At 54.1% G+C, this 67,859-nt stretch overlaps 5 protein-coding genes and 1 long non-coding RNA gene across 14 annotated transcripts in view; 3 read left to right on the top strand and 3 right to left on the bottom strand.

The window, feature by feature from the left end:
- Window positions 1–18,849: 18,849 nt before the first annotated feature.
- On the bottom strand, window positions 18,850–31,272 carry ZNF623 (zinc finger protein 623). Of its 4 annotated transcripts, XM_040625994.1 has the most exons (3): window positions 31,189–31,204; window positions 26,136–26,328; window positions 18,850–22,698 (listed from the first exon to the last, which is right to left on the bottom strand). In XM_040625994.1, the coding sequence occupies exon 3, from the start codon at window positions 22,620–22,622 to the stop codon at window positions 21,111–21,113; it is 1,512 nt and encodes a 503-aa protein (XP_040481928.1). In that variant the 5' UTR covers window positions 22,623–22,698; window positions 26,136–26,328; window positions 31,189–31,204; the 3' UTR covers window positions 18,850–21,110. The 4 variants fall into 4 exon arrangements, with proteins under 4 accessions (XP_040481928.1, XP_040481929.1, XP_008682305.2 ...); XM_040625995.1 differs by lacking the exon at window positions 26,136–26,328 and having other exon boundaries at window positions 31,189–31,272; XM_008684083.2 differs by lacking the exon at window positions 31,189–31,204 and having other exon boundaries at window positions 25,934–27,100.
- Window positions 31,273–35,565: 4,293 nt separating this feature from the next.
- Window positions 35,566–43,231, bottom strand: LOC121101746. The gene is made up of 2 exons (XR_005833780.1): window positions 43,093–43,231; window positions 35,566–37,372 (listed from the first exon to the last, which is right to left on the bottom strand). It is a non-coding gene; the product is annotated as an uncharacterized LOC121101746 (long non-coding RNA).
- A 431-nt stretch (window positions 43,232–43,662) lies between these two features.
- Window positions 43,663–48,901, top strand: GFUS (GDP-L-fucose synthase). 4 transcript variants are annotated; one of them, XM_040626100.1, is made up of 11 exons: window positions 43,663–43,815; window positions 44,752–44,917; window positions 45,249–45,363; window positions 46,540–46,668; window positions 46,753–46,826; window positions 47,020–47,153; window positions 47,252–47,316; window positions 47,724–47,790; window positions 47,949–48,028; window positions 48,193–48,292; window positions 48,552–48,901. In XM_040626100.1, exons 2-11 carry the CDS (start codon window positions 44,772–44,774, stop codon window positions 48,605–48,607), a joined length of 966 nt encoding a protein of 321 aa, XP_040482034.1. In that variant the 5' UTR covers window positions 43,663–43,815; window positions 44,752–44,771; the 3' UTR covers window positions 48,608–48,901. The 4 variants fall into 4 exon arrangements, with proteins under 4 accessions (XP_040482034.1, XP_040482036.1, XP_040482037.1 ...); XM_040626101.1 differs by having other exon boundaries at window positions 43,681–43,815; window positions 44,761–44,917; XM_040626102.1 differs by lacking the exon at window positions 46,540–46,668.
- Window positions 48,902–51,685: 2,784 nt separating this feature from the next.
- Window positions 51,686–57,021, top strand: PYCR3 (pyrroline-5-carboxylate reductase 3). 3 transcript variants are annotated; one of them, XM_040625945.1, is made up of 6 exons: window positions 51,686–51,841; window positions 53,556–53,620; window positions 54,151–54,330; window positions 54,663–54,875; window positions 55,192–55,284; window positions 55,890–57,021. In XM_040625945.1, exons 1-6 carry the CDS (start codon window positions 51,745–51,747, stop codon window positions 56,223–56,225), a joined length of 984 nt encoding a protein of 327 aa, XP_040481879.1. In that variant the 5' UTR covers window positions 51,686–51,744; the 3' UTR covers window positions 56,226–57,021. The 3 variants fall into 3 exon arrangements, with proteins under 3 accessions (XP_040481879.1, XP_040481881.1, XP_040481880.1); XM_040625947.1 differs by having other exon boundaries at window positions 55,744–56,034; XM_040625946.1 differs by having other exon boundaries at window positions 55,504–56,034.
- Window positions 57,022–57,768: 747 nt separating this feature from the next.
- TIGD5 (tigger transposable element derived 5) lies at window positions 57,769–61,931 on the bottom strand. The gene has a single exon (XM_040625944.1). It carries the CDS (start codon window positions 61,895–61,897, stop codon window positions 60,110–60,112), a length of 1,788 nt encoding a protein of 595 aa, XP_040481878.1. The 5' UTR covers window positions 61,898–61,931; the 3' UTR covers window positions 57,769–60,109.
- A 4,064-nt stretch (window positions 61,932–65,995) lies between these two features.
- The window catches only part of LOC121101663, a 3,847-nt gene continuing 1,983 nt past the window's right edge, over window positions 65,996–67,859 (top strand). Inside the window, exon 1 of the mRNA XM_040625607.1 lies at window positions 65,996–66,647. The gene's annotated coding sequence lies outside the window, so the exon portion shown is untranslated. The remainder of the gene's footprint in view (window positions 66,648–67,859) is intronic.

The following is a 67,859-nucleotide window of genomic DNA, read 5'->3' as shown; positions in this document are numbered from 1 at the left end:
CGGTGCTCAGGTATTTGGTGAATGCGGTGTTAATAAAGGTGTGACTGGCCCACCTGGCTCTGGCATGGCCCGCTTTCCCGCTCCAGGATTCCTGGAGGTACAGGGACCACTCATTCTGGCTTCCGGTTTCCAAACTGCAAAGTAGCCTGATGCGCCCCTCGCCCCGTGTGTCCCTCTAATCCACGGCTGCTCCCAGTTGCTCCCCAAGGGCAGAGCAAGTGGGCCACAGCAGTATCCTCCCGCCAGGGCTGACAGAGAAGGACATCGCCCGCATGGACAGATGGTGCCAGAGCAGGAAAGGAGTCCAGCTGGCCAGGAGGAGCTGGGCAACCACGTGTTGTAGCCGGGAGGGCCAGCGTGGGGGGGGGGGGCTTCGCTCCCTGTGCCCCCACCACCGAGGGCCATGGGAGGTTTTGTGTTTACCTATTGGGGATTTGGGAGTAATTTTTAATTTAATATAATTTCCAACTTAGAGAAAAGTTGCTGAGTACAAAGAACTCCGTTCAAGATTCGCCAGCAGTTTGCATTCTGTCCCCATGTCTGTATCTGAATTTTTTCCTGAACCACTTGAAATTAGGTTCAAGACACCACGGCTCTTCACTTAAAGAATTTAAAAATCCTTTAGTGTTCCTGAGCACAAGGGTGTTCTCCTACCTTACCCGCGTACGATGATCCCAACCCGGAAATTTAGTACAGAGAAAACAGTATGACTAAGTCACAGCTCCCATGAAAATGTCGGTTGTCCCGGCTCTGCCAGAGCCAGACATCGCATTCAGCTCTCCGTCCCAGTGCGCAGAGGCTGGCCAGGAAGATGTCCCACGGTTGTGGTTGGGGAGGTCCAACAGCTTCTGGGGGAGGCCAGGCCCTGCATACCCTCAATACTGGCCCGAGGGCTAGGGACTTCATCCTGACCACAGAGGGAAGGTTCTTAAACATTCTGGGTCTTCAGTTGCACATTGGGGCCCGGCGTTGGAGAGGCCCAAACAGGAGGTGGTCAAGGCTAGAGTGGCTGGTGCGCTTCCAGCAGCAGGGTGCAGAGCTGGTGGAGCCTTGGGGACACGGCGGGGCAGCCCCCCACCGTGGCGCACGGACCAGGGGTCCAAGCAACAGATCCTGAAGGTCCTGTTAACCTTAAAATAAAACTGCCAATTATTTTACCAGCAGAAATAGGTTTGTTCAGGAATAGCAGAGAATTGCAATCCCAAGACGAGCGAGCCAGGGCAACACCACGGACGAGCCCTCGGAACAAAGCAGCGGAACACTCCTTTATAGAGGAAAGGGGGAGTTGGGAGGGGCAGCGGAACACTCCTTTATAGAGGAAAGGGGGGAGTTGGGAGGGGCTGTTGTAAATTAAAAGCCCATTGGCCAGAACAGAGCTGGGAGTGCAGTGGCTTCTCATTGGCTGAGCTGTTGGTGGGGCGGGGAGGAAACCTTTCTTCCTCTGGTGGGGCTCTAAGGCTGTAGTGACTGGCCAGGTCCGAGAGGGGTCCGCAAGTGAGATGTCGGGCAGTGAGAGCTCCCCCTGGTGGCCTCCCAGCTCCACTCGGCTCCATTCTAAACGAGGTCTCCTTTAATTAATTTTCGCAGCCCACATGGAAGGGCCCTTTGGATGGTCAGGACCGGTGGAACCAGAACTGGACCTGGGCCGGGTGGGGACAGTTCAGATCACAGGTTTAAGATGGAGCTTTTGGTTATCAAGGGCAGTGCACAGTGAGGGTGAACCACCCACCGGAAGTGGGCAGAAGTCCTGTCCTGCTTCGCCTACCTGTATTTGGGGTTCTGTATGCTTTGGCCACCCCCACCCCCCACGGTGAAACTTTAGTTGAAATGTTCAGTTCCTGGGTGGACGGTGCTCCTAGGCCCCTCCCAGCAGGAAACACAAACACTCTTGGGAGAGTTCACCATTTCTCTTTAAAAGGAACTAGGGTTCCTGTGAGATTTGGGGAAGGAAATAATACAAAATGAGTTTAGGATATCTTGTGCCAGAAAGCAAGGTTGCTCCCAGAAAGAGACCTACCAGAGGGGAAGACTGACAAAAGTGAAGGGCTCTGAATGGCCAAAAAGTCAACAATTTCAGCATCAAAAAGAATAATGGCTGTACTGAATACAAACATACCAAATACATAAAATGCACAAGTTTAAAATATTATAAAAACCCACTCCATTAGTCCTCTTGAAGGTTGCTACTGTAGTAATCCATCATTCTAAAAACTGATAAATGAAGAATCACATCCATTCTGACTTTCCCCTATGAACTGTATTTCAGGATAAACAAATTGGTGAAGGAAAGTTAGGTATGTCATAATGGTAGTGAAAGCCCATAGGTGGAAAATTGATCAACATAATGGAGGATTCAGCTGACCCTCTGAACCCACGAGTGACCCTAACTTCACCAAGAGGTATTAAATGCCTCCTGGTGTGAAGCAATACAATCTTGCACAGTGCAACCAACAGAGCATTCTTGATGAGAAACAAAACTGATCTAATCAAGTTTCTGAATGTGACTACCACTGTATACAAAACACTGGGGGAAGAGGAACATATTAAAAGATAGAGTAGGGATATAGTGATTCAAATCCTCTCTCGAGCAAATGACTGTTTTTACTCCCCCCCCCCAAAAATAAATGGGAAGGAATTTTTTAAAAAGAGGAAATCGTTATGGATGAACAAACTTAGGATACATTTCCACTAAATGCAACATTAGACCTTGTTCAAACCCCTATTCTAATTTGAAGCGTTAAATCAAGATAAAGTTTCTTGGGACTTATGAAGCTAATAAACGGTAGCATGCCCCACACTTCCTCTTCCCAGGTACTCCTTTTAGCAACTGATACTCCAATCTCTCTTCCGCCCAGAAACCCACTGTCCTCAAGATCCTCTAGCCCACTGATTCCCACAAAATAGCTCCCTGAGAGACATCACTCAGACTAGGCATTTGTCAATTTTCCCTTGTAGTTCTGTCATTTTTACTTTATGTATTTTGAAGCAATTATTAATTGCATACGGGTTTAGAACTCTTCCTATAGTTTCTTCCTATAGTACAGGGAAGCCTAACTCTTCCCTGTAAATTGAACCTTTTATCATCTGCAGTGTGGAGGCCCTGCTGTGCGGCTGCTTCTTTTCCATCTAAAGCAGGCATACTTCGACTCAGCCATCTTCTAGGACCCTGTTCTGCTATGTGTTGTGGGTTGAATTGTGTCCCCAAAAAGACATGCTCAAGTCCTAGCTTCAGAATGTGAGCTTATCTGGAAGCAGGGCTGCGGCAGTTAGCAAAGATGAAGTCAAAGATGAAGTCACACGGGTGTAAGGTGGGCCCTCATCCAATAGGATCGGTGTCCTTATAAGAAGATGGCCACGTGAAGACAGACGCACGGACACCCACAACGACGGAGGCAGAGACAGAGCTGCGTCTGTAAGCTGGGGCACATCAGGTTTCCCCCACACTGTCAGAAGCAGGGAGATCCAGGAAGGACCCTCCCCTACAGGCTTCAGGGGCAGCATGGCCCTGCCTCTGCCTGGACCTCAGGCTTCTGGCTGCAGAACCCAGACAACAAATTTCTGTTGTTTTCAGCCACCCAGTCTATGGTAGTTTGTCACAGCGCCCCAGGAACCTGACCCGACCCATGTGCACACACAGCCACAAAGCTGGCACGGAAGTGTCCCTCGGCACGTATTATAGAAGCCCGTGAAGGTGTGGAAAGGATGGGGACAAGGAGGGTCCGTGCCAGACAACCAAACACGTGTGGAAGGACCTGGGGGTTCCACTAGCGTGAGGCAAACAAACCAAAATCACGTGCTTATTTCCACGGCATGCGACAAGCGCTCGGGGACACCCTTCAGCATTAACAGAATGTCCCTCAGGATGGGGCCGGATGATGGGGTCTCCGACTTTCTGCTCCGTCTCCCACAGAGAGATACTGTGTCCAGTGAGGCTTATGTCGAACTGTAACGTGGAGTGAATTTCACTAAAACAACATGCACTTGACTCTCTTTTCTAGACAAAAGTTGCCTGATTGATTGGTCAAGGGACCAGAGCCTTAGCGCGCCCTCCCCTGGCGTGAATGTCCACAGCTTCTCACGGACAGTCTGACCACAGGGCCTCTGGGTGAGGGGTTTCAAAGGGTCACAAAGGACAGGGATGAAGTAGCAACAGCACACCCCCTGCGCTTTCTAGGACCCAAATGGGGGGTCTGGGCGCTAGGCCTTGCGCGGCTGCCGAGAAGGCCAAAGACAGGATCGCAGACAGCGGGGGTGTCGGGGAGAGAACGCGTGCAGAGGGAGGAGTGAGCTCCACGTGGCACCCGGGACCCAGGCCAGCCCACAGGGAGCTCTGAGTGTCCCCTGGGGAGGGGGAGGAAGGCCAGGTCACAGGCATGACTGGCCCGTCAGCCCCCAGTGGCACACGTATTCTGCCCCACATAAATGCAGAGCGCAGAGGCAGCAAGATGGGGAGAGCGCGCTGCCGGCCGGGCTCCGCTGCCCCGACAAGGCTGATACTTCCTCTCCCAGGTCACTCTGCCCCCAGGGATGTGTGGATATTGCCGAAAACGGACCTCCGCGCTCGGAGCTGAAATACAGGGCAGCCTAGAGTTTGCGGAACGGGGAAGGCGGCTGCTGCAGGCTGACGCCTCGGGGACACACGACGGAGGGCTCCTCCAGGCCGGCCCGCACAGGAACCTGGTAGGAGCTGCCCGCGCGAGTCCCGTCTGCACGGTGCTGTCGTGACTAGTGCTGGTGCCATCCGAGGCTCTAAGTGGCAATACCAAGGTCCTGGAACAAAGGGTTCTCTGGAGAAACGAGGGAAGGGCTGGAGGAGGCTTCCGGAAGGAGGAAGAGGAAAACGTGCTCAGTGTGAAGTCAAGCTTGCTGAAGCGCTACAGGGTCCATCTTAGAGTCCGTCCGGCTTGCGTGGCTGCACTGGCCTCGGGGACAGAGTCCGGAGATGCAGACTTGTGGTGCCCTCGCGTGGCTGCCCTGCACGATCCCCACCCCGGGGCCGCACGCGTACGCACAGGAGCGGCCGCCTCCTATCGCTCGGGTGTCCCTCCCCACCATCTGCCCCGAAGCTGAGCACGGACAACTTCAGACGGGACTGGGCCCACCACTGCGGCCTCGGTCGCCGGCGCAGGTGAGCAAGGGGCTGCGAGGAGCGGGCACTCCCCGTTCCACAGCACGGAGCGCGGCGCGGCGCCCTCGGATCCGTCAGTCAGGGCCGTCAGATGGGATGCAGATGATCGCACGATTCTGTTGTTCCTACTTAATTCCACGCCACTGCATCATGAAGTGACAGACGAAAACACCAGGAACAGGTGAGCCAGACACACGGCCGGCTGGTTTCTGGAGGACAAAGCTTGAGCATTACGAGTGTTGCCCTTGGCGCTCTCGCCCGCGGAACCTGCACCCACGCTCAGGGCCCTTCGAAGGCCTCACAGCTCGGCGCCTTGGGCGGGAACAACCCAGCCGCTTCCCGGCCCGACTGCTTTGAACTGGGAGAAAATACAAACACTGCTAGAAACGTCTGGATTCTATGGATAAAACACACTCAAATACTGCCTTGGGCAGCTTTCCATTTATTCTGGGGCCCTTGGGACCCATGCCGCTATGGCTCTGCAGCGACGCGGGCCGGCACTGCAGGAGCAATGCCCTCCTCCCGCTGGTCTGACCCAGACAAGCTCCTGCCAGGAACCACGATGTGTCCCTCCCCAAATTCCTGTGAAGCCCCAGCCCCAGTGTGATGTCTTTGGAGGTGGGGCCGTTGAGAGGTGATCAGGTTCAGATGAGGTCATGAGGGCGGGGCCCCCATGATGGGGTTTGTGGCCTGATAAGATCAGACACCAGAGTTCTCCCCACCAGGTAAGGACACGGCGAGGAGGGGCCGGCTGCAGGCCAGGAAGTGGGTCCTCACCAGAACCCGACCCTGCCGGCAGCGCGGCCTCGGACTTCCCTCCAGAGCTGTGAGAAACCAATGTGTTTCTTAGGCCGGGGGCCTGTGGTGCGCTCTTCCGCGGGCGAGCAGAATGACGGAGCTCTGCGACTTCATGACGTCACAGCTGCTCGCGACCGTCTTCAGGACATATCAATGAGCTTCGAACAGACATATCCAGCAACATGAGAAAAAAGAGAAGACATTTCAAACCCTGGCTTCAACAACTCATTCCGCCAACACCATTTTGTCTTTTTTTAAAGATTTTTAAAATTTATTTATTTGAGAAAGAGTGCACGCACAGTGGGGAGAGGAGAGGGACAGAGGGAGGGGGAGAAGCAGGCTCCCTGCCGAGCAGGGAGCCCGACACAGGACTAGATCCCAGGACCCTGAGATCATGACCTGAGCCGAAGGCAGACGCTTCACCAACCGAGACACCCAGGCGCCCCCATCTTTCTTCTTTTTAATAGAGTTTTTAAATTAATTAATTAATTAAAGATTTATTTATTTCAGAGAGCGAGCGAGCTTGTGAGCAGGGTGGGGGCAGCGGGAGAGGACCTCAAGCAGACTCTGTGCTGGGTGTGGGCTCAGCTGTGCTCCTGACAGCAAAGGGCAGGGGGGTGAAGCACAAGGATGGTGCAGCCCAATGCAGGCCTTGCTGACCATCTGCCGGTGTCCGGCCACATGACACTGGGAGAAACACGGTCCCCACTGCCTGTGTTCGTGACTGTAAACCAACAAGGGCAAGACGCACTATCGGCGGCTGGAGAGGTTGAGCGGGAACAGCAGGGCCATCAGAGCAGGGAGCGCACAGCCCTGTGGACACGCGGGCCCGCACCGCACGGGACGCTCTGTCCGCACTCGGAGGATTTGCGGAGCACAACTCGGGTGTGAGTTCCGGCCGCCAATGAAGACAACTCTCCCGATCCTCTGACGAGCCTGCAAATGACACAGGTGCCGGGAGGGCTGTGCTTCTGGGGGCCACGGGCTGGCCACGGGGTGCAGCTGGAAGACCCAGAAATGAGGAGGAGCGTGGTGGGGAGAGAGGGGCAGAAAGGTGTGGGGCAGGGGCGCTATGCCCGCAGCGGCCTCCTCCAGTGAGGCCACGGTCCTGTGGGGCCGCTCAGGGGCCCGGGGGGGCTGACAGGCTTTCCTGCAACTCCAGGACCAGGCAGGCTGCCTCCCCACAGGTTGTCAGGAGCGACCACAGCGCCCGGCCCTGGCCGAGGGTCGGGGTACATAGGGTGTTGGGAGTCCTCCCCTCTGCTGCCGTGTGAAGAAGCCCAGACGGCGGAAGCCTTTCCCGCAGCGGCCACACTCGTAGACCTCCCGGTCAGGTGCAGCGTCTGCTGGGTGCTGCTGCCGCTGAGCCACCAGAAGACCCTGCCACACTGGGTGCACATGCAGGGTCTCTCCCTGCTGCGCCCCAGCTGATGCCCAGGGAGGTTGCACTCCTGCCCCAAGGCTTTCCCACAGTCGCCGTGCAGGTATGGCCTGCGCTCACGGTGGACCGTGTGATGCTGGGCGAGGCCTGTCCACACACCTCACAGATCCTTTCTCAAGTGAGATGAAACGGACATGTGAGGCGAGCTGGGGAGGTACCGGACTGTATGGATCCCCAGGATGGGGAGGGTCTCAGGTACCTGGTCGGAAGGACGCTTATGGCCTGGAGGGTGAGTGACCTGGAACCACATGGGGCTGCATAGCTTCCGGTTGAGGGAGGGAGATGGGGCTGCCTGCAGGGGAGCATGGAGAAATGCCCTTGGCCAGAGTTGGCCCAGGATGGCCCCTTTATGGCACACAGGACAAGAACTTGTGGTCGCTGTCCTCTTAGCCTCTCCTCGAAGCCCCAGGGCCAGCCAGAGACCAGACAGGCTCTGGAGGCCAACGGCACAGCCCTTACCCAGAGAAGCTGAGCTCCCAAAATTGTCCAGCATCATGTCCCGGGAGAGGGCCTGCTGGTCAGGGTCCAGACACTGCCACTGTTCCCCTGAGAACTGTGTGGACACCTCCTCGAAGGTCACTGGCTCCTGCAACACAGGCAGCTCCCCACCAGGAGCAGGAAGTCAGATGTGGCCACTCCTGAGGCTGCAGGACAGCGGGAAATGAGGAGAAGCTAAAAGTCACAAGTTGGGGCTGGAAGAAAAGAAGGGGGATGGTCTCCAAGGAGGAAAAACCTCAAGAGGTCTGAAACTTAGGTACCAGGAAAGGCGCTTGTTATGGACTGTTTGTGCTCCCCCATTCGTATGTGCAATCCCTGACCCCCAGGATGGCTGTATTTGAAGATGGGGCCTCTGAGGAAGTAATTATGGTTAAAAGAGCCTAAGTGTGGGGCCCTGATCCTCTAGGATTAGTGTCCTTGTAAGAGGAGACACCCCAGAGCTCCCTCCCTCCCTCCCTCCCTCCCTCCCTCTCCCTCAGGCGGCCGCTGATGAGCCAGAAAGTGTGTTCTCACCAGAGCCCAACCAGGCAGGGACGTGACGTGGGGCTTGCACCCCCCAGAGTGGGAGAAAAACACATAAAACATGCCTGTGGGACCGAGTTATGGCCGTTCTTGCCAACTTAGTGCCTTGGAAGGCCATTCTCTAGGACACCTACTACGGGCTTTTTTCCCCCAAAGATTTACTTATTTATTTATTTTAGAGACAGAGAGAGAGAGCCCGACATGGGGCTCGATCCCAGGGCCCTGAGATCAAGATCTGAGCTGAAATCGAGTCAGGCGCCCCCACCTACCACGGTCTTAATGTGAACAGATCACAGTCCCCCCAACACCATAAATGAGAACCAGTGAGCGGGCAGCTGCTGATCTCTGAAGCCACCATCAGGAGCCCCTCCCCGTGGAGCGGCTGGGCGCTGGGGGCTCACCTCGGGCACATCCATGGGGAGATGGTGGCGGGGGTGGGGGCGCCTCTGGGGAAAGGCAGGTGCAGAGAAGCAGCTGATCTGGGGAGACAACAAAAGTGAGCGAGGCCGCAGTCCAGAGGCCTCGCCTGACCCGGAGCTGCACCTGCTCAGAGGACCAAGGGGGAGTCGGGAAAAACCTGTCACACGAGTGCTTTTGCAGGGTCTGCTCCAGAATGGAAGGCGAATTTGAGGGTGGGGAGGGGCCAGCATCACTGTAAAAAAACGGGACGGCTGGGCACTACTGTTTTACCCCCCATACGCAAGGGCTCTGACATTCCAGAAAGCAAGCTGCCGCCTGATGCCAAATGATGCCTGAGACCAGCCACCGAGGGCTGAACACCAACAGCCGTGCTGCAACTACATGCCTGGAGAATCTGGGGCTGAAAGCCCACCAAGGCGGCCCGGGTTTGTCCCCAGGACACGGGGCCAGGACAGCCCGCACCCAAGGCACCGCACGCGGAGATGTTCTCATGCGCTTCCCCACGGACAAGGGCACGTGGCAGCCTTCCCCCAGAACAATGATGGCGCGGCCCATCCTTCCTCACTACTCTTCACTGGGTTTCGGGACTAAGCCACAACCTCGCGTACACTATGCAGCCAGGGTCTGCTCAGCGCCGGCGTCTGCCCTCAGCTCTGTTCAGAGCTGCCCTCCTCAGAGTCGCCGTGTCTCCCGCCACCGGGGGCTCCTGTGTCTTTCCCAAGCAAAGCAGGAGCCCCAAGATACAGCAGAGGCTGGTCCCCAAGACACCCAGAGAAGAGCCAAACCAGCTGGAGGAAGGTGCCTAGTTTCCCGTACCGGGGATGAAAGAAGGAGACCTCACTCCAGGCCGCACACGCACCACCGGCATCACCAAGAGCCACGTGGAGTAAAGGTCCACCAACTCAGCAACTGGGTGAAACGGATGAAGTCCCTCAAAAGCACATTATGAAACAGACCCCNNNCCCCCCCCGGAGAAAACAGCAGCCCCAGCGGACTCACTCGTGAATTCTACTAACCTTTAAGAAGGAGCAGCACCAGCCTCCGAAGCCTCAGAGAGAGCAGAGGACGGGCAAATACCTACCGCCCAGCTCGTCCCCTGAAGGCCAGCGAGCCGTGATGCCAAACCCTGATGGAGACATTCCAGGACAAGAAAATCACAGGCCCATCTCTCTCATAAGCACAGAGGTATTATTATTATTTTTTTAAGATTTATTTATGTATTTGAGAGAGGGAGAGAAAGAGCACAAGCAGGGCGGGGATGCCAGGCGCCCCAGACACACATATTCTTAACAAAACACCAGGAAGCCCGAAACAGCAACTCACACAAAGAACTCTATGTCATGACCAAGTGGAGTTTATCCCAAGAGTGCAGAGCAGGTGGACCTTCGTTTGCCGGAGTTAATGACTCCAGGGCTGGAAGGTGCCAGTGGAGAACACAACCACTTTCCGGAATGCCGCCTTCGCCCGGCGCGTTCCTGCGCTCAGCACCTCGAGGTCTGCGGCACTGTCTCTGCTCACGTCTGCTTCCCTAGTCCCGCCCCCCCCCACAGCTACTTCAGTGCAGAGTTCTGACAAACGTTCATTGGGTTTTTCCTTTGGATACTCACGGGTGTTCACATCTAACTATTAAGTATCTTCCTGCATATGTTCTTCAATTGGAGATTTTTTTTATGTTTTCAGGAGCGAGGCATCAACTTTAATCAAAATAGCTTCCCCAACTTTCCCAAGTCATTTAAAAAGGAAGCAACATAATCATCCACATTCACAGGATGAAGGAGGGGCGCCTGGGAGACCCAGTCGGGTAAGTGTCCGACTTCTGATGTCAGCTCAGGTCATGACCTCAGGGTCGTGAGATCGATCCTGCTTAAGATTCTCTCTCGCCCTCTGCCCCTCCCCCACTTAAAAAAAAAACAGAACAAACAAGAAAACCCAATCAAACCATATGATCACCTCAATAGATGCAGAAAAGGCGTTTGTTAAAATTCAGCATCCAATTGTGATAAAACCTCTCAGCAAGCAAGGAACACAAGACAGTGTCCTCAAGCAGACAAAGCTGCAGCTAGTATCACGGTTAACGGACACTGAACACTGTCCTTCTCAGATCCAGAATAAGGCAAGCCCGCCCACTCTCATAGCTTCCCCTCAGCTTCTACTGAAGGTCCGATCCACTGCAAGAAAGTAAGAAGAATCCAGCCCTCAGGATGACACAGAAAGAAGTAAAACTGTTATTATCCAGGGATGACATGACCGTGTTTCTAGGAAAATCCTAAGAATTCTTCAAACAAAAACTAGAGCTAATAAGTGAATTAAGTGAGATCGAAGAATATAAAAATCCATTATGCTTCTATTAGCAATGAATACTGGGAAAGTGAAATAAAAATTTTAAAAGTAACAACAACAACAAAAAAGGAAAATACTTAGTGTGGTATAAGATATCCCCAGTTCCTGGCAGAAAGCTGGAACCCGTGGAACTCCCTGAACAACTGGACTGTCTTCTGTCCTAAGAAGCCCTTGCTGAGCTTCTGCTAATGAAGTGACTGGAAAAGGCCCTTCAAACCACAGGACAGGGGCAACTACAGGTTGGGACTTTTCGTCGCCCCCCAACACCCCTGCAGGAGACGAGCGGGGCTGGAGGTAGAATCATTCACCAATGGCCAGTGATCTTATCAATCATGCCTATATAATGAACCCTCCACAAACACCAGAAAGTAACGGGTTTGGAGAGCTTCCAGGACGGTGAGTACCTGGAGATTGGGGGAGAGAGGAGTGCTCAGAGCCTATGGGAGCCCTGTGCAGCCCTTCCATCTGGCTGTTCCTGAGTGGCATCCTTTTATAGGAAACTGGTCATCTAGGAAGTGAAATGTTTTCCTGAGTTCTGTGAGCAAATTAACTGAACCCAAGGAAAGGGTCCTGGTAACCTCTGATCTGTAGTCAATCCCATCAGAAGCACAGGACAGAGCCCATACTTGACACTGGTGTCTGAGGTTGGAGGAGGGCAGACTCGTAGGACTGAGCCCTCAATCTCTGTGGTCTGACACTCTCTCCAGATAGACAGCACTGCAACTTAGTTAACTGCTTGGAGCTGTGGGAGAAAAACAAAGGCTGGAATCCATCTAACAAGAGATGTGCAGTCCTCCACTGTCCAAACTACAAACAACGCTAAGCAAACTGGAAGACAGAAATAAACTGAGGGACATGCCATGTTTGTGGGTATTAAGCTTTTGTCCCTAACTGATCTAGAAATTCAACACCACTCCAAGCAAAATCACGGCAGTTTTTTATATAGAAATGTACATGCTGATTCTAAAACGTATATGGAAATGCAAAGGACCTCAAATAACCAACCTTGAAAAACAAAGTGGGAAGACTTACACTACTTGATTCTAGGACGGACGTCAAGCCCCAGTAATTGAGACGCGGGGCACTGGCATACAGGCGCATGGCTGGAAGCAACAAGCAGACTGCACACACACACACAGAGTTAAACGTCTTACAACAACCGCACCAGTGCAATTCAAAGGTCAAAAGAAAGGGTTGTTTTGTCCTTTTAGAGCGCCAGGACAACAGGGGAAGATATTAACCTTAACACCGCTACCTCACCCCATACCCAAAATTAAGATGGGTCCCACAAGTAAATGTGAAAGCTGAAACTATAAAACTTCCAGAAGAAAACACCGGAGAATGTCTGCATAACCTTGAGGCAGGCAAAGATTTCTTTCCTGGGACCTCAAAACACTCAGATTAAAAGAAAAAAAAAGTTCACATTGGGCTTTATCAAAAATAAAATTTTCTGCTTATCAAAAGACAATTCAATGATAAAGCAAGCTACAGACAGACTGGGAAAAAATATTCTCAATACACATTTCTTAGAAAACACGCCTATCCAGAACTAGAAGTCCTATAAATCAATAATAAAAAGAAAGCTTAAAATGAGGAAAATATTTGAACACTTCTCCAAAAGATACAGGATGGCCTACAAACGCATGAAAATGTGCATGGAGCCCGCGGTACAGAGTTTGCAGGGAAGGCCCTGGGTGGCTCAGTCGGTTAAGCATCTGCCTTCGTCTCAGGTCATGATCCCAGGGTCCTGGGATCCAGCCCAATTTCCAGCTCCCTGCAGGGAGCCTGCTTCTCCCTCTCCCTTTGCCCCTCCCCCTACTTATGTGAGCACACACTCTCTCTCAAGTAAATAAATTCTTTAAAATAAAAAAAAAGATAATTGTTTAAAGTAAAAATAATTATGGTATGGCCATTAGAACATATTTCACAGTAAAATGCACAAAAAAGGACACACAAAGGATGGGCAGGGGACATGAAAGAAGGTTGTAAGTGTCTTACATTGTATGTGAAAGGAGACTAGGACACATACGCACTATAAAATGGAAAGCAACAAACAAAACAAATAGGTACAGCAATTAGGGAAATAAGGGAGATAAAACGAAGTACCAAAAACTACTCAACCCAAAAGAGTCAGGAAAATGGGGACAAAGAACAGATGACCAACAGAAAACTGCAGGATGGGAGTTTTAAAATCAGCCATACTGGGGCATGTGGGTGGCTCAGTTGGTTAAAACTCTGCCTTCAGCTCAGGTCATGATCCCAGGGTCCTAGGACTGAGCCCCACATCAGCCTCTCTGCTCAGTGGAGAGCCTGCTTTTCCCTCTCTCTCTGCAGCTCCCCCTGTTTGCGCTCTATGTCAAATAAATAAAGTCTTTTAAAAAATAAATAAAATCAGCCATATCAATATTAAAAGTAAACAGACTAAGTTCACCAGTTAAAATACTACTTAAGGGGGGGGGGCGCCTGGGTGGCGCAGTCGTTAAGCGTCTGCCTTCGGCTCAGGGCGTGATCCCGGCGTTCTGGGATCGAGCCCCGCATCGGGCTCGTCCGCTATGAGCCTGCTTCTTCCTCTCCCACTCCCCCTGCTTGTGTTCCCTCTCTCGCTGGCTGTCTCTCTCTGTCAAATAAATAAATAAAATCTTTTAAAAAAATACTACTTAAGGGCACTAAACGAGAAAAATATGCAGCCAAGAATACTTTATCCAGCTAGGCTGTCATTGAAAATAGAAAGAGTGATAAAAAGTTTCCAGGACAAATAGAAACTAAAAGAATTTGTGATCACCTAACCAGCCCTACAAGAAATATTGAAAGGGGTCCTCTAAGCAAAGAGAGAGCCCAAAAGTAACATAGACCAGAAAGGAACAGAGACAACATACAGTAACAGTCCCTTCACAGGCAATACAATGGCACTAAATTCACATCTTTCAATAGTTACCCTGAATGTAAATGGGCTAAAGGCCCTAATCAAAACACACAGGGTATCAGATTGGATAAAAAAACAAGACCCATCAATATGGTGTCTGCAAGAGACTCATTTTGGACCCAAAGACACCCCCAGATTGAAAGTGCAGGGGTGGAAAACCATTTATCAAGCTAATGCATATCAAAAGAAAGCTGGAGTGGCAATCCTTATATCAAATTAGATTTTAGGGGCGCCTGGGTGGCTCAGTTGTTCAGCGTCTGCCTTCGGTTCAGGGCGTGATCCCAGGATGCTGGGATCAAGCCCCCGTGAGAGAGGGAACACAAGCAGGGGCAGTGGGAGAGGAAGAAGCAGGCTCATAGCGGAGGAGCCTAATGTGGGGCTTGATCCCGGAACGCCGGGATCACGCCCTGAGCCGAAGGCAAACGCTTAACCGCTGTGCCACCCAGGCGCCCCACAATTTAGATTTTAAAACAAAGACTGTAATAAGAGATGAGGAAGGACACTATATTATACTTAAAGGGTCTATCCAACAAGAAGATCTAACAATTGTAAATATTTATGCCCCTAACTTGGGAGTGGCCAATTAGTAACAAAATCAAAGAAACACAACGATAACAGCACAATAATAGTAGGGGACTTTAACACTCCCCTCACTGCAATGGACAGATCATCTAAGCAGAAGATCAACAAGGAAATAAGGGCTTTAAATGACACTGGACCAGATGGACTTCACAGATATATTCAGAACATTCCATCCCAAAGCTACAAAATACACATTCTTCTCAAGTGCATACAGAACATTCTCCAGAAGAGATCACATCCTGGGTCACAAATCAGGTCTCAACTGGCACCAAAAGACTGGGATCATTCCCTGCATATTTTCAGACCACAATGCTTTCAAACTGGAACTCAATCATAAGAGGCAAGTTGGAAAGAATTCCAATACATGGAGGCTAAAGAGCATCCTACTAAAGAATGAATGGGTCAGCCAGGAAATTAAAGAAGAATTTAAAAATTCATGGAAACAACTGAAAATGAAAACACAACTGTTTAAAATCTTTGGGATGCAGCAAAGGTGGTCCTAAGAGGGAAATCTATAGTGATACAAGCCTTTCTCAAGAAACAAGAAAGGTCTCAAATACACAACCCAACCCTAAACCTAAAGGAGCTGGAGAAAGAGCAGCAAAGAAAGCTTAAGCCCAGCAGGAGAAGAGAAGTACTAAAGACCAGAGCAGAAATCAATGAAATAGAAACCAAAGGAACAGTAGAAGAGATCAACAAAACTAGGAGCTTGTTCTTTAAAAGAATTAATAAGATTGATAACTCCCTGGCCAGACTTCTCAAAAAGAAAAGATAAAGGGCCCAAATAAATAAAATCATGAATGAAAGAGGAGAGATCACAACCAACACTGAAGAAATACAAACAATTATAAGAACATATTATGAGCAACTATATGCCAACAAATTAGGCAATCTGGAAGAAATGGATGCATTCCTGGAGACATATAAACCAAAACTGAACCAGGAAGAAATAGAAAACCTGAACAGACCCATAACCAGCAAGGAAATTGAAGCAGTAATCAAAAATCTCCCAACAAACAAGAGTCCAGGACCAGACACCGTCCCAGCGGAATTCTACCAAACATTTAAAGAAGAATTAATACCTATTCTTCTGAAACTGTTCCAAAAAATAGAAATGGAAAACTCCCAAACTCATTTTATGAGGCCAGCATTACCTTCATCCCCAAACCAAAGACCCCACCAAAAATGAGAATTACAGACCAATATCCCTGATGAACATGGATGCAAAAATTCTCACCAAGATACTAGCCAACAGGATCCAACAGTACATTAAAAGGATTATTGACCATGACCAAGTGGGATTTATTCCTGGGCTGCAAGCATGGCTCAACATCTGCAAATCTGTCAGTGTGATACACCACATTAATAAAAGAAAGGACAAGAACCATATGATCCTCTCAATAGATGCAGAGAAAGCATTTGACAAAGTACAACATCCGTTCTTGATTAAAACTCTTCACAGTGTAGGGATAGAGGGCACATACCTCAACATTATACAAGCCATCTATGAAAAACCCACAGTGAATATCATATTCAATGGGGAAAAACTGAGGGCTTTTCCCCTAAGGTCAGGAACATAGCAGAGATGTCCACTATCACCACTGGTGTTCAACAGAGTACTAGAAGTCCTAGCCTCAGCAATCAGAAAACAAAAAGAAATAAAAGGCATCTGAATTGGCAAAGAAGAAGTCAAACTCTCACTCTTTGCAGATATGATACTTTATGTTGAAAACACAAAAGACTCCAGCACAAAACTGCTAGAACTCATACAGAAATTCAATAAAGTGGCAGGATATAAAATCAATGCACAGAAAATTAACAAATCAGGAAAAAACAGATGTTGGCGAGGATGTGGAGAAAGGGGAACCCTATTGCATTGTTGGTGAGAATGTAAGCTGGTGCAGCCACTCTGGAAAACAGTATGGAGGTTTCTTAAAAAGTTGAAAATAGAGCTACCCTACGACCCAGGAATTGCACTACTGGGTATTTACCCCAAAGATACACATGTAGTAATCCAAAGGGGACCTGCACCCCGATGTTTATAGCAGCAGTGTCCACAATAGCGAAACTATGGAAAGAGCCCAGATGTCCGTTGACAGATGAATGGATGAAGATGATGTGGTCTGCATATACACTGGAATATTACTCAGCCATCAAAAAAGGAAATCTTGCCATTTGCAATGTGGATGGAACTAGAGGGTATTATGTTAAGTGGAATAAGTCAATCAGAGGAAAGACAATTATCATATGATCTCACTGATATGTGGAAGTTGAGAAACAAGGCAGAGGATCATAGGGGCAGAGAGGAAAAAATGAAACAAGACAAAACCGGAGAGGGAGACAAACCGTAAGAGTCTCTTAATCTTAAGAAACAAACTGAAGGTTGCTGGAGTGAAGGGGGGTGGGAAGGATGGGGTAGCTGGGTGATGGACACTGGGGAGGGTATGTGTTGTGTGAGACTGATGAATCACAGACCTATACTCCTGAAACAAATAATATATTTTATGTTAATTAAAAAATAATACTTACCATACTGGATAAAAAGTAAGACCCAACTATAAGCTGTCTCCAGGAAATACACTTTAAATATGCTGACATACATACGTTAAAAGAAAAAGAACAATTATACCCTGGAAGCGCTAATCATAACCCCAAAACAGATGCATTATATATCAGACACAGTGGATTTCAGGTTTAAAAAAAACACCAGAGATAAACATAGGGTCATCAAAAACCCAGCAATTTTAAATGTTTATGTACCGAAAACCAGAACTGCAAAACACATAAAAGTAGACAACATTAAAGGAGAAAAAGAGAAATCCACAACTGCAATCAGCGTGAGTTCAACGTTCCTTTCTCCGTGACAGGAAAGTAGGAAGACAACCAAGAAAGACAGAGGAAACCTGAACAAGCCCATCAGACGTGACCTAAGTGCCACGTGTAGAACATCGACACCCAGACAATGGCCTAACACAAATGCTTTCCAAGGGCACATGGAACAGTCACCAAGATAAGCCATCATGTGGGCCATAAAACAAGTCCTAAATTTGGAAGTGTTAATATACAGAGTATGTTATGTGGTCATATAATGGAATTAAATTAGAAATCAGTCATGAAAATATATTTGACAACTACCCCAAGTATTTGGAAACTAAATACACTTCTACGTAAGTCATAGCCAAAGAAAAAATCACAAGAAATCAGAAAATTCCTTTTCAGGGGCACCTGGGTGGCTCAGTGAGTTGTGTCTCACTCTTGATTTCGGCTCAGGTTGTGGTCTCAGGGTCTAAGATCGAGCCCCACAACAAACTCTGTGCTGGGTATGGAGCCTACTAAGATTCTCTCTCCCTCTGTCCCTCCCCCACCCCCCACCGCGTGCTCTCTCTTCTCTAAAAGAAGGAAGGAAGGAAGGAAGGAAGGAAGGAAGGAAGGAAGGAAGGAAGGAAGGAAGGAAGGAAGGAAATATAAATTAGAAAGGAAGAAGTAAAATTCTTTGATCATCTGCCTAGGAAATACTTAAGAACTTAGAAATACACGGGTGCCTGTGTGCCTCAGTCCACTGTGTCCAACTCTTGATTTTGGCTCAGGTCATGACCTCAGGGTAATGGGATCGAGCCCTCCGTCAGGCTCCACACTCAGCAGGGAGTCTGCTTAAGATTCGCTCTCTCTAGGGGCACCTGGAGGGCTCAGTTGGTTAAGTGTCTGCCTTTGGCTCAGGATATGGTCCTGGGATCCTGGGATGGAGCCCGGCATCAGGCTCCTTGCTCTCCCTCTCCCTCTGCCTGCTGCTCCCCCTGCTTGAGCTGTCAAGTAAATAAATACAATCTTATGGAAAAAAAAAAAAAAGACAACCCCCCCCAATTTAAAAATGGGCAAAAGATGTAAAGAGAAGGCAAAATGGCAATATGCACATGAAAAAGTGCTCAACACCATCACTGAGCAGACAAATAAACTGAGAAACACACAGACCCATCACACCTTACTGGGTGGGTTACATTTCAGGCGGGTTACAATATCAAGCGCTGGCAAGAGATGTGGAGCAACAGGAACAGTCATACTGTGGGAGGAGTGTGAAATGGTACAACCGCTATAGAGAATTTTTGGCAATTTCTTATAAAGTTAAAAACACACTTACAACCCAGAAATTAAATTCCTATGCATCAACCCAAGTGAAATAAAGAGGCACGTCCAAATAAATACTTTTACACAAATGCTCATAGCAGTTTTATTCATAAAAGCCAAATCTGGAAACCCAAATTTCTATCAACAGGTGGAGGACTCACAAAGGTATGCCCATACCATGGAACACTACACAGCAGAGAGCTACGCAAACACACAGCTACTTGGTTGAGTCTTGAAAACATGCCAAGCAAAAGAAGACACACAGAATTACATACTGTACGGGTCCATTCACGTGAAGCTCTACAAGCAAAACTAATCTACACCGACCCAAAGCAGGAAGCCGGGGTGAGGGTGGGATTAACTGGGAAAGGGCAAAAGGCAACATGTTTGGGTGAGAAGAATGTTATTTTTCTTTATTCTAATAGTGGTTACACAAGTATATGGTTTCTCAAAATTCTGTACACTTTAAATAGGTGTTTTTACTGTATGGAAACTAGACATCACTGAAGTTGATTGAAATTGTCTGGTAATATGTCTTCTGCACCATTTGAAACATCTCTAGTAATGAGTTTTCCAGAAGATGTCGTGCTATATGCTCCTCTTTATCATTTACCCCCTGAAGCCTTCTAGTGTTGCTGGAATTTAAGAACTCAGAACACGCCCTCACAGGCGACAAACAAACTGGTTCATGTCATTTCAAAACTGGCTGTTTCGGTTAATGTTGAGAAAAGAAAATCAGAGGCAGCAACTGAAAGTTGGGTAGACCATTATCTACTGTATACTACAGCTCCCCAAGGAGGCGTCTGCCTCGCCTCCCGTATCTGCAGATTCCTCTCCCAGGTCACCCTCTTGTCCAGCTGCCATGGCGCTCTCAGTTCTGGGGTCAACTCTTCTGTGAAGCCGGCCCAGACCCTCCACACCAGGTCAGTCCCCTCCTTACCTCTGCTCCTACACAACGTGGGACTTCTACTTCAGCACTTCACTCTGTGCAGTGGTCTTTCTCTTCGCCATCAGACCCAACAATTTCAACTGTTCCCTAAGTGTTCAGCGCTGGTCCTTCTAGATTAATACATTTTCAGATAAATGACAAAATGAGCCAGAAAGCAGGGAAAATGACCAGAAGAGAGGAGGTCGATCATGGAACTGCTGAGACAGAAAACCTTGAGCAGTGCACTGGGATTGTGTGCCCTGAGCGGATCAGAAAGACATGCAGGCAACCAGGTGAAGACAACACTGCCCCAAAACAAGCAGACGGTCACGGGTGAGCTCTAAAGGCATACCTATGAAGCATGCTAGTCTTCTAGCTACTGCTTACAACTTCTGAGTTACATAAAAGCAGAAGACATCAACAGGGCTGAGAGAGAAGATACTTCCAACAGACCAGTAAATTATACTGTTACACAACAACGAAATCCAAAAATTTAAACTACAGTAGGACGAAGCAAAAGAAAAGCCAATTATACATAGATTTGGGTGTGTTTTATTGCCTTGCACTAGGTACCAGGGACACATAAATCAATCGACTATGACCAGGTCCTTGAGGAATTAGTAGTGTAATAATGAAAGAAATGATAGATAAAAACACGATTTTGATATACCAAAGTAAGTGCAGTAATAGAAGTGCTCGCTAACAACACAAGCACAGGGGCAGAGCTGGCTGAGCCTGACATGATGCCTGAGATGGGTCTTGACTCCTGATGAGGAGTTCACCAGGTGTGGAGTGGAGAGCATTCAAACAAGGACAAAGAGAAGGAGGCAGGTGCAGCCTGGGTGAAGTGGGGACGTCGAGCAGTTAGTGTTGCTGCAGTGCCAACCACGTGGCAGGAGGTTAAGCAGTGGGAGATGAAACTCAAGGAAGCAAAAGGCCTTAGAAAGCAGGACCGGGAACTTGGAAATTATCCTAAAGACAAGGGGGAACCAACTTGTGGTTTTAAATAACAAAGGCCTTTCTCCAACTTGCTTTTTTGATCAAAATTTACCATGTGATATTCTTTTTAGTATTAAGATTAGATACATAGTTCTGCTTTAAAAGGGATTTTTAACTCTGGTGAATTGTAATTGTGCAATAACATACAGAAAGCTTCTTTGAGACCTAGCCCCTCCCCCAGCATTGTTCCAGCTCAAAGTCAGTTGTCCAGTCACGTGGCTCTCCTGACGTCACACGTTCGTAGTGGAGGACAGTAGCCCAGTGCTGCTGCACAGTGGTAGGGGACAGCCCACTTGAAAAGCAGCCCTGTCTAGGACTTTGGAACACACGGACACATCCAAAGTCACATGAGTTAAGACTCATTCCCCTCCCTTCTAAACATCACTCACTGAGCTGGAGAGTAATTATTTTATAAGTTATCTGTATGTTCCCCCTGACCTGCGGACTTCTCACCCAAATGTATGGCGGTCTTACTCAAGGGAAGTCCCTCTTGGTGAACACCTTGATTATTTTTAAAGTTTGGGGTTGAGTTGAAGTCTTTCCCATACTGACTACATTCATAGAGTTTCTCTTCAGTATGAATTTTCTGGTGTTGAAGGAAGTTTGACCTCTGAATAAAGCCTTTCCCACAGTAACTACACACATAGGGCTTTTCTCCAGTATGAATAATCTGATGTAGAAGCAGCTTGGAGCTCTGAATGAAAGCTTTCCCACAGTCCTTACATTCAAAGGGCCTATCCCCAGTGTGGATTTTCTGATGTTCAGTGAGATGGGCTTTCTGGAGAAAAGCTTTCCCACAGTCCTTACATTCATACACTCTTTCTCCAGTGTGGATTTTCTGGTGTCGAATAAGGTACGAACTCAGAAAGAAAGCTTTCCCACATTCGTTACACTCATAGAGTTTCTCTCCAGTGTGAATTCTCTGATGCTGGGTAAAGTTTGATGTCTGGCTGAAGCGCTTCCCACACTCATTGCACACATAAGGCCTTTCCCCAGTATGGATCCTCTGATGCTGAATAAGTTTTGAACTCCGAATAAAGGCTTTCCCACATTCGTTACATTCAAAGGGCCTCTCTCCAGTGTGAATTCTCTGATGTTCAATGAGGTCTGAGCGATGACGGAAGGCCTTCCCGCACTCCTTACATTCATACTGTTTCACTTCTGTGTGGATCTGATAATGTCGAATAAGGCTCGAGCTCCTAATGAAGGATTTTCCACACTCATTACACTCATAAGGTCTTTCTCCTGTGTGAATTCTCTGATGGCGAATAAGCAAGGAGCTCTGGCTAAAGCCTTTCCCACACTCCTTGCATTCGAAAGGCCTCTCCCGGGTGTGAACTCGCTGGTGCCGAACCAGGTCTGAGCTGTGATGGAAGGCTCTCCCACACTGCATGCATCGGAATGGCTTTCCTCCTGCATGCGCTCTCTGGTGCTCAGCGAGGTCTGCATAGTGAATGAAGTCCTTCCCGCACATGTTGCACACATAGAGTCTTTCTCCAGTATGAGCTCTCTGATGCTCAGCAAGGTGGGAGCTCTGGCTGAAGCTTTTCCCACACTGCTCACATCTGTAAAGTTTCTCCCCAGCGTGAGAAATCTGATGTCTAACTAGGTCCGAGTTAAATGTGAAGTTTTTGCCACAAATCTCACACTGGTGGGCTTCCCCTTCCACAAGCTCTCTCTGGAGAAGGAGGAGGTTTGAGCTCAGAACTGGGCTTTCTCCTGATTTACTGCCCACCCGAGCTGCCTCTCCTGCTTGGATCTTCCAATGGGTAACCGTCACCCCCCTGAAACTGCCCTCCTGAGGGGAGCAGCTCCGCAGGCTCTGCCCTTCTGGATTTCCCAACAGTCCTCCTAATCTGGGTTCAGGGAATGCCCCAGACTCAGAGGCAGGGGGCTCCATCACTGTAAGTGTTTCTGACATAGTCTTGGGCAGATTTCCATCCTCAGAAATTCAGGCTCCAGAGTCACCCTCTTGTCACAAGTTCCTAGGTCAGAATCTGAAATAAAGGAGAATAAGATCATCTTTTCCCTTTGTCAACAGACAAAAATCTGCTGGAGCGGGGGGGGGGGGGGGATGAGGGATTAAACACATCCAAAGAGTGGGATGGAAGAGTATTTCCTCTGACCACACTTTTTACCTCAGTGTGCATCTCGGCCACCTACCTCACCCACTTGAGAAGGCTTCTCTGGGGCTCCACCCCCAACACCCAACTCCAGGGACAGAGTGGCTGGGTGGTAGACAAAGAGGGATGTGGCTTGAACTCTTAAAAAAAATTAAGACCTATTTCCAAAGAAACACAAACGTACTGATCCTGCCACCTCTTCATTGTCCTCCTTTCCCTTTGTACCCAGCTTAGATCCCATGTTCTATGGTATTATGCTTATTTTGGGTTATATATTATAATCATCCTAACTCCGCCTGCCCTTCCTCTATCATCCCTGCACGGGAAAACCCCAACTTGGATTAAATTCCACTTGCTTCCCATTCTGTGTCTGCATCTATGCCAACTGAGCTCTCTCTACATTTACAATCCCTTGATTAATGGGGCCCTGACAGCCAGCAGCAATCTCTACACTTTCCTCATTCTCCTACAAGACCAGCCCTGCTTTGTCCTCTCCTCTCAAATGTCCAACACTCCCTCCTCCCTCTCAGCTGATGCCCTTGCTTATCTCAACAAGAGAAGAGAAGAAATGAGATGACAATGTCAATTTTCTCCTACCCAATCTACCAACCCACCTGTCCATACCCAGACCATACCCTCCCTCCTTACATGTGTTATACTGTCCTTGATCCAATCTAGGGTGAACACCTCCACCTGGGCACTAAAACCCACCCCTCTCATCTACTCAACAGCACCAAACCTCCCCTGTACAAGTCTACAACATAAGAATGTTCACAGCATTCATATCCACCAAAATAACCAACAGAGGGATGGGCAGATTGAGGAATACTTCCAGGGAATAATACGTAGCAATGAAGAACTGCTATACAAAAGAAAAGATGAGCCCCACAGATGTATGTTCAGCGGAAGAAGCTAGGCACAAAAGAGTTTGTGTTGCATGATTCTGTTTATATCAAGTTAAAAAATAGATAAAAGCAATCCATGGTGGGAGAACTGAGACACAGCTGACCTTTAGGGAGAAGATAAGGACTGGCAAGGAGTGCAAGGGCACTGGGCTGCTGTACATGGCACTCTGAATCTCACCGGTGTGTCATTGTGGAAAAGCTTGTTCAGTCAGGGTTATTTAACCTTATCATTGCTGGGGTGCTCTGCCGAGCTCCCCTGCTCAGAGCAATGCCCACCCCTACCCCCCACCCCACCAGGAACCACCTCTAGGTACGACTCTGCCTTCCCCAAGGTCGTGCCCGTCCCCCAGAAGGCCCACCCCTGGCTATCCATTATTGCAGGACAACGCACCACAAAAACAGCAGCAGAAAACAGCACGTCTGTCATCTCACACCTCTCAAGGTCTGAAGTCTAGCCCAGTGTGACTGGGATCCCTGTTCAGGGTCACACAAGGTGTCAGCCAAGCTAAGGTCACATCTGGAAGCGCTGGGAAACCTGTTTCCAAACTCATTCAGATGTTGTAGAAATCAGTTCCCTACAACCACAGGACAGTCCCTGACTCCTTGCCAGCTATCAGCTGCTCTCTGCTCCTAGGGACACCTGTATCACCAGGAACAGCACACAGAACACCTCTCTGACTTCTCTGCCACCAGCTGCAGAAAACTGCTTTCCAAGGGTATGCATGATTAGGTCAGCCCACTGGAGAGCCTTGCCACTCTATGTCAACTGACTTGGGACCTCAATTACATCTACAAAATCCTTCCATGGCAGCTGGGAGGAGGTGTGTGTAGCTTAAGGGCCAGGAATCTTGGAGGGCCATCTCAGATACCTACCATGCCACAGCCAATGCCTGGTCAATCACAGGAACCTAGAGTGCCCTGGGGGCAACTCTAGTTTTATCTCAACCCCAGAGCTCCACTGGGACTGGCCACAGCTTCAGTTTTGATCCCACTATCCAATATGGCCTTCCTTACAGATGTATCACCTGAGAACTCTACACAGCTAAGTCCACTTCCATGGAGCCAGGGAGCTCCATCCAAGATGACCCCAAACAGGGGGCGCCTGGGTGGCTCAGCTGGTTAAGCGTCTGCCTTCCGCTCAGGTCATGATCCCGAGCCCCATGTCAGGGTCCCTGCTGAGCAGGGAGCCTGCTTCTCCCTCTCCCTCTGCTGCTCCCCCTGCTCATACTCTCTCCCCCTCTGTCAAATAAATAAAACCTTAAAAAAAAAAGACTCTAAATAACCAAATCTGCACCAGTGGGAAGCAGACCCTGCTGTGTACCCCCATGAAGGGATGCTTTCCAGACCCATTTCCAACGTGGCCATCAAGGGTAAGAACCTGTCTCTGAGGGCAAAGCTGGGGGCGCGGTGAGGCAACAATGGGAGAAGCAGAGGGAGTGACCAGGTAACACGTGTTCTGTGGCCCCACCAGGGCATCCTTTCAACACATTTCTTTTTTATGTGAGCTAGAACTTGCATAAAGCACAGATATCTTGATGAACTCCTTGTGACACCTGTTTAACCACCACTGGGCCAACACAGAACATTTATATTACCCAAAAGGCTCCCCCTCCAAGGGCAACCACCTCTTTTATTATAGATGAATTCTGCCCATTTAAAAAATTTCATTTAGGGGCGCCTCGCCAGCTCAGTCAGCAGAGCATGCGACTCTTGATCTTGGGGTTGTGAATTCAAGCCCACGCTGGGCGTAGAGCTTACTTAAAAAAAAAAATTAAAAATTAAAATTTCATTTAAACAGAATTATACATGTTTCTGTGCCTGCGTTTTACTCATCACGTACCCATTATTTATTTGAAAGAGTGTGCACGGACACAAACAGGGGGAGGGAGATGGAGAATCCCAAGCAAACCACGCGCTGAGTGCAGCACCAAAGCATGGCCCGATCTCACGACTCACGACCCTGAGATCATGACCTGAGCCGAAACCAAGAGCCAGACTCTTACCCGACTGAGCCACCCAGGCGCCCCAACATGTACCCATTTTTTGTTGAATTATAACACATACCATAAAACTCACCATCTTAAAGTGCACAACTCAGTGTTTTCTCAAATATTCCTATGACTGCAAAACCATCAGGACTATCCACTTCCAGAACATCTTCATCACTGCCCCAAATATGTACCTGCTTAGACTCAGTGCCCCACCTGCGAAAGTCGTCAACGCTGCAGGCACTGGCAGCTCATGCTGTTCACGGGTACACAGCACACCACTGCATGACCAGATCACGGTTTACTGCTCACAAACACCTGAGCTGTCTGTGGTTTGGGGTGATGATTAAAGGTGCTGTGAATACTCCCGTACTCGTCTTTTGGTAGATGAGGGTCCTCGTTTCTGCTGGGTGTATACCTGGGAGTGACTGCTGGGTCCCAGGCCCCAGGTCCGCTTCACTTTAGTGGTCACCTGGTCAGGATAGTTTTGCAAACTCCATTGGGAACCAGGACAGCTGTGGGCAGCGATTCTGCCCCTTCTTGAGTGGGCGAGTCCATACAGTCACGTTCCTTTTGGTGGGTGCTGAAGACAGCATTCAGGGAGGCCAGGGCTGGCATGAGTTTAGAGTATGACTGTGTGAAGCTGCACTGGCACCTGGTAAAAAAAAAAAAAAAAAAAAAAAAAAAAGCCACACCCCACCCTCCGGGCCAGAGGAAGTAATTGGTGTAGGACAAAGAGTAGCCAGTGGGGTAAACTGTGGCAGACTGAAGACTGCTCAGACTCTCTGTTCCCTCTGAGTGACAGAAATGCCACCTAAAATTTGAGTAAGCGCACGGCCAGCCAGCAAATTACTACACTTCCTAGAGTCCCCTGAAGTTGAGTGTGACCTTGTGACTGAGATCCGGCCAATGAGCTGGGAATGGAACGGATGCGTGCAGGGCCCCAACCTCTACATCCCCTTTCCCTCCCCATGGTGACACGTGGATGAGGCAAAGCAGCCAGGCTGCCACACGGCCTTGATGGCCAGAGCCACCTAGATAGGCAAAGTGGAATTAGAAGTTAAGTTTTTTGTTAGAAACACTATTTTCAATCTCTGTTACAGCAACTTTAATCATGCTTAAGTAATGATAAGAAACAGGCTGATTACTCAGAGTAATCTTCCCAGTGATGAAAAAGAAAGAACCACACACCAATAACTGGCAATAAGGACAAGGAGCTGAGCACAAGTCTGTGGCAGGCATTTCTGTCTGTATGAAACCTGCCTGCTATTTCATCTGCCCACACAGCCCCCTGGCGCGGAGACCCACCCAGCGGAGCCGTGACCCGCGGCACAGATGAGGCCTGCCTCCTGGCATTCACTGAGGACGTTTTCTGGAGCTAAAGGCTCAAAAACTTGGTTTTTTTTTTTTTTTTTAAAGATTTTTATTTATTTGACAGAGATAGAGACAGCCAGCGAGAGAGGGAACACAAGCAGGGGGAGTGGGAGAGGAAGAAGCAGGCTCCTAGCGGAGGAGCCTGATGTGGGGCAAAAACTTGGTTTTTAAAAATCTTTCTGTTGCTTAAAAAAATTACTTATTTTTTCAAGCTATAAGGTAAATTATGCCAATTGAGAAAATGGAAACAACAGAAAAACTGAAAAAAGAAAAACAAAATGGCCTTAACCCCACCACTAAGATTACCAGTGAACATTTTCCTCTGGTAGTTTTCCTGCACCAGAATTTTTATGAAATCGGGGCTATACCACTCAGTTGTACATCCTGCTTTACTTTTCTATCTTTTTAACCCTTAGCCATTAGAAACATAAGGTATGCGTCGTAAAAATATTTCAAATAATAAAGAAGTGTAGACAATATAGACAAAACTTAGACACCAGAATCCCCACCAATTCAACATGTTACCACTGTCAGCTGTTTTGGTAATACATGTTCACTGACACTCTGCCTGAACAAATACAATTATACACATACGTTCACCCACAGAAACTTGATTTTCAAAAGTAAAAATGGGATCACACTACAGTCATCCATCTGCAACGTTTCCCCCGTGTTTCCCCCGCTTATAATATATCCTGGCATTCCTCAAGTTTATCCACACAGATGTCAGCCTGGTTCTCTGAACGCTGTCACCAGCACAGATAGTCACTGAATCCCTACTCGGACCAGACACTGGAAGGAACATTTGTCCCTGTGCCTCTGGTGTCACAAGGAGGCATGTTCCCTGAGGTATTCTGCCCACTTGCGTGACCCTTTCTCCTCCCCAGACACAGAAGGAGTTAGCAGAATGGAAAGTCTGGGTAAATAACAGGCTGGCAGCGCACAGCCTCCTCCACAGGGGCTCACGCGCTGCTCTGCCCCTCTACGCCGGCAGGGTCAGCAGAGCAGCCTCGGAGGGGCCCCAGCAACCCGTGCTTCCTGTGAGCAAGCCCCGGGGTCTGTCTGATGCTGTGACCCAGCCTTTGCCCAGAAGCAAGGTGGCAGTCTGGCCATGTGCTTCACTGGTTCAGAACTCAGGAGGAGAGGTGGGAAACTGCTTATTAGGGCCCCTCAAACCCCAGCAGGCAGAGAGCTGAGCAACTGACTCGCATTGTCTCACACACTCCTCTAAACCTTCTAAGGCAGATGTTCCCTCCATTATTTACTCTAGATGAGAAAACGGAGACTAAGAGAGACAGTCAACTGCCCAAGGTCGCTAAACTAGTAAGAGGCAGCACTAAGGTTCAAACCCAGGTCAACCTTCCTCCAGTGCCCATTTCCCCACTGTGGAAGACTTTTTCCCTTCCCAAGTGTCACCTATCACTGTTACAGGATCATATGGGGTATTATAAAAGTAAGCTGATAGTTTAAGCCTCATTTTTCTTAATTAAAAAAGGGCGGGTAGGATGTTGGGTTTTGTTTTGGAAGTAATATCTTCTGATTTTTATGTTTAAAAAGACTGTTGTACTCCTTGCAAACAAGCTTATACGCGTCTACAAGAAAATAGCTTTAAAAGTATGTGTCTTTTCTATGAGAAACAAACTGAGGGCTACAGAGGGGAGGGGGGTGGGGGAATGGGATAGACCGGTGATGGGTAGTAAGGAGGGCACATATTGCATGGTGCACTGGGTGTTATACACAACTAATGAATCATCGAGCCTTACATCGAAAACCGGGGATGTACTGTATGGTGACTAACATAATATAATAAAAAATCATTATTAATAAAAAAAAAAAAAAAGTATGTGTCTTTTATGGGGCGCCTGGGTGGCTCAGTCGTTAAGCGTCTGCCTTCGGCTCAAGGCGTTACAGGATCGAGCCCCGCATCAGGCTCTCCCGCTGGGAGCCTGCTTCTTCCTCTCCTACTCCCCCTGCTTGTGCTCCCTCTCTTGCTGGCTATCTATCTCTCTCTGTCAAATAAATAAATAAAATCTTAAAAAAAAAAAAAAAAGTATGTGTCTTTTAATGGTTTTCATAATTTTCCCCTAACTTCAGAGAGTTATACCTGGCTTTGAATAAACATTTATCTGAAAATCAGCCATCTGTCAGTGTTTGCTTAGCTCCTTGTTTTTTGTGAATTCAAACAAAATTGAATCAATACTCTTTCATTTAAAGAAACCTCAATGAAATGAACAAAAGGAAGTAAAAATACACCACACCTGTGATCCCACAACATACTGAGCTACCATGGCCTACCTTTCTGTTCTAACACATAGAATCTGCTGGATAAAATGTAACATGAAATTGTGTAAATACACAGTTGATGTTGAGAGAGATGGGGCAATCCTCCATGCTGGAAATGAAGTGGGATCTTAACCTGGAGTGGGACCCTGTGAGCTCGGGGATGACAAGCGGGGGGAGTGCTCGACACAGACATTAGAAGCTTTTTCTCCTGTGCACTGATAAAGGACTCACAGACCGGCCCGAGTCACTGTCGGTGGCTTACAGCCTCAAGGAAGCAGGAAGGTTTCTGAGCTTCACCCTTGGGAATAACAAGAGCAAGGGGCACCTGAATGAGACCCGAACCAGAGCCATGTGCATGAAGATCTGACCTGCTCCTGCCACCACAGGGATGAAGGGCACTGAGAACCTGGTGTGTGTCAGTCACTAGGCAAGGTGTCTCGTTTCTCATTTTCTCATGTTCTCCTCACAAATATCCATGAGGTTCAGGGAGGTGACTTGCCTAAGGCCAAACCAGCTGCTTGCTGCTGTCTCCTCCCCATCCCACCCCACTGCACTCTAGTTCCTGCTCCCAAGGATACTGCCCGCCTTCTCTCCTGACAAGTCCAGTGTCCTTTCACCAGTCGGCTTCTGTGACCCGAGGCAGCATGGACATGCCTGACAGCTCCTTGAACCACTTCGATGGCACGGCCGGATTCTGGGTCAGAGGCTTCCCTGACCCTAACCCTAAGCCTAACCCTCCCTCTGGCTCATGAGTGTTGTCTGGGCCTTCTCAGCTCTGCCCTCTCTCCACATCATCCCCAAGACCTTTCCAGGAGTCAGGAATCCATCACCATCACCATCACCATCACTGCAAAGGAGGCTGGAGCCGTGTGTGCAAGCTTGTGAAAAAACACAGCAATCCCTCCCCCCAGTTCCTCTCTCTTTCTGCCTTAAGAGAGACGCTGTGGTTACTGCTGGCATTAACATACTATGAATGCTACGTCTATAATACGGAGAAAGGCTCCCTCTCTGCGTATGGGAGCAAGGCACCACCTGAAGCCTGGGGGACAAGGGCATCTCAGATCCTAGGTGGGCAAAAGACACTTATTTCTATCGCTCATCGGGTCTGGGCCCCAGGGAAAAGACGGGATGGTGATGAGCACAAGTCTACAAACTGCCCGAGTTCCAAGCCCGCCTCCAGCTAACATTCCTGGGGAACCTCAGGCCGAGGATCCGGCGGCCATGACGTAACCGGTGTGTGAGGGGATAACAGGTCCCCGACTTCGGCGGACTCAGCCACTGGGATTGATAAAGACTTCTAGGGGGAAAGGGGGCCTTTAGGAAAGCGCCAGAACAGCGCAGCCAACCCCCTCTCGCACCTGAGAATTCTTGGGGCCCAAGGTCTGGAGGGCAATCTGTTCCTCCCAATTCCCTCCCCACCCCCACCCCGGGCACCTCTCCTCCCGCACCAGGGGCTCCATATCCCGGGCCGTCCGCCGTGATCGTCTGGAGCGCTCCTTCGGGCTCCAGACGCAGGAGACAGGCCCGGAGCAAACAGCAGCGCTGCGCGCACCCGTACTCGTCACCTCCGCCCAGCAGCTCGGCCCAGAGGGGCTGCGAGCAGCAGAAGTGAGACGCCAGGAGCTGGGGCCAGGCGCTCGGCGGCGTAGGCGCGCGTCCCCGGGCGTCGAGCGTCCGCGCCCTGGGCGCTCCCTGCGGAGACAAGGTGCGGGCCGGCCCGCTGCCCCGCGAGGCAGGCCGCGCCCGCGACACCCGCCCGCCCGCACGGCCCTGCCGCCTCCGCCCCGACCCGCGGCCGGAAACGAGCCACTCACCCGGACACCAGCCGCGAAACGACGGTCCGCCGACAAAGCCCGCACCGCCGCCCTCACGCCGCCGCCGGAAGTCGGCCGAGGCCCAGCCCCGAGAGCTTCCGGGGCCGCTCTAGCCGCCCCGGGGCCAGCGGCCTCTCGGTGGTACGGGCTTCCGCCGGCCGGAGTCCGGCCTCTGCGCTCCCACCGCCGGAGTGCGGCGGGTCCCCGAGCGGACGTGCACGCGCGGGGTTTCGTCTCCGCCGAGCTGCAGGTGCCGGGCTGCCGCCGGGCGGAGCTCGGGGATGGAGGGGGGCTCCGCGGGCAGCGGCTCGCGGCCCTGCGGGCTCCCCGGGGCCCCCCGCCGGCCCTGGAGCCGGCTCGGGGTGGGGGCCGGACCGGGGCCTCCTCTCCCCGCCGCTGGCGGCGTCGCCTAGGGCGTGCCCTGCACAGCCCCGCGGGATGGTCCTCGAACGCCGCCCTTTGGCCGGCGGGGCCTGAAGCCGGAGAAGTCGGGGCTCGTCCGCGAGCTCACGCAGGTGGTGAGCGGCCGGCCGACCGCCCCTAGGGCCACGCCCTTACCCTGGCTGTCTGGCTCGTCCCACGGGTGCAGAAGAAGCCTCCGCACACCGGCGCCGGGCGCCGGAGCAGATGTCGAATTAGGCCGCTCTTGGCGGGGGTGGCTTGGTTGGGAACTCCCGCGCTCCTGGTCCCCACCTGCAGGGGATGCACAGGACACTTTGGACGACTCCGGGGCCCTGGTAGCGAAGGGAGAGCAATGGGAGGAGCGTGCAGAAGCGAGAGAGAACCCCCCACCCCACCGATCCACGGGGGCCGCTGAGAAGTAGGCTGGCTCGGCGGTCCGCGACACCGACCCTGGCTACTGTGGCGTCTGCGGCAACACTCGGCATCGTTCCGTGCGTGCGTTTTAAGCCTTCAGGCGGCAGGTGCACCTATCACCTCATTGTGCAGTTGGCTGTTTTTACTCAGCACTGTTTTAAAATCACCCCATGTTAACGCACACAGTTGGTCTGGTCCACCCACTCAAACTCCCTCTACCCCTCCTTATTAATGAACGTTTCGATTGTTTCCCTCTTCTCTATTGCAAATAGTGCAAGAGGGCAGATCCTTGTACAGCATTCCCATGTCCGGCAAGGATTTCTCTAGGCGACAGGCCCGGAGACGGGATTAAATGTGCGCGTTTTAGTTTACCATATTGCCAGATTCGCTTTTCAGGGACTGTCATAATTCATACTCCGTCTGTGGGAGTGACGGGATTCGTTTCCCCGCATCGTCACCAACACTTAGTGTCCGACTTGCTGAAACTCGCCCACCCAAGGGGTGAAGAGCAGTACCCTGGTTCTTGTTATCAAATTCAGTGAGACGCCATTTGCAAGCAAGTGCAATTGTTTTTAATAAATAACCTGTGATAAGTCGTTTTGCCAGATGTATCCTCCTCTGTGAGCCCCACAATGCAGAGAACATCACCATCTCCCCAGACGCTCCCCTGGGCTCCTCCCCGACCCCTCCTGCTGCTTCAGTGAACAAATCTGATCGCTAATCAGGCCAAACCTCCATATTTACTAGTCACTTGAACTGATTAACTCTGACTGAAATGACCTTGCCCCATTTTCCCACTGGGATGGTTGTCTTTTTCCTTGTGATTCAGTGGCTTGTTTATTAGCCTGGATACAGATTATTGGCCTGTACCATGTATTGCAAATGTCTTGCCTTTATTTGCTCACAGATACATGTGCCCTTCAAGAACCAGGCCTGTCTTCTCCTTTGTGATGCGTACTCTGTTCCTCCCTCTGTCACAGGACCCTCAGGGTGCTGTCTTTTCTCAGCCTTAAGATTCTTACTCTCACCCATTAGGCCTTCCAACCACCTGGAATGTATTTCTGAATGTGATGAGATGTTGGAATCTGATCCTTTTCCATATGATGAGCCAATATCCCCATAAAGTGAGTTAAACAACCCCCCCTTTCACACACTGCCTGTTCATAAAAAAGTGTCTTGAGAAGAATGGTACTGAAAAGAAATGAGTGTTGCAGCCATAGTGAGTGGAGGCATGTGTGGGTAAACTAGGAAGTGATGGGTCGTGATACATGGGGCGTTATATACAATGTGATTGATTACACATGATATGTGTGGTCCACAGGGGAGGACTGCGAAGAAACTCCCACCCATCCCTACTAAGACTTAGAGGGGCTCCTGGCTGGCTCAGTCGCAGAGCTTGTGCCTCGATCTCGTCGCGAGTTCTAGCTCCACATGGGGGTAGAGAGTATTAAAAAAAAAAAAAGTCTCAGAAATAGGGCGGTGTTGAAACTAAGGGGTCAGAACAGAGCTGGACCCCTCCCAACCTTCGGCACAGGCCTGGGGCTGCACCCGTGGAGCAGGGCTGGTCAGTGGGAGGCTGGTTGGCTGGGAGCAGAGCCTGCCCTGGATCGGATCTGCAGGTGCCGTGGGGGCTGTCCTGGCTGAGGCCTCCAGAGGTGGCACTGGAGAAACCACGTGCTTCATCTCAAGCCTACGAGAAAGTTTGCTGGGGCTGCATGGTTTCTCTTACAGGGCCTGTCTCCTGGGGAGGACGCGGCTGACGGTGCCCAGGTGTTTGTCACTGTGGGAGGGCCACCTGCCTTTGCCCACCAGGCTCCTGCAAGAGTTAATACCTGTTAACCCCTGGGAAGAGACTTGCTCTCTGGTGCTTGAGTCAGCTTGCAGAGAGCGGTTGCCATGAGAACTTCGTGCTGCCCAGGGGGACCAGTTGTGCTGCCTCAGAGGACCGCCCTCTGCTTAGCTGCTAGTGCGCTGCCCCCTCCCTGTATTGCACAGTGGACCCCAAGCCCACATCTGGGTTGTGATGACTATTATAATAGCCCAGTCGGAGCAAGGTTTTGGAAGCAAAACAAAATCTAATTGGAGTTGGGGAAGGACAATATTCACAAGGGGTGAGATGCCGGGAGCATGGGAGGATTCACAAGGAGCTGTTATAATCAGCAGTGCGAAAAGGGGCCCTGGGCCCTGAGGACATGTTCCTGACCCCCCTCACCCTCAGCATAGCCCAGGAAGCTTCCTGGAGGAGGAGGCCTCTTACAGACGCCTGAGGGGAGAGAGGACAGCCTCTCTTAAAACATGGGCAAGATCTGGGGCACCTGGGTGGCTCAGTCGGTGAAGCGTCCACCTTCAGCTCCAGTCATGATCCCAGCCCCATGTTGGGCTCCCTGCTCAGTGGGATGGGGGGATGGGGAAATAGGGGATGGCTATTAAGGAGTGCGTTTATCCTGATGAAAAAAAAAAGATATCAAATCTCCCAAAATTAATCTAAAAATTTAATGCAATTCCTATCAAAATCCCAGAAAGAATTTTAGTAGACACAGATAAACTTATTCTTAAATTTATATATGGACAGGACAGGCCCTAGAATAGCTAAAAATAATAAAAAATAAAATAAAAAACCTTGAAAAAGAATAAAGTGAGAGGCTCATTCTACCCGATGTTAAGACCTACCACATCGCTACTGTAATCGAGTATGTGTGGCACTGCTGGGGGGACAGATGCTGAGATCCGTGGAGTGGAATACAGAGCCCATGTCCAACTGATTTTTGACGTCATGATCAGCACAATTGAAGTAAGCCCCCCCCCACATGACACGTAGCACAAAAAAATGCTTCTGGAGTTTTGGCCAAAAACTGTGGTTTGGGGGCGCCTGGGTGGCACAGTGGTTAAGCGTCTGCCTTCGGCTCAGGGCGTGATCCCGGCGTCCTGGGTTCGAGCCCCACATCAGGCTCCTCCGCTGTGAGCCTGCTTCTTCCTCTCCCACTCCCCCTGCTTGTGTTCCCTCTCTCGCTGGTTGTCTCTATCTCTGTTAAATAAATAAATAAAATCTTAAAAAAAAAAAAACAACTCTGGTTTGTTTGTTCACTTTTCTCCACCCTTCTCAGTGCTAGGGTCATCTTCTTGCCCTCAATAATATTTTAAATCAATGCCTAAAATTGTTTGTTGCTTTTTTCCAGTCTTTTCCTTAAGTCAAATGCATGTTTCACCTAGACCTACGTATATACAAATTCAGGAGATTATGAATTAATATTGCAAAATATTCCTCACCCGCTATTGCAAATACTACATTAATTTCCAAGTATTACTGGAATCACAGATCAAAACGGGAAGAAAAGCAAGAAGCATCAGACCCGTTAGTTAATTTATCTTTTTTCCTCCGTAAGTGCCTGCACCACTCAACCCCCCCCCCCCGCACAACCCACAGACCTTCGTGGTCCTCAGGAAGCCCCACTAAGAGGATGAAAGGGTAGGCTAGGGAAAGAACCCCCACAAGTGCGAGAAAGGACTTGCAAACCACATATCCAACCAAGTCTTTGTATCCAGAATACACGAAAAATTCTCTAAACAAGGAAAACAAATAATTTAATTAGAACACAAACAAAAGATCTGAACAGACACTTCACCAAAAATATAGAAAGACGGCAAATAAGCACACAAAAAGATGCTGGCGGTGGTTAGCCATCAGGAACATGCGAATGACACCCATGATGAGGTGTCTGTCAGAAAACACCTGGGGCGGGGGGCGGGGGCAAGATTAAAAAGCCATGAGAGCACGAAATGCCGGCGAGGCAGTGGTCACTCCTGTGTCGCTGGTACAGCACGAGGCAGGAGCTCCATCCAGAAGCCTGGCCTTCCCAATTGTTAGAAACCCCACCTGTGCAGGATGCAGTGTGGACATCTGTGGGCTCGGGGTCAGAAGCAGCTGCCAAGGGGGTGGCTTGGGCTGCATAGCCCAAGGGCTGTGAGCTCATGGGGGCCTAAGGAGGATGCCCCAGGGCCGCCCAAGCAGCCAGCATCCCAGCGAGGGCAGTGCGGGGACCCAGACCGCCTCTCTGCACCACAACGCCGATCAGTCCAGCGGTCCCAAGCACCACCAGCAGCATCCTGTGGCCTGCTCGGTCCGCCCCACTGTAGCGCGAACCTGGACAAGCTGAAGCTCTGAAAGCTACCATTTCCAGATGTCTCCGGACTGTGTTTTTAAAACCTACGTCACTGTCTGTATTTGCAACACAGGTGGGTTCTGAGGGTCCTTTGAGCCCAGATGGGCTCTAGAGCTTTTGGATGACCTTTCACCCCACAGCACACTACGAGCACCTGGCAGAGCCAGTCTGCAGGTGACAAGGTTCTGGTCCTCATTCGGTTCTGGCTTTTTATTTTCAGATGCTGATTTGTTGCCCCACATTGGGCAGCTCGGCCCCTGACACTGGCAGGCGCTGACCGCCGGCGGTCACTCTGGCGGGTGCTGCTTTTTTGCTTAAGTCAGGCTGTACGAAATGTGAAAGGTGTGCACTGTGTTTAAACTTTTCTTCTTTAGCTGATCGTTCCACAGAGACTGAGTCTGTACGGTACGAATGTTTTCCATACGATAATAACATTAAAAACGATGACAACACATGGTGGAAACAGCAGATGAGAGCCCTAAGTCAGAGGTCATGAAGCCCATACGATGCACGTGAAAGTTGGGTGGCCAAGGGGCGTGTGACCCCCCGTGAGCCCCCCGCGTCCCTGGCTGCTCACACTGCCACTTCGAGGCCAAGTAAGGGTCACTGCAGACAGAGAAAGCCTGAGCGTGTCCAGCTGTTTGCTCACAGACACCGGAAGAACTTAATCACAGAAGCAATCAGTACATGGCCATTCGAGGAAATACAGAAATGCAGAAACTTGAGGTGCAGTGTAAGGCATTACTTTGGCCCTTTAGGAATCCTCGCCCCGCTAGGTAAACGGACAGGGAAGTGGCCTGGCGGGTTTCCGAGTTGGCCCCAGTGCTTCCCGCGAGCTGTGGAGACTCCAGTCCCACAGAAGGAAACCTCCGTGAACTGAAGGACGACAGGATCTCAGAGCTGAAAGGCCTCCTGTGTACTCAGCATAACTGAGAACACCGACTCTAATGGAATCCCTGAGCTTCGAAGATAAAATACTACACACACATCCAGAAACAAGTAGATTGCTCACAGAGGAGAAAATCCGTTTGCCTCCGACTTTAACGGGAACTGTAGCTCTTTCTGTATTTATGTCCTGAATGTGTCGTAGTCATACCTACGTTGTGCTATGGTCGTACTTCGGGGGCCCTGGCGGGCTCAGTCGGCAGAGCATGCCATTCTTGATCTCAGGGTCATGAGTACGATCCCCACATTGGGTGTGGAACCTACTTAATAAAATGAAATAAAATCCGAAAAAAAAATGAAGTTAATTTCCTTTCTTTTTGCTCTACCTTTGTCCTACTAGGGAGTGATCTCGATAGTTAAATTCAACATTAAGTCCATAAGATGCGAACAGATGGTGGGATCTCGCCCGAAAAACTGGAGAAGATGTGACTCAGAAATACTAGATGTGAGACAGGGTGTAGCCAAGAGCCCGACATTGGGTTCTCTTCCTTTGGCCAGGGATGGGGGGCAGCGTGATAATTGCACTATGCTGGAAAGGGCTGAGAGGGAGTTTTCGAGCGCTGTAGGGGAAGATGGGCTTCTGCGGATACTGGGGAGTCAGGGAGTGGACTGTAATGAACATCTCTGGTTTTAGCCTCACACCCATCCCCTCCCTGTTTCTCTTTGGGAAAGTACCTCGGTTTTGGTTTGTGGCACTTCCCATGATCCCCTGCAAGCCGCTGTCATGGTATTGCCAACCTGGGAGCACCACCCTCCCTTGGCCACCCGGTCCACACGTGACTGAAGAAAAGGCCATCAGGCCCTCCTCTCCGGGCTCACCCTCGACAGTAAATGGAAATCAGGTGACGTCCAAAGCCTTCTTTTCTTCTCAGACCATGTATTCAACAACAGGGTTGCAACACTATTGTCTTCTCTGCCCTGACCTCGTACCTTCCTCTCTCCAGATGCTCAGCCCCAGCTAGCCACCTACTAGAGACCCTCATTTAAGTGTCCTGGAGATAACTCAGATTCAACAGAGGGAGGACCCACCTCATTTCTGGCTTCCCTCCCACCTCCAAACACACCTGTTCATCCTCCTACGGACCCTCTTCCCATTGGTACATCCCCCATCCCCCCAACGTACATGCTTTACTCTCAGCCTCAACACCCTTCCCTCACTGCCCACATCCCAACTGCTGCCATGTTCTGCTCTCCTCCTTAGAAATGGCTCTCAAATCTATCACCTCCTCTGTCTGAGACTGATTTTTTTTTTTACTGAGTTGAAATTCACATAACATAAAATTAACCATGTTAAAGTATAGAGTTCAGGGATACATTCACAGAGTTGTGCAACCATCACCACCATCTGGTTCCAGAACATTTCCAAGCCCCCAGAAGCGACCTGCACCCATGAAGCAGTCCCCTCACTCCAGCCCATCTCCTGGCAGCCACGCGTCTGCTTTCTGTCTCTGTGGATTCGCCTATTCCAGATATTTCATATAAATGGAACCATGTAGTAATGATCTGCTGAGTCTGACTTTTCTCACTTAACAGAATGTTTTCAAGATTCATCCGCGCCATAGTGAGAATCAGTACTTCATCCCTTTTTATTACCAAAGAATATTCCACAGTATGGATACACCACATTTTGGTACAGACGAGTATTTGGGTTACTTCCACCTTTTGGCTGTTATGTGTACTGCTACTATGAACATTCCTGTCCAAGTTTCTGTGTGGACATAGTTTCATTTCTTGTGGACACATACCCAGGAGTGGAACTGCTAGGTCATATGGTAATTCTATATTTCACTTTTTGAGAAACCACCAAACCGTTTCCCACAGTGGCTGCACCATTTTACATTCCTGCCAGCAGTGCACAGGGGTCCCTGTTTCTTCTCATCCTCGGCAACATTTGGTTTCCTGTTGGTATTAGCATTAGCATTACCATTGCGGTGGGTGTGAAGTGGTATCTCCTTGCGGTTGTGATTTGCACCTAATGACTACAGGGGTTGAACATATGCTTGTTGGCCACTTATATATACTTTTGGAATAATGTCTATTAAAGTCTGCCCAATTTTAATTGAGTTGTTTGTCTTTTTGTTATGGGGCTTAAGCGTTCTTTGTATGTTCTGGATACCAAGCCCTTATCAGATACATGATTTGCAAATATTTTCTCCCATTCTGTGGGATGTCTTTCCTTTGTGTTTTTTTTTTTAATATTTATTTATTCATTTGAGAGAGGGGGTGGGGGAGGGGCAGTGGGAGAGAGAGAATCCTAAGCAGACTCTGTGCTGAGCATGGAGCCAATACAGGGCTCCATCCCACAACCCATGAGATCATGACCTGACCCAAAACCAAGAGTCGGATGCTCAACCAACTGAGCCACCCAGGCCCCCGTGGGATGTCTTTTAATTTTAAAAACTTGATAAAATAAATTTGTCTATTTTCCTTTTGTTGTTTATTGATGTCATATCTAAAAATCCATTGCCAAAACCAAGATCATGAAGATTTACCTCTGTTTTCTTCTAAGATTTTTTCAAGTTTTAGCTTCTACATTCAGGTCTTTGATCCATTTTGAGTCTTGTATGTGGTGTGAGGTAGGGGTCCAGTTTCCTTTTGCGTGTGGACGTGCCGCTGTCCTGGCCCCATCTGTTGAAGAGACTCTTCCTTCCCTGTTGAATGGTCTTGGTAATCTTGCCAGAAATCAACTGAAAAAGATGTATTTCTGGACTCCTAGTTCTATCCCACTTGTCTCTATGGCTATCTCCATGCCAGTACCACAGTATTTTTTGTAGTAAATTTTGAAATTCAGGAAATGTGAATCCCCCAACTTGGCTTGTCTTTTTCAAGACTGTGTTGTCTCTTCTGGGTCCTTTGCAATTCCACGTGAATTTCAGGATTGGTGGTGGAGTGCTGACCACACTGACTCCATCTTTGGCCCTCCAGCTTGCTCATGCCCACAGACTGACCTCCCTCAGGGCTGGTCAATGCAGGCAGGTTAATGCAGATCCTGTTGGGAATGTGGGAAGGCTTGCTCTGACCTTCCTTAAAGCAGTGCACAGATGGCCCCACTTTAGATGACTACCCTTTGTTGTTTGCTTATTCAAGGTTCAAACCCTCTGCCCCTCTTTCCTCCCAGCCCAGTAGTTCACAAGGATTGAGGGGGTGGTTTTCATCTGGTTTTAAGTCAAGAAGTCACAAACATTTTTTTTTTTTTTTGATTAAGGAAAAAACCTCCCACTTTTTGACTACTGTGAAAAACGCTGCTAGGAACATGGTACGCAGATATCTGTTTGAGTCCCTGATCTCCATTCTTTGAGGTGCACACCCAGACACGGGATAGCAGCAGCCGCCCCATGTCAGAACCCCACCACCAGGGCCTGAGGGCTCGGATATGTCCACATCCTTATCAATGCTTGTTGTTTTCTGTGTTTTTGACAGTTGCCATCCTAAACAGCGTAAGGTATAAATGCATGGTTTTTTTAAGAAATAAAAACTGGCATAAGTCGTTGTTTTGTGTTACTCAGTAGTCCTCTGCTCGACGCTCCCCCACTCCTTGAAACAGACTCTCCCATGAAGTAAATGCTGAGAGTATTGTGAGCTGGAGCCAGCCGAGCCAACACCTAATGACTGGACACACAGTGCACGGACGCAGACCGGTGACTGTTACAAGCACATTTCATTAGACTGCACCAGGGCAAAGACACAAACAACCAATATTTATTGCCTATGATGATGAATTTCCAAAAATGAAAACAAAGAAAAAAACGGGTGAGTATTTCACTGATTTTGCTCACTGCAAAATGATACAGGCTTTGACTTAAGTGAAAAGCTTTTAAGAAAAAAAAAAACAACATTGGGGAGACACCTGGGTGGCTCAGTCGGTTAGGCATCTGCCTTCAGCTCTGGTCGTGATCTCAGGGTTCTGAGATCGAGCCCCACATGTGGCTCCTTGCTCAGCGAAAAGCCTGCTTCTCCCTCTCCTCCCCACTTGGGCTCTCTCTTGCTATCTCTGTCTTTCTATCTCAAATAAATGGATAAAAATCTTAAAAAAAAGAAGAAGAAGAAGAGGAAGAAGAGGAGGAGGAAGAAGAAATAGGCTTAGGCGGAAACTAAATTAAAAAAATAAAATTAGAAATAAAAAAAAATTAAAAAAAAAACATTGGGGCACCTGCGTGGCTCAGTTGGTTAAGCATCTGCTTTCGGCTTAGGTCATGATCCCAGCATCCTGGGATTGATTCCCACATCAGGCTCCTTGCTCAGCAGGGAGCCTGCGTCTCCCTCTCCCTCTGCCACTCTCCCTGCTTGTCTCTCTCCCTCTTTCTCTCTCTCTCCGACAAATAAATAAATAAAATCCTAAAAAAAAAAGAAAGAAAGAAACACACAACAGTAATGTTCTAATAAATATGTGAAATTGAAACAATGAGAAACAAAAATGTTTGTATGACCATGAAGGCGAAAATTCTCACAATCATACACCCAAATGTACAACTGCCCCCCAGTGCTTAGAGCAGCAGTGTCCACAGTAGCCAAGCTATGGAAAGAGCCCAAATGTCCACTGACAGATGAATGGTTAAAGAAGATGTGGTCTATATATACAATGGAATATTATCAGTCATCAAAAAGAATGAAATCTTGCCATTTGCAATGACATGGATGGAACTAGAGGGTATTATGCTAAGTGAAATAAGTCAGTGAGAGAAAGACAATTATCATATGATCTCACTGATATGTGGAATTTAAGAAACAAAACAGAGGATCATAGGGGAAGGGAGGGAAAAATAAGATGAAATCAGAGGGAGAGAAACCATAAGAGATTCCTTTTTTTTTTTTTAAAGATTTTATTTATTTATTTGACAGAGAGACAGCCAGCGAGAGAGGAAACACAGCAGGGGGAGTGAGAGAGGAAGAAGCAGGCTCCCAGCGGAGGAGCCTGATGTGGGACTCGATCCCTGAACGCCTGAACGCCGGGATCACGCCCTGAGCCGAAGGCAGACGCTTAACGACTGCGCTACCCAGGCGCCCAAGAGATTCTTAAATCTAGAGAAACCATAAGAGACTCTTAACTCTAGGAAACAAACTAAGGGTTGCTGGAGGGGAGAGGGGTGGGGGGCTGGGGTAACTGGGTGATGGGCATTAGGAGGGCACTGATGTGATGAGCACTGGGTGTTACATGCAACTGATGAATCACTGACCTCTACCTCTGAAATGAATAATACACTATACGTTAATTGAATTTAAATTAAAGATAAAATTTTTAAAAAGACCAAGAGTAATTTTAATAAAAATGACTTTCTGACCATTACAGATGAAAGCATAATGCCAATTAAAAAGGATTGTAAATAAATTGAGGTTTTCTTTATAATATTCCAGTATCCTAAAATGTGAAAGAACTTACGAAATAATGTACCGCTGCTGTAAGAGATAGTAAATGACACTCCATGGGGGTGAGGATTTTAAATTTGAATTAAAATATGTGCTACGATGTTTTGCAACTTCGGTAAACCATATACAGCCCTCTCACAGTGTGGGAATGTGATGTATAAAATCCACGGTTCATTTCTGGATCTAAGTACTGCTTTCGGGATTTATTGACAATTCCAACTGCTACTACCTCAGCAAAGCAGTTTCTCCAAATTGAAGCAAAGTAAAAAACAAAAAAGCAAAACCAAAAAACTATAATGACTTAGGAAAGACTGTCTAATTTGACGTTGTGGTCAGTAGAATACAAACTATGTGACAAATTCTGATTGTAACAACACAAGTAGTAACTGGTGAAATGAACGCAAGAAAAGGAAATCACGTGGGAAGAACACACAGCAGTTTGGGAACCAGGTGTCTTCACCGACCGGCCGCCCCGCCTTCATCACCAGAGCGCTCAGACCTGCTGGTACGCGCTGACTTCCACTCATATCAAAACCCTAACTTCAGGGATAGTTTAAGTGGAATCTATTTTCCTTATACAGTGTGGTCAAGATCGGAGGACCGTGCGCTTCCTACTTACCAGTGTGTGAGCAAGGTCGGCTTGCATTTAGAGCGAAGGCCCGTGGGTCCAGGGGACACCATTCACCGGGGGCCCTAAGTTCCGGGCAGACCAGTCACGGGGGAGGGGGGGAGCGAAGCCCGGGGCACGGCTGCCACCGGGGGCCCGAGGGGCGGGGCAGGGCTGTCGTGGGGGGGGGGGCGAGGGACGCGGCAGGGCTGTCGGGGGGGGGGCGAGGGACGCGGCAGGGCTGCCACCGGGGGACCAGAAAAGGTCCGTCATCCCTTCGGACCCGGCAGCTGGCGCCTCAGCCCCCGAGGCCGGCCCGCGGACCGCGGCTGTCCTGGGAGACACCGGCCGGCGCCTGCTGGTCCCAGGCCTGAGCCTGCGGAGTGTCAGCGCCGCGCGTTTTCCTCTGCTCTCACACCGCCCACCCTCCCCGGGGGCGTGGGGGTGGGGCGAAGGGGGTCTCTGCCCCGCACCCGGAGGCCCTGGCGGCGGGACACTTCCAGCCGAGGCGGAGCCTCGAGAACTGCATTTCCCAGACTGCCCCGCGTTCCCGGACTCCACTTCCCAGCAGCGCCCGGGACGTCCCCCAGGACTGCATTTCCCAAAGTGCCGAGGGCGGGCCCGTCGGTGCCCTCCCGGTCCCGCCCCCTCCACCTGGCCACGGCACGCGGTTGGAGACTCGAGCCCCTGCCGGAAGCCGCTCTTCGGGCTACGGGCAGGTGGAGCAGGGCGCAGGTAAGACGGTGCGGGGTGCCGGGGGTCCCCGCGGGAAACCCGGCGTGGCGAGCCGGGGCCCAGGCTCTGGCTGTTCCGTGACAGCCGGGGAGTCCTGAGGGGTGTCGGGACTCCGAGGGCGTGGAAGGGGACCCGTGGGCAGGAAAGTGGTGTGGAAGGAGTCCGAGTGGCGGTGGTGTTTCCTCGCCGGCCTGCTGCTGGGCTGCCCACGCGGTCGGGAGCAGCCGATGTCGGGGCAGTATCCCCTCCCAGCGATGCTTGCCATATGGGGCCCTGCAGCCGGGTCAGATCCTGCAGGGGCCTGAGCAGATTTTCAGCCCCGAGGATAGAGTCCTCAAGGGTGGTGGCGCCCTGAGGCCTGTCCAGTTCTGAGCCGGAAGCACCACATGCCCCGGAGGAACTAGGCTGGTGAAGGCTCTCCTGGACCAGCTGGCGGCGGGTGGGCACCCAACTACAAACACAGGGCGGTGCTCCTTCCTTGCCTGTGGCATGTGAGCTTTGGCTGGGAGTCACCTTCATGATATGGGCCCGGAGCCCTCAACCCCAAGATTGTCTGCCTCCCCACTTGTCAGCCCAAGGTGTGCCGACTGTCCCCTTTCTTGGCCCTGTGTGGGTCTTGGGTTGGGCCTGCAGGGCAGAGTCTGGGACTAGGCTCTCTTGGCTTTGTGGGAGCCCTAAGGCCCTTGTGCAGATCTATGCAGAGGGCTCCCTAGGGAATGGGGCTAGGAGGAGAAGACTCAGGCCAGCTGGGTCTCTGTGGTTCCCAGCAGGCTCTGTCTCCTCCACGGGGTGGGGTGGGGGTCTCATCCTATTTCACTTGCCACAGGAAACCGTGGACTAGCCCGTGGATGGTTGCTGTGGGGTCCAGTGCTAAGGGTAGTGCCCCAAGCAGGGGCATCTCCATGGAGTGGGGTTCCGTCTGCCTCCCACTATTAGCCCCCACAGGTGCAGCCAACATGAGTGAGCCTGGGGGATCAGTACGAATCCTAGTGACAGGTGGATCTGGGCTGGTGGGAAGAGCCATCCAAGAGGTGGTAGCAGATGGAGCTGGGCTTCCTGGAGAGGATTGGGTGTTCGTCTCCTCCAAGGACGCTGATCTCACGTGAGTGGACCCATCCTGAAGCAAACCCTCCGGACTCAGAGCTCCAGACCAGCCCTGTCCCTGAGCCTGGTAGCCTCATGTCTGGGTCCTTCCCGCCAGGTGGCTGGCCTGGCTTGGGTGTGTGCAGCTCTGCTTCTAGGCAAACATCCTCGTATCTGTTCCTGGAAGCCCACACCCTCATAAGACCTGGTGCCTGAACTGGCCACTTTCCTTTTTGGCAGCCCCTCCTGCCATCAGCCCTGCCCACTCCTGCCACCAGTACCCCAACCCCAGGGTGCTAGTTCCTTCCCTCAGGCCTCCAGGGGGCCTCTGATGGCCTGGCTTCTCCCAGGGACGCTGCACAGACCCGAGCCCTGTTTGAAAAGGTCCGGCCCACACATGTCATCCACCTTGCTGCAATGGTGGGGGGCCTGTTCCGGAATATCAAATACAACCTGGACTTCTGGGTAAGTGAGAGGGCCCTATGGAGCACTGGGAACTTCTTGGTTGGCTTGCCATGCTTATGTTTTGGCCCCAGGAAGTTCCTAAGGGTCAGGCTTGGCACAACCTGGTGCGGGCAGTCCCTGTAGAGTCTCCAGTGATCCACACCTGCTTGGTAGGTAGATGGGCATGCAGGTGGGCCTGGGGGTATTTGGCCCAATAGGAAAAGCCATGGAGCTGACCAGGGGGCTGGGGGAACCGAGAGAAACCAGGATTTGCTGTTTGACGTAGGTATGGTTGGTTCGTACCCCTGAGCCCTCTGGGCCTCTAGACCCTCCTGCTCCTGGACCTCTCTGGTTCCAGCTGCACCGAACCAGGCCCACCATGCATTTTGGGGTGCAGAGATGTGAGCTGGGCTCTGGGTCTGAGGCATGTGGCCTGGGGGCGTGGGTTATAGTGGAGGGGGCAGGAGGAGAGCAGGGCTCTGCCTATAGCCCTGCTCCTGCCAGGCTGTGCCCTTGAGGGTTGGCCCCACCATCTCTGGGCATCTGGTCTTGGTGTGATTCAGCCCTGCATCAAGTACAGGGAAGGCTGAGGCTCAGATCAGATTCTGCCCAAGGCCCCTGTCACCCCAGGGCTCTCCTTGTCTCAGTAGCAGTCTTCCCAGAAGGCTGCCTACTTGCCATCTCTCCCTCTCCTAAGAGCGGTGCAAATGCCCAATTTCCTCCCAGGATTCACAGAAAATGGGGGTCTGGGTAGGAGTGGGGCTGGCCAAGACTTCTCTGCTACTGGGTAGGCTCCTCTGGGTCAGGGGAATGGAGGGGGCCCCTTTTCCCCATCCCTGCCCCAGGCCAGATTGGGCCTGCCCTCAGCAGCCTGTGTGGGTGAGGTCCAGCCCCGAGCTAGAGGGTGTGCTCCTGTCCTCCAGCCGGCATCTCAGAGCCCCAGGGGTGGGGTAGGGGTCGAAGGACTGCCTGCTAAGGACGTAACAGGCTTGGAGGAGGCCATGGTTTTCTGGAAGGTCTATGCTGGGAGGTTTTGCCTTGTCCCAGGAAGCAGTTAGGATAAACTGGCTGAGGTGCTGCCCTCGTGGGAGGGGCCGGAGTGTGTCCTGCTTCTGGAGGGGCAGGTAAGGTCCAGGGTCCTGCCTAGAGGGGCTTGAATCTGCCCTGCCCGCCCTTCCTCCCCTCCACACACACCAGAGGAAAAACGTGCACATCAACGACAACGTCCTGCACTCAGCCTTCGAGGTGGGCGTGCGTAAGGTGGTCTCCTGCTTGTCTACCTGTATCTTCCCGGACAAGACCACCTATCCTATCGATGAGACTATGGTGAGGGGCGGGGGCATCAGGGGCGGGGCCAGCAGGGGGGGGTGGGGCCAGGGAAGCAAAGGCCTCCCCTGCCTGCTCCCCTAGATCCACAACGGGCCACCGCACAGCAGCAATTTTGGCTACTCCTACGCCAAGAGGATGATCGACGTGCAGAACAGGTCCTCTGCCCACGTGCCCAGCTGAGACCTGACCGGAAAAGGGAGGAGGGCCCCGTGGGTTCCCCCAGCAGGGCTCCCACACTTCATGGCCCCTGTTTGAGGGCCTCTGGTTCTTCCATCCATGAGGCCAGGGAGGGTGTGGTGGGTCAGTGGTCCCAGGACAAGGGCCAGAAGAAACACTGGGACTTTGCAGGGCCTACTTCCAGCAGCATGGTTGCACTTTCACCGCTGTCATCCCCACTAACGTCTTCGGGCCCCATGACAACTTCAACATCGAGGATGGCCACGTGCTGCCTGGCCTCATCCACAAGGTGCACCTGGCCAAGAGTGAGTGCCTGCTTGTGGGGCCCCAGGGCCTCAGCTGGGAGGAGGGGTGGTGGCTGGCACAGCACCCCCCAACACCTGCCCCGTCCCTAAATCTGCAGGCAGCGGCTCCGCCCTGACGGTGTGGGGCACTGGAAAGCCACGGAGGCAGTTCATCTACTCACTGGTTGGTGTGGGACGGTGCCTAGCTCTCCACCCAAACGTTTCCTGGCCTGCCATGCTGGTTGTGGGGTAGCTCGAGGGGGCATGGTAAAGGAGTGGGGGTTCAGGCTGAGCCTTTGGGGGAGCAGTCACTGGTCCTCACTGGGTCGCTATAGGCACTTGGTCCTGTGGGAGTCTCCACTTGGTCCCGTGGGAGTCTCCACTTGGTCCCGTGGGAGTCTCCAGGTGCAGCACTGAGCTCAGGAGAGACACCACTTTGTTGGGCTGAGCTGGATAAGAGCTGCCCAAAGGGAGAGACTTCTGGCCCCAATGGAGCCTGGGCTGCCCTCACTGAGCAGGAGCACTTAGGAGGGGTGGCCTGTGGCCCCATGTGGCCATAACTTGTGGCCTTTGACCCTGTTTGACTTCTAGGACCTGGCCCGGCTCTTTATCTGGGTCCTGCGGGAGTACAATGAGGTGGAGCCCATCATTCTATCAGGTGGGCACCCTTTGGCCCCACTGCCACTGCAGCAAGGCCAAACCCACGTCTGTCCTGCGAGCAGCTGGGGTTGGGAATGAGAGTATCATGGGGGGCTGGGTGCCGCAAGGCCAGGCGGAGGAGGCCTGACCTGGCTGTTGGCCCCCGGCTCCCCACAGTGGGTGAGGAGGATGAGGTCTCTATCCAGGAGGCAGCTGAAGCCGTGGTGGAGGCCATGGACTTCCATGGGGAGGTCACTGTATCCTTTCGCTCTGGTGCACCCAAAATGGCTCTCCCCCTGGCAGCTGGAGAGGAGGGGTGGTGCTCTGTCCCCAAGGCTCCCTCTGGGAAAGGCAGAAGAGGTTCAAGGGCAGGCAGGGGCGGGGGGTACCCCTTCTGCTGTGGCCTTGACCAGGCACCTAGTTTGATACAACCAAGTCAGATGGGCAGTTTAAGAAGACGGCCAGTAACGGCAAGCTTCGGACCTACCTGCCTGACTTCCGGTTTACACCCTTCAAGCAGGGTGAGCCCCCTGGTCCTCCCATGGCTCTCCCAATCCATATCTCAGGACCTCCTATCCCCCCCTTCCTGGCTTTGGCTTCCCTACTTCAAGCTGTGGACACCCTCAGGCTTTAGTGTCCAAACCCTTATCGGGGAGGCAGGACACAGAACGGGTGACTGCCTGTGTTGCTGGGGCCTCTGCCCTCCCCATCTCCTCCAGTGGAGATCAGTGCAGCCCCAGCCCTCACCTGCCACCACTTGTCACCTGCCCACCTCTGCAGCTGTGAAGGAGACCTGTGCCTGGTTCACCCACAACTACGAACAGGCCCGGAAGTGAAGCACAGTGTGGGAGCAGGTGCCGGCCGCCCCCGAGGCCCCGGACGCAGCACCCTCAGACCCTGCAGGGGAGGAGGGCACTGTCCAGCAATCTGGACCCACGTTCCACTCCTCCAGCAGGGCAGCTCTGTGCAGCTGTGCAGTGGGGCCACCATTCATGTCTGTCCTCAGGGAAACCAAGGCCTGGCCAGACCCAGCACCTTGCTCCCCGACACGAGTCCCGGGGTCCTGAGTGTGTCCCCTTCTGATTCTGGTCTCCCACTCCCTGGGAGTTAATAAAGTCCATTTTCCCAGGCCTGGCCCCAGCAGCTCTGTGCCAGCCCCTGCCCCCCCCCCAGGCACTATCTCCCTGAGCCTGGCTAACCCCAGGACCTACCATTCACCTGCTGATTGCTCAGCTCTGGAGAGCTGCTGGGCCAGGGGGGCTGACTGGCCCTGGAGTAGAAGGGCAGCAGTGGTTGGTAAAGCGGGTGTGCATGCTGGCTGCAGGGTGGAGGCGGGGGACGGTCAGCCAGTGGAGATGCAGGGCAGGGTAACTGTAGCAGTCCCAGCGGGTGCTGTGGCCACAGCTTAGCCTTTCCAATGAGGTCATACGCAGGCCTGGGTGGCCTGAACTCCCTGGGCCTACCTGTCAGCGCAGGGACTTTGCGGGACAAAGCTGTTTCTTGATTTGGACAGGCTGAGGAGGCATGTGGATGGATCCAAGGGGAGGGTGGTGAACGGATGGATCCCAGGAGAGAGCTGTACCAGGCCTGGCCCCTCATCTCCCTAGCCCTCAGGTGGCCGCTCGTGATGGGGCCTGGCCTGCCCTTCTCCCCTGGACAGTAACAGGTGTCACAAAGGAGGGCCTACTGGGCCTGGTGGGTAGGGGTGAGCAGCACAGACCTCCCCATTCTCAGCAGGAATCCAGCCAAGTACCCAGGCAGCCAGTTAGTGCTGGGGTGTGGACCCAGGAGTGCCCAACTCCAAAGCCCTCAGATACCTTCCCTGGCTCCAGGCCCACCCTCCTTTCAGGTCCTGTCTCTCCTGGGTCACCCTTTGTCATCCTCATGCTGGTGGCTCCCAGCTTTCTTCTGACCCCAGGGGTGCCTGGCATCATGTTGATTCTGCCCTCCGTTCAGGCAGTATTGGCTGTCTTCCCTGTGCCAGGCACGACTTCCAACCTCTGTCCCTGTGCCCAGCTGGCCTTTCTGGGCATTTGTCTCCACCGTCTTTCTCCAGCAAGCTGCAGTGTTTATCCCCCGGGGCTGGCCCAGGACCTTCCCGTCTGTGCCTCCCCCGCCTTTTCGGTGTTGCTTTCTCTGAGGGTGCACTCTGCTGCAGGATTCCTGTGTGTTTCTCTGGGAATGCCCAGGAGCCTCTCCCTCCTCCCAGGACTTGGGAGCTCTAGGACCTGGGTCAGCCTCCACTGTGTATTCGCTGGGCTCCAGCCCTTTGTGAATGAAGGATCTGCTCCTGTCAGGGTTCGGGCAGGGCGTGGTGCCTGAGTTGGAGCTTGAGTCAGCCATGTGAGAACACACGGAGGGAGGCCCAGCATAGCAGAGAGCTGGACACACCTGGCAGGACACAGATAGTGGCTGTGTGTCCCGATGAGCCTCCGTCTGTACTGTCATGAGTGTGTGTGTGTGTGTGTTGCAGAGGGGCCGTGTCCTCAGCCAGAATGCTGGTCCTCGAGTGTGGGTTCCGCTGCCTGTGCTCTGCGGCTGCCTGGCCTTCATCACCTGCCCAGAGCAGGGCCCACACGCTGTGGGGGCAGTGTTGAATGAATGAGGGGATTTTATTGTTGAAGAGCTTAGAATGTGGCAAAGTAGAGTTTAGAATAACAAAACATTCTTTAAATGCAATCTTTAAAAAACAAAAACACAATCTTTGATCTTCAAGCCTTATTTTTCCCATGTCAGTTAAAAATTAAAGTTCTCCCACCCCTCCGCTCCCCTCAGTTTCAGACACGGCCCCTTGCCTGGCCAAGCACTCCATCAGCGCCCCCCACCCCCCAGGACCAACAAGATGGGCCAGGTCCCCGCGGGGGGACCTAGGCGTCAGGAAGACCTCTCCTGCCTTTTTTCTTCTTCTTTTTTTTAAATTTTATTTATTTGACACAGAGAGAGAGAGAGAGAGAGGGAATACAAGCAGGGGGAGTGGGAGAGGGAGAAGCAGGCTTCCCTCCGATCAGGGAGCCCCATCAGGACCGGGGATCATGACCTGAGCGGAAGGCAGACGCTCCACGACTGAGCCGCCCAGGCGCCCCGACTCCGGCCTTCTCGCAGCAGCCTGGGAGGCCCAAGAAAATAAGGGTCCAGGCTGGCGGGAGGAGCTTCTTTAACCCAGTAGAGCGACAGGCCCCTGCTCACACACTTCTCTGGCAGTGCCCACGTTATGCGCTCACCCGGACCCGCTGCAGCTTGGAGAGGCGCTGACAACAAGCCCCGACCAGGCAGCCCTGCCCTCCGCGCCTGAGTCCACTCCCAGGCTCCAGAGAACCAGGGCGCCCTGAGGACGCGGCTTCCACCCAGAGAAACTGGCCTAAGGCTGGCGGGGCTCCGCTCCCCAGCTCCTGACAAGTCCCGATGGTGGGCCAGGGTCCGGACCTTGCCTGCCCCGGTCTTTCATCAGAATCAGGGCGGATGCTTCCTCCTGGAAGCGAAGCTGCCCAGCGGCCACCCGCCAGTGCTTTCCCGGGCTCTGCAGCGTCCCCGCGAGGGACACCCACCAGGCACCCTCCAGGGCGCAGACCTCCGGGACAGTCAGAGGAAGCACCCACCCTTTCCGACCCTTCGCCTTTTAAGGGAGTCTCTCAAGCTGCCCTTTGGAAACCAGTGTGATCCACGCACCCAGGGTCCGGCCATGGTTGGCTCTCGCCCTCAGCACTGAAGCCTCGTCTTCGGCCATTCTTGCCGCAGCGCGCGGACCATCGGGTGCCATGCTCCGCGGCACCCCCGCAACGCCTCGCTCTCTCGGACCAATAAGCGGCGGGAGGAGGGACTCGGTGCAGAGCGAGCCTAGAGCTCAGAGCCCGGAAGGGAGTGGGCGGAGAGTAAAGTCCTGGCAGCCAATCGACGAGGACAGGGGCGGGGCGGCGTAGCCCATTGGCGGGGCCAGGACGTGGGGCGGGGCAAGATCAGGCGGGGCTGTGGCAAGATGGCGGCGGCGGGGCAGGGGATGGACCCTCTTCGCGTGGGGTTTGTGGGCGCGGGACGTATGGCGGAGGCCATCGCGCAGGGCTTCATCCGAGCAGGTGGGGCGCGTGGGTCCCCGGGCCTGGGAGCCAGGGGCGTCCGACGCCCGCGCGGTGTGCGAGGGGAGGGTTCACCTGCCGGGAGCTCACCTGCGCGGAGGGATGCGTGTCGCAGAGCCCCTGGGCGAGGAGCGGGGGCCACAAGGGAGCCCTCCGCGCGGGGTCGTCAGGGTGCGGCGGGGCGGGCCGGCCGGGCGTGGGCCAGGGCGGATCGCGGACGCTGCCCCTGCGGACTGCTTGCTCAGCACAGCGGCGAGGGGTGTGCGTGGGAGGAGCTGGTTGTCCCCAGGGGGGCCGTGAGCCACGTGGGGCACACAGCACTTGATATGTGGGTGGTCCGAGTTGAGATGTGCTGCGAGTTTGTAGAAAAAAATCTGTGTTGGGTTTGGAAGATGTAGCACACACACAAAATGAGCAAGTAACGTATTTGAGTAATTTTTAGTGCTGACTAAAACCAATATTTGGAAGGATAGAGTTTTGTTTACATTGGGTTAAATAAAATATATTAGAGTTAACTTTGTCTTTCTTACTTGCTTCGTGTGACTGCTAGAAAATGTGAAGTTAAGTATTTGGCTCTGGTGATAGTTCCTCGCTCAGCGCTACCTTAGAGCCCGGGATCTCCCACTAAATTCTGGTCTGCTGCCTGGGTCGAGTGGGTTGACTTTTGAGACTCCGATTCTATTTCCCGTTTGCCGGCTCCACCGCGGTGGCGGGCTGCAGGTTTTCTCCACGTCGGCGCTATGGACGTTTGGGGTGGGACAATTCTCCATCCTTCACATTGTAGGGTGTTTAGCCACTTTCCTGGTCTCTCCCCACTGGATGTTAGTAGCAGCCCCCAATTATGACAGCCAGAACTGTCTCCAGAAGTTACCACATGTCCCCTGGGGTTGGGGGCAGAAACTTTCCGGGGGGAGAACCACTGATTTACAGCAAGGCAGGACAGTGCTGTCCTAGTCTTTAGAAACCTTTACATGCAAGTTATGGGCTGGCTTTCTGCCTTCAGCCACAGTCAAGGTTCAGAAGGGTCAAAATCATCAGAAAATAGTTGACTGCACATCTCAGGTGTTTTACCTGTAAGACCTGGCGTTACCTCCTTCCTCCCAGGACTGGAGAGATTTGGTGTTGAACACAGTGCTGGTATGTGCAGGCATGCGTGGCGGGTGTCGTTGTCCTAATTGGCTCTGTGTGCAGGTTGTGGGGTGCACTTCTGCCTTCCTGGTAGACCCTAATCTCCCCAGCCCTGTGTGCCACAAATGCACACGATTTCTACCAAATGGGCACTTAGCCTCTGCTTGGACATCCCAGCATAGATGCACCCCCAACACCCAGGGAAGCTCAGCCCCTATTGGGCCCCCTCTCCACCGTGCCCCCTCCTCCACCCCAGCCTTCCTGTCCCTGGAGGCTGTGTCCTCGTGAGACTGGACAAGCTCCTGGCCCTTGCGTCTAGCCCCCCTGTGGACTCAGCAGCAGCAGGCAGGTAGTGACGATTGACAAGCAAAATAGAATGGAGCTGAGTGCCCGGTCCTGGGTGCACGGAACACCCCTGCCAGGCACTTGGGTTCTCACAGAGTGTCAGGCCAGCTAGGGGCCAGGATGGCCCAGGCCTGGCTGAGCATGAGAGGCCCTTCAGTAAGGGGCAGGCCAGGCTGGTTTCCGCACTTCTTCCTTCCATCTCACCTCCTCACTGACCCTTTTGCTTTGCCTTTCTCTCCAGGAAAAGTAGAAGCTCAGCACATACTGGCCAGTGCACCGACTGACAGGAACCTCTCCCACTTCCGGGTGAGCTGGGCCCAGCTCTTCTGAGTTGAGGCTTTCCTGGGGACTCATGGTGGCTCTTGGCCCCTGTCCCTCTGAGACAGTTCTTGGGGCCAGGAAGTGCTGCTTATTTGGCTAAACTTTTGAGACTGGCTGGGCTGGGCAAGGGGAGGCCAAAGACCAGAAGGAAGGTCAAGGTTGTGGAAGGTTAGGACAGAGTGAAAGGTGTGTGTGTGTGTGTGTGTGTGTGTGTGTGTGTACACTCATGTGTACACGTGTGTTGGGGGGGCAGAGATGGTCGTGGGCACTCACTGGGGTCAGAGGGCACAAGGAAGTGCTGACATCAGGGGTCCTGTGAGGTTCAGGGTTGGTCCTGAGCAAGAATGGATGGTCTGGGTGAGTCCTGGTTATTGGGAGTGGGGTTGGTGCAGGCATTTGCAATGGGAGAGACCCATGAGGACCCCTGGGGATGCAGGGTGGCCTCCAACAGGAAGGGCTATGGTCTGGGAGGCTGTCCCACTTACCCAGCCCCGATCCCACTGTCCCCATTGCAGGCTCTGGGCTGCCGGACCACCCACTCCAACCAGGAGGTTCTGCAGAACTGCTTCCTGGTCTTCTTTGCTACCAAGCCCCACGTCCTGCCTGCTGTCCTAGCAGAGGTGGCCCCTGTAGTAACCGCTGAGCACATCTTGGTGTCTGTGGCTGCCGGCGTCTCTCTGAGTACCCTGGAAGAGGTGAGTAGCCTGTGGGGGTTATGTGAGACCTGAGGCTCTGACCCCAGAGTCAGTTCTGCTGGTCAGAACTTCCCACCCTTTGCCATCCCAGACTGGTGCCAGCCTGGGTTCAGCCCTTTAGGAAAGTGGGATGGGTGAAACCTGGGACAGACAGCCTCCCAGACCAACCCCAGCCTGAAGAGGTGGCCAGGTGGCCAAGGGGGCTGGGATTCAGGTTCCTGCTGGCACCCCACCCACGACACATGGGAGGGAGCCCACAACTGGCTGAGGCATGGGCCTGCCTGGCGGGGCCAATCCCACATGTTTCCTGACTCCAGCTTCTCTCTGACCAGCTGCTGCCCCCAACTGCACGGGTGCTGCGGGTCTCACCCAACCTGCCCTGCATGGTTCAAGAGGGGGCCATGGTGATGGCACGGGGCCGCCATGCTGGAAGCAGCGAGGCCACGCTCCTGCAGACCCTGCTGGAGGCCTGTGGGCAGTGCGAGGAGGTGCCTGAGGCCCACGTGGACATCCACACCGGACTCAGTGGCAGCGGCGTGGCCTTTGTGAGTGTTGTCTCATCCCCCACGGCCCCAAGGCCAGCCCTTGGCAAAGCGGAGACTTTTCAAGTCCCTGCAATGACCCCGGCTTTTGGGATTTGGTGACTTGGTTCCCGGGCTGCCTGTGAGCTCTACTCTCCGGTTCATCGTTGCCTTCTGGCCTTTGTCCAGTCAGATCCCTGGGCTCAGCCCTCAGCCCTAGTTCCTGCACTGGGGGCCAGCACTCTGGGCTGTGTTCCTGAAGGTTCTGAGCTTTGTCCAGACTGGGTGCTGTGTGCAGGAGAGTGTTGGCTTTGACAGTCTCTACCCCCCACTGCTACAGGTGTGTGCCTTCTCTGAGGCCCTGGCCGAAGGTGCCATCAAGATGGGCATGCCTGGTGGCCTGGCTCACCGCATTGCTGCTCAGACTCTGCTGGTGAGTGAAGGCAGCCCCAGTGGGGTCATGTGAGAAGGGATGGGCTGCTATGTCTCCCAGGAGCAGCGGGAAGGGGGAGAGCAGGCCCAAGAAGCCTGGATGAAGATCTGGGATGGAGGTGGGGGGTGGACACATGATGAAGCAGGTTACACCGTGGGGCTGAGCTGGAGAAGGGGCTTCCCACCTCCCTTAAGTCACCCCCAAGGCCCCTCTCCCCAGGGGACAGCCAAGATGTTGCAGCAGAAGGGGCAGCACCCGGCTCAGCTGCGGACAGACGTGTGCACGCCAGGCGGCACCACCATCTACGGGCTCCACGCCCTGGAGCAGGGTGGGCTGCGGGCTGCCACCATGAGTGCCGTGGAGGCTGCCACCTGCCGGGCCAGGGAGCTCAGCGGGAAGTAGGGAACAGGCAGTGGCTGCGGGCTGCCCCCAGTCCCTCCTTCCCTGCCCCTTCCCCAGGACTGCAGCTCCCCCACCATGCAGGAGCCCCCTGACCTCCACACGAGGAAATGAGAAGAAACAGGACAGGAGTTGTTCATTCGCAGGCAGGGGATCCCCTCACCATGGGAACCTCCGCCCCCCTCCCTGCCCCCCCCGCCCCACAGGGCAGAAGGCACCATGGCAGTGGTCTACCATCATGGGTGACTTGGGTTTGGAGGGCCGGAGCGCTGACACTGCTGGCCAGGTACCCTGCGTGCTCAGCTGGGGGGTTGAGGGCAGGAGCAGAGCTGCTGCTGGAGCGGCTGGGTAGGCCCTTCCAGCAGCTGTGTGACTGCGGCCAGCTCAGGGTAGGGGACCTGGACACCGCGCAAGAGACAGGCTGCTCCTCCATGAAGCCAGCGCTGGTAGGCCACCACATTGGTCTTGTCCCCGGGTTGACCTGCCATGGGGTGGGGGGTGTCACCCACAGGGAGCTAGGCCCCGACCTTCCCAGCCCCTGAAGAAACAGTGGGGCTGGTTGCTCTTTCCCTGGCTGAGCAGGAGCTGCACCGGGTCCTTCCGTTGGGGAGCCCCCATGAACAGAGCCCTAGGTGGGTGTGCCACAGTGCTGGTCAGCCGTAGGCCAGCGGAGGTCCAGGAGGACGGGCCTAGCTGGCTGTGGAATGAGCACTTGGCTTCAGCCGGTGCGGGCCCTTCCCCCACGAAGCTCCTGGCAAGCAGCAGGTGGAGCCGGCCTTGATGACCGTTCACTGGGTTGTCCTGCAGGCCCTCCTGGCCCCTGACTGCAGGACATGCTCTTTGGCACATCCCTGAATGGAGCACCTGGCCAGGAGAGCCAGCAACTCAGGTCCTAAACCAAGGCCATGGGGCCTTTGGGTGGTGGGCGGGCTGCCTGCGGCTCTCCCTGCCCCTCACTGCCTCTGGGGCTCCTGGAGCCTCCCCACCCCACGAAGGCCCTGGAGTGCTGGAGCTCCCCTCACTTCCCCCCAGTGGCCTACTGAGACTGGGCCAGCCACAAGGTGGAGCAAGCCGCCTCCAGTTACTAACTGAGACTTGAAGCAAATCAGTCCCATCTGTGCGTGGCTGATGAGACCCCCACAGCACGCTCCCCCTGCTCACGCTTCCGCCCTCCATCGCCAGCCTCCAGCCTGTCCTCCCAGGCACATCCCCAAACCTGCCAGCCTCCCACCCTGGTCCTTCCTTGGCCGACTGCCCCTTCCACCTGTTAGAAGGGTCAGCCTGAGGCCATTTCCCCACCTGACTGATCTGAGATGGGAATAAAGGCGCGATCTTGTAGCACTGAGTGACCGGTATTTAAGCTGATAAAGCAGATTCCAAGGGCCTGGAAGTACATCTCGGCCGAGGCTTGGGACCTGGGAGCTGGTAGGGTGCAGAGGTTACCCACCCTGGCAGTAGGGCGCCATCATTGGAAAGGTCTGCAAGGGTAGCACCTTTGGCTCCCTTGCTGGCCCAGCCTCACCCTCCAGGGTGGGCTCAGCGGTGCGTCTTCCATACAGTCCCCGAGAAGCTGGATGGGTTGCTTTGTGGGGCAAAAGATGCACCTTGGCCAGCCCTGCCGTGAGCAGGCCACTCGCGGAATGAGAGGCGCCTCAGTGCACCCCTAGCCCAGCTGTAAGGGCAGCCGTACCCCAGATGGTGATGGCCCTGGACAGGACAGGAGTAATGACAGTGGCTTTGGGCGTCAGGGCTGCAACCTGGTCACTGGCTGGCCACAACTCACCTTGTAACATAGCGCTCAAATTACTTTTCCAGGAGACTGGTGGATAGAATTTCTCCTTTCATCAGTGTTCATATCTCCTCACATTTTCAAATTATGAGGTGTTCTAGATCTAAGCATTGGATCAAAAATTACAAAATTAAGACTTTGGAAGTACGTGGTTGGCTGAGGCAGTAGAGCGTGAAACTTGATCCTCAGGGTCATGAGTTCAACCCCATGTTTGGTGCAGATTATTTAAATAAGTAAAATATTCGCCAAAATCCAAAGAAATATATTAAAGTAAAACTTTAGAGCAGGGTTGCACATGAAGTTGACACAGACCTTTATTATAAAGCACATCGGGCCCATCCGACTGGGTGAGTTCCCCCATCAGCAAGGGTGGGTGTGAAAAGGCCCCTCAACAGAGCACGCACCCCAAAAGCCCATGGTCCTCTCAAGGACACGCCCCTGGAGTCAAGCCTCACCTGTGGAGACCCTTATCTAGGGACAAACAGCACCCAGCCCCCCTCCTAGGGCTGCCTGCGGCAATCCTGACTTGCTGGGCCGAGACGGGCTGGGGGTCCCTGGAGGGCATGCCCTTCCCCTCACCACATGCCGCCATTGCACCTGCAGCCCACCGGCTGTCTGGCGGTAGCTTCCCGGGCACGTAGCCCGCCTGGGGCACGGCCGTGCCTCTCAGACGGGCTCTCTGCTGGCTGCAGCTTGGTCTCCTCCCCCCAAAACGTGCAGGTCAAGGGTGGTTTTAGCAGAACCTACACACGAGTTCGTCTTCATCCGTGGCGCCTCCCTTCCCAGCAGCTGCCAAGCCCACCGGATGCCCTAGCGATGACCCTGACCAAGAGCCACTTTTTGGAAAAGCAGCAACCTTTGCTGCTTTGAGTATTCAGCCATTCCGCAGGGAGAAACTCTGGGGCCCCAGGTGCACCCTTGCCTAGTGCCCACGTGGGCCCTGAGGTCTGTCTCTCCAGACGCCCCTGTGGGCAGGCCTGGCAGAGTGGAGGCCGGGGCCTCCCAGCCCTAGGTCCCTGAGTTGCCATGGAATGTTATGAAATTAAGACTTCCTGAAGCCCTGTGCCACCTGCTCAGGTTAGAGTCCCAGGGCCAGCCGCAGACGGCCAAAGGCGCCTCTAGGGGTGCGGGCTTGAGACCGCTACTACGTGGAGAGGCCAGAGGGGCCCCAGCTAGGGGCTGCTGCCCTAGGCCTGGCTAGGCAAGCCCCTGCTCCCACATTCTTCCCACCTTCCCTCAGCTTTTGGATTTGAGATATATGTATGCAACACACACACACGCACTTTTTGACTGGGGACCGTTCCACGAAACAGTTGATGTTCTCAGACTTGTGGGGAAGGTGCTCTGGGGGCTCCCTCCAGCTGCCCCCCAGTGCATGGCCACCCCTCCCACGAACACACCACCCCTCTACAGCAGGAGGATGTGGGGCAGGTGGAGGTGAAGGGAGGGCAGACAGGCCAGGCAGGCAGCACCTCAGACCTGGCCCCTGCCTCTCACAAGGGCTCTGGGCAGCACGTCCCCAAAAGCCGCCCCTGGGAGGCACGGGCACCGCTGGGCCTCAGACCACCAGCCGGACTCCAAACCTGGAGCCGGGCAGTAACACACAAACACTTTCCTCCTCCTCCTCTCAGACGGAGCTGCTCAGAAGCCCAGTTCCTGGGGCTGTGGGAAGCGGCTCCCTCGCCACACCCTCGGTAGTGCCCGCAGGGGTGGGGCAGCCGAGGAGGAGCACTAAGGCACTGTACGGTTGTCCCCATCTGGCTGGCAGCACTGCAGCCCCGCTCCAGGTAGATGGCATGGCTCTGGGCCAGGCGGGCTGGACAAAGTGGCCTGTGGCTGGTCCAGGGAGCTTGTCAGTCATCGGTCAAGTCACCAGGGGCCCAAGTCTAGAAGGCTGCTAACCCATAGAACAAGAGCGGNTTTGGAATGGAATTTTCCTAAGGAAAACTAACAATCCCAGTGGAACAGAAATATCTACACTCCCTGCTGCGTCCGGAGCCTCCGGATCCCCAATTGCTGGGCACCATCCTCCCTTCCCAGCCTCCACACAGGGAACCTCCAAGACCAGCCCCAGGCTGGGGAATGAGATACCACCCTGGCCCCCAGGCAGGGTATCTGTAAAAATGGACTTAATGGAGATGACTGCATGGCTGTGGCATGGGAACCATGAAGCACCAGGGCTCCACACTCACAGGAGTGCCGGCCCCTTGTCCAGTGCATGTGCTGGGCCACCCGGGAGGGCAGGAGGTACAGACAGGCACAGCCCGCAAGAGCCAGGGCAGGAAAACTGAGAGCTGCTCTGATTAGCGCGCTATGTTGTGCGGGTGGTGGGTGTGCATGGGAAGGGACCCCGGCTAAAACCACAGACCCCACAAGTGTGCTTGCCCAGGGAGCAGGTGTATGGGCCCGGGGCCCCTCTGTTGGCTCCCCTTCAGGAGAATGGGACCAGTGGAGCAGGTGACCCTCCACCAACAGAGCCCCTTCAAGCCAGCCTGGGGGCCGGAATCCCTGGAGCCCCCTGAGCCATCGGGTGGGGCCATCCCAGGGGAGGGAGGGAGGGGAAATGGAAGACTGTGCGTGTCCCCTCCCTCCAAGTGCAGCAGAACAGCCACTGGGGGGCCACTCAGGCTGACTCCGTCACACTCCATCCTCAGGGACTGCAGGAGAGGGACCAATGCCCCCCAGCCTCCGGGCCATGCTAATCAGTGAGCGCAGCTGCACCAGCTTCGGTGGCCCCACCTCCCGGGGGTCCTGATTCTCCAGCCACCGAAGAGCTGTCTCTAGACCCCGGACAGCCTCCCCAGCAGTGGGCACGGAGGCCTCCTCCTCCTCTTCTCCACTCCCCATGACAGAGGGTAGGCTGGCGGGGGGTGGAGGGGCCGCAGGGGCCAGCACAGGGGGTCGGCCAGGGCCTGCCTCCTCTCTGCAGCTGTCGGGCAGCCCCCCATCATCGTCCAGATGCAGCCACTTGGCCACCTCCTCAGGCGCCAGGCGCTTGTAAGCCAGGGCTGCCAGGTGCGTGAGGTCGCTGAGCACCCGGCTGTGCTCTGCAGCCTCCTCAGCCTGGCCAGCCGGCTGCCCAACACACTCCTCCGGGGGCCGGGGCTCGAAGGCGGCCCGCAAGCCCAGCAGCCAGCAGCGCTCAATGCTGCCTGCCTGCACCAGGTCCCAGGAGAGGCCCGCCAGGTAGAGCATGTCCTTGAGCATGAAGCTGCGCATGAAGTCCAGCGGCGAGCCCCCGGCACAAGACACAGCTAGCCGCAACAGCTCCCGCTTGTAGAGCTGTTTGAAGGCGGCCACAACCCCCTGCTCCAGCGGCGCAGGGATGTGCGCCCGGCTGCTGCCCTTGGACAGGAAGAGCACCCGGACGGCACCATCCGGGGTTTGCAGCTCTTCCGGGGGGCTGAGGGGCTCAGGCCGACACGGCCGGAGGGTCTCCTCGCTCTCCTCCAGGGCGGGCATCCTGGCAGCCGGGCTTGGGCAGGGCGGGTGGGCAACCAGCAGGACAGCTTTCTGCTGCAGGCAGCTGCGGCGCAGGTAACGCCTCACGCCGGGCACGAACTCCTCGAAGAACCAGCCCCGCAGCAGGGGGCGACTGAGCCAGGCATCCGGGCTGTAGCGGTAGGAGGCTGGGAACTTGTCCTGGTTGTGGTGGCGCAGGCTAGGCGGGTCCGGCAGCTGCCCGATGACCAGCGGCTTCAGCTTGTGGCTGCCGGTCAGGTTGGCGGCCAGCAGCACGGTCACCCGGTCACCCCGCCAGCGCCGGCCGCAGCCCCCCGCCCCGGGGTCTCCCGCGCCCAGGGGCGCGGCCTGTTCCGGGAGCAGCTTCCAGTAGAGGCCCGTGACGTTAGCGTTGTAGATCTGCTCGTCGCCGTAGCCGCCCTCGGCGGGGGGCGGCGGGGCCGGGGCCCGGTCGGGCAGGGGGCCGGGGCTGGAGCCGGGGGGCTGCGCGGGCTCCTGCTTGACGGGCGGGCCAGGCGCGGGGCCGGCGGCCAGAGGCTCGGCCTCGCCGTAGATGCGCTGGCTGGAGATGCCGTGGCGCTTCTGCCAGCGCCAGAACCAGCCGTGGCTGGCCTTGAAGGTGCACTCGGGCCCGTAGATCTGGCGCGCGAAGGCCTCGGCCTGCGCCTGGATGAGCGGCCCTGACAGCGGCACGCCGTGCTGGCGCAGCGCCAGGAACCACGAGTAGACGGCGCGGTCGATCTCCTCCTCGTTGGCCAGCCGCATCTTCTTGCGCTGCGTGCCCACCTCGCCGCCCAGCTGCTCCAGGAACCAGCGCAGCTTGGGCTCGTCCTTGAGCCAGCCGCGCAGCGTGCCGCCCGGCACACCGAAGTCTCGGCACACGCTGGCCTGCCGCTCGCCGCCCTTGACGCGCTCGATGGCCTGCAGCTTGTCCTTGATGGAGTAGGCCTTGCGGAAGGCCATCTTCACCGCCACGCGGGGCCGCGGCCCGGGCGCCGGGGGCGGCGGCCGCACGGCGGGGGCCGGGCTGGGCGCGGGGAGCCGCGGCGACTGCGCGGGGCGCCCGGGCGGTGGGTGGCGGCCGCGGCGCTGGAGCCCGGCCGGGGGGCCGCGGGGTACATGGCTGCGGCGGTGGCGGCGGCGGCGGCGGCGGCGGCGGAGGCGGGGCGCGGGGCCACGCCGGCCCGGCCAGCCGCGCGGGGCGGGCGCTGGGGCAGGCCGGCCGCCTCCCCTTTGTCTCGCCAGCTCTGGGGACGCAGGCGCGCAGACCCCCGACACCGGCCCCGCCCCGCGCACCGCCCGGCCCCGCCCGCCCCGCGCGCCGCCCGGCCCCGCCCCGCGCGCCGCGCGTCCTCCGGCGCGTGCGGGCTCTTCCGCCCCGCCCCGGCCCGACGAGCCCACTGCGCCGGCAGCGGAGGGGGGCGGGCGAGCTGCGGTCCCGGTGCCGGCTGTCCGCTCCGGCTCCACGGGGACGCAGCGAGCCCCGTGGTGGTCTCCCACTGCCTTCCGTTTTTCCGGCCGCGGGGAGCGTCGAGTGGCGCGGAGGGCTCTGGCGGCGAGGCGGGCCGTGTGCGGGCGCCGCCTCCCCTGCGTGCGCGCTCCGCGGCGCGTGGTACATCTCGCTGCTTCATTTCCCGTGCGCGGCCTGGCCCCTTCTTCCTTTTCCCGGCCGTCCCGCGCCACGAGACCTCCTCCTTGGTCGCCGCGTCCTTGGCAGGCGTGAGTACCGCAGCCTGCGCCCACAGGAGCCGCACGCGCCGCGGAGGCCCCCAAGGGCCGGGGCGGCGGGCGCCCGGGGTGCGCCCGCGGCTCTGCGGCGTCCGGGCCCGGGCCGTCAGTGCGGCTAGCGTGCGGGCGTCGGGGCGGGGGGCCGAGTGCTGCGGGCGCAGAGGGGCGGGGTGCGCGGGCCACGTGGCCGGCCGGGCCCTGCCGCAGCCCCCGGCGGGAGGGCGGCGGCCGGGGGTCCAGGGGCTCTTCCTTGGTCCGGCACGCGTTGTTGGGTACCTGCTGCGCGCCGGTACTGGGGGACAGGCTCCGGCCCAACCCTCGTGGAACCCTGACGGTTCGTGGACGCGGGAAAGAGCAAGGACGTGTCTGCTGAATGACTCAAAAGGAACTCGCAGGGTTCTCTGAGTGCCCGGGAGTCATGGTTTGGATAAGGTGGCCCTGGCAGGAGGCTCCGTGGAAGTCAGCCTCTGACGGGGTGTGGGTGATTTCTCCCCGAGACAGGGGCACTGTGAAGGAAGAGGAAAGGATCCTCCTGGAGCCAAGGGGGTGGTGTGGGGTGGAGAGTGAATGTCAGGGTTCCCAGAAGGAAGGGCCACACCGGAGCAAGAGAAATCTTTGGCTAAACTCGGGGGGGGGGGGAGTCCCTGCCCGAGGGAGGAGCACTTCTTAAATTGACCCTGGCATGTGCCTCCCCAGAGGAAGTGGGCTTGGCCTTCGGCTGGGAAGGACATGCCTTAGGAGGCGTCCACTGGAGCAGCGCTGACACCCCAACCTTTCCTGGGTACTCTGAGCCTGTAAGTGGGCTGGTTCAGATGGGATCTGATCTTGAACCTGTGCCCAGCCCCGTGGACAGCATCGTCCTGCGGAGTGACTGGCACACAAACCGGTCACCGCTGTAGGACAGTCACTGTTCTGGGCCTCCTGCCAGTCCTGGGGAGTGCCCTCCGGGCCGGCCTTTCCTTCGTCTGGAGTGGGGCTTGCTGTGGGGTTCATGGCCTGGGGACAGCCCTTGATGGGCCAGAGACAGCTGCCGTCCTGAGGATTTGGTGCAGGGCCATCTCCTCAGCGTTGCCCCTGGGGAGCCGGGTGAGGCTACCAGGGTTCAGCACAGGTGGGCAAATGTGCTTGACTAACGTTTTTGTGAAAGCGGTTTTCTTGAAGGTGATTTTTTTTTTCTTTTTAAAGATTAACCAAAAACTTCTCCGGTGTCTGATGCAGTGGTGTGTTTCAGGGCCGCAGAGATGCTGGTGCGGGTGTGTGTTGAGCCCCGTCCTGTGCTCAAAGTGGGTGGTCACGTGGTGTTGATGTGCAGTAAGACCCGGGTCCCCAGCTCTTCCCCTCACTGACTCGGGCTTCCCTTCCCCACTCCAGTCCTCCAGCTGTGTGTGAGGCCTGGGGACCCACACACGAGGACTCAAGTGTGCGCAGACAGGTTGGGGAAGCATGTGTGGTACTGGGATCACCCCGAGGGAGGGACACAGGGACCAGGATGGTTAGCTTAGACTGGGCTCTGGCAGCTAGGACAGAATGGAACGGACAGGCTGCGGCATTGTCGTGCCTGCCTGGGGTGATGCGGGCAGCTGCAGTGGGAGCCCTGAATCTGACGGCATAGGGGCCCCCTTTCTGCCAACAGGACAGGTTGACATTTCTAAGTGGGGCTTGGTGCTCCCCCCTGCAAAAGGCAGGTGGCACCCGTGCCTCGCACAGCTAGCGTTTGTGTGGAGCGGCGCTGTCCTGGGCAGCGACCCCTGTGCGGCTGTCCGTGTTGACTCAGACGTGCCAAGAGCTCGTCACTCCCTCAGACACGGAAGGGACCACGGAAAGCTCTGTTGTGAAGCGCTGGTCTGACTCGGGGGGCCCAGTGGAGATGCAGCTGGCATGCAGTGCCCTCCCTTCCCCATACACCTCGTGTCGGTTCCCACTTCCCTGGAAGGTGGGTGGAGCTCTTTGACCCCTGGCTGGACAGTTGGGGAGCTCCTCCGTGTGTGTGACTGGTGGGGTGGTATCCAGAGGATGGGAAAGTGGTGTGGAGGGCAGAGCCTGGGAGGGGCCAGCCCTTCCCAGAAACCGTCCCCATTCACCCAGGCTCATAGAGACTTACAGGTGTCTGGCACCTGGGTGGGCACAGTTGTGTTGTGGCAGGCCACATCCTCCCCTTCCTTCAAGGTCCTCCAGCCAGGAGTGTCCTTTGGGGGGCGGCTGCTGCCAGGTTCCCCTCCTGGCTCTGAGAAGAGCTCTGCCTGCACTTTGGAGCACGTATTCACTTCCATGCAGTTGTGAACGCAGACGGTGCTAGGGTGGGATGGTCGCAGAGGGGCCGCCTGTAGCCGGGACCAACTCTGCTGCATTGGCTGCCTTTTCCGCAGTCCCCGGTGGCTAGATGGGGCGTGATCCCTCTAGGGCCTCCCAAATGTTGGGCCCTCGGGAACCCTGGGCAGCTCAGAGGGACTGTGCCCCCTCTTACGGGAGAGGTCTAGGTGTGCCCGAGGCATTAGGGCAGGGTCTTAGTGGTGAGCAGCCGGGCTTTATTGCCGTGCAGGTGAGCAAGCAGGTAGAGCCTGGCAGCTGGCAGTCCAGTCCGCTTTCAGGAGCAGAGTGTAGGGACCCCTGAGCCCCTTTCCTTCTGGGTCTTCACTCTGGTGTTCTCAAGTTTTCCTCCTGTCTCACTCTGCTACTGGCTAGCCTTTGCTGTGCCGTCTGGAGAGGTGGTAGGAGAGGAGGGTCCACCTGCCCCTCTGGCAGCATGGGGTCCCCGCTGTATGGCTGGGGGCTTGCACCTTTGTGTTCTCTAAGGGGATCATTCAAACCCAAACTTGCTTTTCTCCTAGAAGAGATGGGTTTTGAGTTCAGCAGCTCTTCATGGAACGTGGGAGCTCTCAGAGACGAGGGACATCAGGGCAATAGAGGTGGGCTCTTGTATCTGCGATGGGGGGAGTGGAGTCCTCTGCCAGCTGTCCTGGGAGATGCAGTGGCTGGGCAGGGGGAGCCAGGAGCCTCCTGCTGCCTGGTCCTCCCGTGTCCCTGTGGGTGTAGTTGGTCCCAATACTGGCTTCACTAGCTCCGAGTGACACTGCTAGCAGGAGTGGCTCACCGCCCTGTGTGCAGGTAGCCTGCCCAGGAGTTTTCGTGTGCTTCTGTGGGCAGCTGCCTGTCCTTGTGTCTGCCTCGCCCCCTGAGGCTCCCATGGATGTCCCCGTCTGTCAGTGACCTGATACTGGTGCTGTCGTGCTTCCGCATGTGAGGCTGAGTTCCTATTGGAGAAAGGAGGCCCATCTCCAGGGCTCTGGTGACTGAACCGCTGGGCGGTTCCGGGGCAGGGCGGGCAGGTCCATGTCGGCTGCTTCAGCTCCTGCGCTGCCCCGTTGTTGGATTTGGGTTGGGGCCCATGGTGTTTCTGGTCTGTTTTCCCATCTGTGGCCGGGCTAAAGCCCTGTGCTTGTATGCGCACCTGGAAGACTGTCTTTGTCCAGGCCTGCTGTGATGGCGGTGCCCTGTTCCAGCGTGGGCACTGGGGCTCGGTGGCCTCTGAGGCCTGTGGACCGGTCGTGGTTGTCTTGTGCCTTGTCCGGTAGCCTGGACTTAGGGGCGGCATGACGGCGGGGCTGGGCAGGGATCCCCTGTATAGCTCCAGGGGGTCACTGGGGTGCTGGCTGACAGCTCCCCAGGTCGGAACAGGGGAGAGGGTGCTCGGGTGGTGTCCCCCAGGGCCTGCCTGGGCTCAGATAACGGCAACCCTAGGAGCCGCTCGTTTCAGGTGTCGGCGGAGCAGTGCCGCCCCGAGTGGGTAGGGGCAGACTCCGTCGCCTTCTGGGGTTTTGGCCGCGGGTCTGTGGGTGCTGACCCTCGGCTGGCCCCACCACTCTCCTCCAGGCCACCTTCCCAAGCACCTTCTGCAAAGGCCTTCCAGCCTGCTTGTACTGCCCTTTCTGACTGCCTCTAACCTTGCTGCTTTCTCTTCATGCCGTCCTAGGAGACCGGAGTGAAAGTAAGTACCCAACTGTTCCTGCCGTGGCGTCCCCTTTGCCTCAGCCAGGGAGCCCCTAGTCCACTTGTCACAGCATGCAGGGCTGTGTCCGTTTCCTTGTCTCCAGCACAGAGGTGCTGGATTTGCTGTAGTCCGCTCTGATCCTGTGGAGTAGGGCAGCGGCGGGGGTGGGCATCCCGGTGCTTCCCTGGACTAAGCCAGTTTCCGCCTCCGGGCAGAGCGCGGAGCTGCACCCCAGCTAGCCCCTGGTACAGGCGACATTCCTCACTCTCCCGAGATGTCCTAACAAGTAGTTTCCCCTCCCCGAGCTGTGGCCCCAGAGCTCTGAGCAGAGCCTGGTATCATGTCGGAACACAAGGACAGCACTTAGGCCAATAGGGTCTGGCAGGGCTTCAACACTGTGGGGTCAGGTTAGTGGGTGCAACTGAAGGGGCCTAACCAGCCCAGCCCTGGGCTGTTCTGGTGAGGGTCTGGCAGGGGCTTGGTGCCAGAAAGACTGAAGGGCAGACAAGCCCTGCCCGATTGGCCTGCCGTCCCCTCAGGGACAGTGGGTGATGTCACAATGCCTTGCCTCCTGGGCACACGCTCCCACCTCCCACCACTGCCTCTGCTGCCAGCCTGGCCTTGGTAAGTACTGTTGCTGGCCTGGGGAGGAAGACACAAGGGAGTGGCCCAGGGCTCTCTCCCAGCCTGGGGCTTCTGTCCTGTGGCATGTGCCATTGGAGACCCCCAGTATGTCCCTTCACAGTGCAGGGGAGACTCTTCCCCCAAATCCTGGTAGGTGTGGGGCTTAGACAGCTGACATGTCCCACTGGCTAATGAGAACCAGGTTTCAGTTTTGTTTGGGGGTGTTAGGAAAGGGATTTTGATCCTGCTACAGGTGGTGGGAAAGGTTTGCTGTCCTCCCTGTGGAGACCTGTCTCCTGGAGTTGAGGACCCAGCAGGTGGGTGCCCTGCGTGACCCCACAGAAGCAGGGGACAGCAGGGATGACCTGAGGGAATGCTGCTCCGCCACCTGGCAAGTCAGCTCCTGGGTGTTGGTCAGTTGGTGTGGACACCTCTGCTTTGGGGGAGCAGGGCCTGGAGTCAGATCTGTGGCTGGAAGGAATCTCTGTGCCACTTAGAGCCCTTCCTCTAGGAGCCAGCTGAGTGTGAGCTCAGACCACTGGGTAACCCAGGCCCTAAGAGACTGGTTTCTGGGCCTTTCTGGGC

This window comes from Ursus maritimus, unplaced genomic scaffold (genome assembly GCF_017311325.1).
Source record: "Ursus maritimus isolate PB19 unplaced genomic scaffold, ASM1731132v1 scaffold_9, whole genome shotgun sequence".
In the NCBI taxonomy this organism is placed as follows: domain Eukaryota; kingdom Metazoa; phylum Chordata; class Mammalia; order Carnivora; family Ursidae; genus Ursus; species Ursus maritimus.
This window is presented reverse-complemented; position numbering and strand designations above follow the sequence as displayed.

What these genes read in the sequence shown, in the direction of transcription:
- ZNF623 (XM_040625995.1), bottom strand. Translation starts at nt 22,622, where the DNA reads ATGTCAGAAACACTTACAGTGATGGAGCCCCCTGCCTCTGAGTCTGGG.
- GFUS (XM_040626100.1), top strand. Translation starts at nt 44,772, where the DNA reads ATGAGTGAGCCTGGGGGATCAGTACGAATCCTAGTGACAGGTGGATCT. An exon ending in ATCCTATCGATGAGACTATG is followed by an intron (nt 46,669 to 46,752) that starts GTGAGGGGCGGG and finishes CTGCTCCCCTAG; the next exon opens with ATCCACAACGGGCCACCGCA. An exon ending in ATGATCGACGTGCAGAACAG is followed by an intron (nt 46,827 to 47,019) that starts GTCCTCTGCCCA and finishes GGGACTTTGCAG; the next exon opens with GGCCTACTTCCAGCAGCATG.
- PYCR3 (XM_040625945.1), top strand. Translation starts at nt 51,745, where the DNA reads ATGGCGGCGGCGGGGCAGGGGATGGACCCTCTTCGCGTGGGGTTTGTG. An exon ending in CTCTGAGTACCCTGGAAGAG is followed by an intron (nt 54,331 to 54,662) that starts GTGAGTAGCCTG and finishes CTCTCTGACCAG; the next exon opens with CTGCTGCCCCCAACTGCACG. An exon ending in TTGCTGCTCAGACTCTGCTG is followed by an intron (nt 55,285 to 55,889) that starts GTGAGTGAAGGC and finishes CCCGCCCCACAG; the next exon opens with GGCAGAAGGCACCATGGCAG.
- TIGD5 (XM_040625944.1), bottom strand. Translation starts at nt 61,897, where the DNA reads ATGGCCTTCCGCAAGGCCTACTCCATCAAGGACAAGCTGCAGGCCATC.